Source organism: Ixodes scapularis, unplaced genomic scaffold (assembly GCF_016920785.2).
Source record: "Ixodes scapularis isolate PalLabHiFi unplaced genomic scaffold, ASM1692078v2 PGA_scaffold3__209_contigs__length_174095766, whole genome shotgun sequence".
Classification (NCBI taxonomy): Eukaryota; Metazoa; Arthropoda; class Arachnida; order Ixodida; family Ixodidae; genus Ixodes; species Ixodes scapularis.
In genome coordinates this window covers 113,170,105-113,242,193 of record NW_024609868.1, presented here as the reverse complement: position 1 = coordinate 113,242,193, position 72,089 = coordinate 113,170,105, and the positions used below count along the sequence as shown (strand labels likewise).

The window sequence follows — 72,089 nt, the reverse complement described above, 5'->3', positions numbered from 1 at the left end:
GCGCGCGCGGCTGTCTGCTCTCGAGGACGGCAAGATGGCGCTGGTCCCAGCATGCACCGCTTCACGAATACAACCTATTGCTCCGGCCAGAAAATGAGATGGCGTCGAACGAAATGTTCAACTCGTTTGACGATGTGCGTGAGAAACGTGGTGGATGCTCGAAGTTGCTGCATTTTTAAAACAACAACGTCAAAGTTGACACTCCGTACTGCTCCTAGTTCCATCGACGAAATAAAAATTAATCCTAATGTCAATATGTCATTGTTGGTGCAAGAAGGCGATGACCTCAAACTTAAACAATGCTTTTAAACCGATAACTTTATGGGCGAGGCTGCAGAATTTTGTCCTGGTCCGTTATCGTCGCCGCGCGCCCGAAGAAAAAAAAAAAAAAAACCCTATTCTCTCCCCTCTTGTCGTGGAGAGTTTAGTCGCGACTTCCCGTCCGCCTGCCGCGCGAAGCGAGCGAAGAGCGCAGCCCCGGCGTCCCGCCAAGAATGGACGTTTCTTTAGTAACGAGTACCGTGTGCGGAGGTTTCCTCGAACTACAAATGAAGGGTAGCCCCACTTGCCTACGTCCGTCAGAAAACATTGGCATAGTGATGTTGTATTTATCTTCGTTGCCTCTTAAGAAGAATCGCCAAAAAAGAAATAGGCGCAAAGATAGGTGCTGAATATATTGGTTGACCGGAACTTTGCCCTGCGAAAATGGCAACAGCGGGAAGCAAGGTTAAGGGAGGGGGTGTACGCATGCGCAGAGGCTTACTGGGGAAAGGTCCATGGCGCGACAAAGGGATCATCATCATGTCGTCTGCTTGAAAGACTTGTTATCAAACATTGCTCGCGTTATGCGAAATCCCAATTTGGCAGTGTCCAGTTGCTACGCGTAATGTTGGATGGTTTTAGAAACTTCCACCGCGCGTACCCACTTACTTCAGGGATCACTGATGGCAGTTGTCAGTGGTACCGATGACACTAACCACGACGGCAATGAGAATTAATCACGTTGCACCTTCGTTCTCAGCTACGTGACGGTACCATACCACCCGCATTGCGCGACCGCGCTACCGCTATCACTTCTGTTTGTTCGCGCATTGTGGACAAAAAATACAAATTTTGACACACAACATTGAAGTTGTCGTTCGTCGCCATGTTATTTCCTCGCCGGAACTGTGGGACAATCCCCAACTCGGCGGAGTGGCGTAATACGGGGATTAGCAAGCATTCGTGAGGCGGCGCAAGTTACCTCCGAACGCGATGACGTCTGCTCCTTTCTGCGTAAAAAACATTATTTGTGCGAATTCACCGTAATTTGTTGTGGGATGTTTAGGCAGCGGAAATTTAAACTACTCCAAGAGGCGCCTGGTTTCTCTGACGTGGGAGAGAAATTTAGCAGGCCGGTACGATGGCCATTCAGATCGAAACGGGCGGCGGTGTGGTTTGAGTGGACGATTCCTGGGTTCTGCGGTGAGATTTTCCCCTCCGTGTTATTCTCCTTATGTTATTAGGTTCGAAGCTTAGTGTGCTAATGAACAAGCGCTTGCCTCGTTCAGCAATTGGAAGAACCATGGCCGGGCTGGAGCGAACAGGTGCCATCTCTTACAGCCTTTGAGCGGGGAGTGGTTGTTCCCTGCCGCCGCATTTCGAAAGGGTCGCTGCAACGATACACCTTCCAAAAGCGCTTGTATTCCTTCTGAGAGGCACCTCCACCTCACCGTTTTAACCTCTTTGCTTCAGGGCTGAGTTGGAGAAGTTTCCAGAGTAATTTAACCCACAGGTCATGAAGCCGCCTGCATGCAGGGACTTGGGCGGAACTCTTCTTCCTCTACGTCTCCTCAAGAAAGGGGTTTATTGAGACAAGCGTTTAATCATCGCAAGCCGAAGCTTAATTCAATCGCCTCACTACAGCGATTTCAGATAAGCATTTTGTCACATATTTTAGATCGCTGTGATCGGGGAACCATTCTTCAGAATATCTCAGGGAGTGTTGGGCAAAGTAATGTGGACGCACTCCCACGCGGCTGAAAAAGACCCATTGCTCCCAGGTGAGAGCAAAAGCCGCAAGGAAAGACGCTCTCTAGCCAGGCCATAGATGAACATGACAGAGCAATACTGACCATCTCGCTTAGTTTTATTTCGCAACATTGATTTCTGGCTCCTGCAAGCATGAAAGGAAAGCGCGAGGAAACTTCACGAGTTGTGATCCTGGCTGCGGCTTATCATTAGTTGCAAAGGAAAAAAAGTCATGGTGGGTGTAAAAAGCACAATGGAAGCTTGGAATTGTCGCAGTATTAAACTAACACTGTAAAGGTTGATCATCTGACACAACCCTTATTTCTATAAATTATAAAATAAAAATAAAAAGAGACGACCTAGGGAAGGTTTAGCTTAGTTTAGCCCATCGTGCTACGCTTTTCGTAGCGCACTTAATTTATTAGACCCTTTTCTCGAGCCTCAGATTTCAGTCGCAACAACTGGCTCCTTGTTACCTCACTGAAATGCCCAGCAGCTAAAATAGGTAATAAGTAAATAAGAAGTTAACCCCAAGAAAACTTTTTGGACATAACGCTGTTGTGTATCAAACTCAATAGCCTGTCTCGCGATCGCAGGAATTAAGTGAAGCGTACCAAATGAGAGGAAGAGAAAGTGAAGGTCAGTCATGGATGCGCCCATGCACATCTGCTTAAAAGGGTCTGTATGTCAAGGACAATATCAGCGCACCCTAGAAATTTTCCTGAACAAGTAGTTCTTCAATTTTGGTCACAACAGATGGCAAATCGGTCATAAAAACTCCAAAAGAACTTGCTATTAGGAAAAAACAGCTAGGGCGCAGGCGAGCTGGTGTAAGTTTACCATTTTTGTTGGGTCAGGATATATAAAAGGAGGGAGAACTGAATAAAGTGGTTAGCTGTGTTTGGGACGTCGTCGTGTTTCTTCCACCCAGTCTCAGCTGGTCAAAAATGGTAAAGGGTTGCTATTAGGGTTTTTGCTGACTTTATACAAAACTGAGCAACGTTTACTAAATCAGAGGCTGCTAGTTTGTATATGCAACAATAATTTATCTTCTTTACACTGACATTATCTTCTTTTGTGTGTCTAAAAAGGATAAATATTTCTCTGAAGTTGAATTTTTTTTCTTTCAGAAACACTGAACGCAAAATTTGAGAAAAGAAGGAGCCACGATATGCAAACGAGCATATATTTAAGTTTTTCTGCAAGATGTTCGAATACCTTGTGTCGCAAACTAACGGCGGTGAATTTGTAGTGTACTACGAAACAAAATTTACATATTTTTGACATTTTTATTTATTCTCCCACTAGCCTTACAACAAACATTGAGCACCAATCTTAATCACATTTAATTGGTACACATTTTGAGGCTGTACACATTAATAACTGTTACAAGTTTCAGACGTAAAAACCGACTCAGTTGTCGTGGTAATTGAACGTGAATTTACTTCAATGAAGCCTGTATTGCAAAAAATATACCTCTCAATATAAAATGAAGATGAAAAAAAAGGTCACCATATGCAACGCATGCAGTCTTCATCTACGCCTCTTAAAAATTTGAACCAAATCGGTCCAACATTAGACTCTGTCCATTTGTACTACCAAACCATGTACGGCCAAAAACGTCACTTCACAAATGTTCCCAATGAGCAGAATTTCTAATGTACTCACATTTCTTTATAACATTGTAATAACATTTATAACATTTTATAACATATTTTTCAAATGTAGAGCAAGCGTGCATTAATTACTGTGTTATATTTCATTGTATCAACAACTGCACCTTTGTCACCTTATAGATGTTATTCCTGTGCACCGGCAGGGGAACATCACGGAAGGCCCGACCCGACCCGGCACGGCCTGCGGACTGGGCAGAGTAGGACATATGTTCTCGCTGTTGCTCGGACTTGTAGGAAATGTTTTTCAAGGGCCGGGGTTCGGAAACGGCATACAGAATTTTCTAAAATTTTGAGAAGGAAATATCAACACCTTTATCGTTGAGATTTGAAGTAAATATAAAAAAAACTGCAATCTCACCTTGACGCCGCTAAAAAATATGAGAAAAGAAAACTAGTCGTGGGCTTAGGAAGCTAAGAAAAGCCCACCTGACATTTATTTATTTATTTTAAAATACTGTTAGCCCTACCTTGAGGGCCATTACATGAAGAATATTGATTACTATAACAAAAAGAAAAACCCCAGCATAAAACTTAGAAGATTCAACAGATTGACCCTTTTTAGAACAAGCAATGGCAACGAGGCGGAACTGTAGCATGCTAAAAAGTTAATAAATCAAATTATCTTAAACAATCATTACAAAATACAGTTTCAGAACACGTCGTTTTGAACTATTATTGGTTTAAAGGCTGTGCGATGGAATGCTCGAAGGAGGCCACAGTTTCCAACCTCACAATATCGCTGGGCAATAAATTCCAAGCCTCAATGTATTTCACACAAATGACTGTTTAAAGGTATTTATTCAGTTACTGTAAGTTTGGCATGTTTTTGAACGATTTAGTCAGCGATCTTTTTAAACTTGAATGGAGGACGTATTTGTTCGGACCTGGATTTAGTTTGTCATTGATGATAAAAAAAAATTCAGACGTGCTATTTCTCTCCTACCCAAAGGCTCTATATTGCTATCTCGGAGCATTTCCGTTGGGGATGGAGTTTGCCTGTAGCTAGAATGAATAAAACGTGCAGCTTGTCGTTCGATGTTTTCCAACCTATCAACATCTATCTTTGTATAAGGATCCAAGTCGACACAACCGTAATCTAAGATGGGTCTAATGTATGTTTTGTGTGCTACTCCTTCGTTGCATATTTTAATTTGTGTGAGCGAACAAAGCTTTTTATATGCCAATGCGCAGATGGTATCATCATATTTTGTCCAGGTTAAGTCTCTAGAAAGAGTGACACCAAGCTTCTTAAAGCACTCTACATTGCTCGATTCTGTATCTACAAGGCAGTATTCAAATAAAAGTTTCCTAGTTTTTTTGGCTATATGATAGTACGCAGACCTTGTTTAGTTTATTTTCACATGAGAATTGTCGCACCATGTTTTATATAGTGCAGATGTTTATTTATTGAAATTTGTTGCTAATTTTACTTATTGGCTGAATAAATAATGCAATTATCTGTGAAGAGCCTGATTTGAATATATGGTGGATTCCCGTGTATGTGTTAGTTATATATAGCAAAAACAGCAATGGCCCTAAAACGGAACCCCGGGGTACACCCAAATAAACTGCAAGGGGGGTTTGACACGTTACCGTTAATTTCAACAATTTGACTTCGATTAGCTAGGTATGAATCTATCCACTTAATAATTATTCGGTGAATGCCGAAAGTTCTGAGTTTTAACATAAGTTTCCTGTGTGGTACCCGATTAAAAGCTTTAGAAAAGTCTATGCAACTAACATCAAATTGTTGTCTGACATTGAGTGTGGACGCTTTGTCATGAGTTATTTCAACCAGCTGTAATACTGTTGACAGTCCAGACCGGAACCAATGTGGTTTGGAATAAAGTAACTTGTTGGATTCAAGTGATAAAATATGTGTTTTGCTAATATATGTTCAATGACTCTATATGCAACATATGTTAAAGAAATTGGTCTGTAATTGCTTATGGTAAGTTTATCGCCCGTTTTGAAGATTGAGACAACGCGTGCACACTTCCGATCTTAGCGAAGCCGTGATGACTTCAATGAACTTACAAATAAGCAATGTAAATAAAATTACATCCATTCAGTGTACCTCTTGAAAAAAAAAAATATCAGGTATCTTACCTGGGCCAAACGCTTTTTTGTGTCGAGGTCTAGAAGTTTTGACAGAATTTCTTCTTCTGTTATTATTAACTCGGGCATAGGGCGCAAGGTATCACTCCCTCGATCTATTTTGGAGCTTGTCTCTATATTCCTGTCATTCTGCGTATGCTGCTGCGTCATTCTTTCGGTCCTGTTTTCTTGATTATTTTGTGATGTCTCGCGCGTGGATACTGACTGAAAGAACAGATTGAAGCTATCTGCTAGAGTGCTAGCATCTGTTACTACCCCTCCATTCAAGGTGATTTGTTGAAGGCTCCCTTTTTCTAGGTCCTAATATCGCCAGAGTTTGTTGGAGTTGTTTCTTAAAAAGTCATGAAGCGTTACCGGAAAATGGTTTTGTTTTGACGTTTTCACCACCTGCTTAAGGCTTTGGCTTAGTTTTCGCATATTTACACGTAAACCGCTCTTCTTTTTTAATTTCTAATCTTCGTTTAATGTAAATAATGTTTCTTGTTATCCAAGGATTATGTTGTTTTTTTTAGTTCCGTTGTGTGCGTATTTATCGATGCAGTAGGAAACTCTCTCGTTGAAGCAATTCCATGCACGCTGTACATCACAACTGCTCGAAAATAATTCGAACGAATTAAATGATACCTCCAGATGGTTAATAATGCTGGTATTAAAGGCACTTTCACAATCCTTGTAAGTGAACCTGCACGGCACAGAAGCAGCAATCATTTTACCACAATCTATATATACACAGCAAAACCATTTTATAATCAGATATGCCGTCAATCCCAGAGGTCTTGTACTCAATAATATTATCACTTACAAAAAGTAAGTCCAGCACAGAATGAGTAGTGTCAGTTACTCTAGTGATATCTTTAACTATTTGGGTAATGCTGCGGCAAAAGGCAATCTCGAGCATTTCTCCACAATTTACTTTTTCGGCACGTCGAGTTTCCAAAAGGTTTCAGTCGACGTAAGGCAAAATAGCAACATCGCGAACATGTCATGAAATCTTCAAAATCGTGCCCATACGTTAAAGAAGAGGTTGCCGACACTAGAAAGCTTGAAGCTATCCGCCTGAATTCTGGTGTCGGTTACTATTCTTCTGTTCAAGGTGATTTGTTTAATGCTTTCAAATATCGCCAGAAGGTTTTCGGTTTGTTTCTAAGGAAGCCGTGAAGCGAATTACTGAAAAGTAATTTCGTTTTGACGTTTTCTCCATCTGCTTAAGTTGTTGGCTTAGTTGTCGCATATAAACATTGAAATCGATTTTTTTTGCACCTTTTTAATTTTTGTTTAATGTGATTTATATCTCCATGCCAGAGTTGGCCACAGTATGTTCAGACAACCCAGCTTTTAATACGCGACGATATATCCACATCGTTGTATGAAATGGCGCTGCTAGCTGCTTCTATCCGTTAAAGTATGCGAGTGAACCCGGCGCGTCTAACCGCGTGCCTCGTGGCGTGGCCGCGTGTGGAACGTTGTTCTTAAGTATCGGGCATATTGGCATGGCTCTGTTTGCACTACCGTTTTTTTTCCTAAATTTATCTGACATTATTACATTTCAAACGCATAGCAGCATTGCTTACACAATTACACATTCACTCACTTAACCGTAATCTTTAATCAGTTACTGTTTGAGATTTCTTTCTTTTACAGTGGTGTGGGTCCAGGAATGGCCTCAACGGGAGTAAGTACAAAACGCTGTGGCAAAGACGCATTCACAGCCATGAACACGTGCAATATCTGAAATAACCCTTTCATTACCAGCGCAACAATATTGTATAAAAAAAAAGTTGAAAAACAACACGCGTAAAAAAGACAAATCGGCGCCTTCAAGTTTATTGCTATTGTGACTCAGGCTCTTATTTTTAGCTGATATATATCTATATTAGCGGATGTGGCAAGCTGAAGAGTGTGTATGTCCATTTTAGCCATCGCCCCATCAGTCCCCGCCTCGACCGCCCCGAAGGAGATCACATAACGCAGGGTACGAAGGATCTACTGTCTCACAGTTGAAAGATCTGGTAGCATGCGCCTTGTCCTTTACCGTTCCTTCGCCGCCGGCGAAGGAACGGTAAAGGACAAGGCGCTGCGGTACGGCAGGGTTCGGGCAGCGAGCTCGCGGATGGTGACCATCCGCGAGCTCGCTGCCCGAACCCTCCCTGTACCGTCCTCTTCTTCTCCCTCGGCCCCCGCAGGCCAATTTCTGTCCCCCTCGTGGCCACGATCCCCACAAGATATATATGCGCGGTTTTTCATTCTTTTTGCGACCTCCGTGTTTAACTTGTTCTGGTTGCCGTGGTATAATTTTCTCCCGGGTAAACGAAATCATATTTTGTAACTATGCCCGACCTGCCACTTTGATTCCCAGCTTTTATCTTTATATTAATGCAATAGCGCTGATTTATACTCTAGTTACACTAGCGCTCTTAACTGTCACTACGCTTACGACAGTTGACTTATACCCTAGTCACACTAGTGCTGTTAACTGTCATTAAGCCCACGATTGTCGACATCTCCAAACTGTCACTGAGCTCAACTAATACCCCATTCACACGACCATAAAGGCACCTTTAGCCAAGGGACCTTTATTCTCTGCGGCCAATCAATTAACGATCTTTCGCGCGTGGCGTGTGCTCGCGAGCCAAGAACACGGGCGGATTCACCGATAGCAAAAGGTCCTATGTTAAAGGTACCTTTACGCTCACAGTGTGAATGGGGTATTAGGTGTTACACGGTACCAAGGCCTAACAACCCCAGTTGAGATTCGTGTCGAGGCAAATTGTTGAAACCAAGACTAAACAAAAACAGATGTCACATTATCTTTTTTTTAAATATTGATGCAAATAAAATATATGAAGAATTGTCATTCAATATAAACGCTTAACACAAAATAACACTTATTTTTCTGCTTTTAGAGTACAGAAACGACAATCCGAACGTTTCACACGAGGTCAAGCAAGAAAGACACAACGGAAGTCTTATCTGCACTGACATTACAATGGCCACCCTCGCCGAGCTTTGGCTTTCGTGATGTACCGCGATCGTTCCAGTGGCCAGCTCTGGCCCCGAATCATTCCTCTTTCGACAATATTTGCTGCTAGGATACTTTCTAGATACCTCCCCCAGTCTTACACAATAATAAGTGCTTCGCTGGCGCTGGCCATGGGCAGCGACACGGCGGACGCCGCCATCTGTAGTTCTTTGGGGCGAACCACATCAGTTATAGACCTTTCCAATGTTGACAAAATCACAGTCTAATGTGCGATCTTCACAGCCCAGCACGTGCGTGTTTGTCGCTTGGGAACGCGAGCAAAGCACGCGTCATACGTACGAACACTCAAAATGGCACCGGCCACGAGCTCGTTTTTGGAAATGTCTATACTCCGTTTCACCTTTTGTTATACCGCAGCTAAGGCTAGAAACGCGAGCTCATTGCGTTGTCAGCTTCCCTTTATACACGAGAGTTTGTGCCGTCGAGATCTGCCCCAGAGCTCGTGCGTGTAGCCTTTCCTGAGGTACATCATAAGGTGGAATAGAGTATAACTGAGGTTGACCAGCACAGTTGAACTCAATAATCTTTAGCGGCTCAATGCCAGTTGACATCTCCGTGTAACAAAAGGAACATCTTTTAACTATGCCCCAGCTTTAAAGATATAGTGCAACGAAATTTCGGCTCTTATGCGTTTCGTCAATACGGGTTCAAAGGACCAGTATCACATCGGACATCCCGATTTCATGTTTAAAAGGGCTCAAAATTAATATTAAAACGAATTAAACGATTAGCAAATGGCACCTGGTGGATGTCACTGAAGCCTCGTTTGTAACGTCCGTCAAGAAACATTGACAGGTAGCGACGATGCCTGTCTCGCTTAGAGGTATTGCCTCACTGGTGCGCCATGCGTGCAAGCATGCGCAGCGTGCTCGTGAACGTAGCTTTGGTGAGCTTGTAATAACACGCACTTGCCCTCACGGGCGGAGACATGGTGGCGGCCAGGTGCTCTGCTGGCAATCGTCCTGTTTACATCAGCCTCGCCGCAGCTTTCCTCGTCCCGAGACAGGCTGCGTCACGATTACGCCGGATGTCACGTGCTCTCTGCTCTCTGCTCTCCGAGTGCTTGCCAATGGGCCGTTTTAAACGACAAATCCAGCCATCAGCCTCAAAATACAAACGTGCGATTGTCATTTACGGATATTGTGAATAATATTCAGCCTATTTGTGAACACGACGAGTATATTTCAAGTTCTGTTGAAGTATTCCTTTAACTACTGAACACAGATGCCAAGCTCCAAATGTTTAAAAGATGTTTACCGCGCTACCACTTTGGATTTTGACATATAAGTTTATTGGTCTTTGCTGGTAATGTCTAAACGTGTGAACAGACGTTGTAGAATTTCAGAGGTCAAACGTCCAGTTCTGACGATCGCTCATGCGGTCGCATTTTCTTAATCAGAAGAAGTTGCTTGTGTTCAACGTTCCGAAGCGCTTTAGGTTGAAGCATGCTCTTGACATTTTCCCAGTTTACAGATGGCTGGGCAATTTCTAAAGGTCACCGGTTTTCCTGTGTCTTCGGTATTTCAGAGTCAACTAGAACAGTTAACGTTTCAGCATCCGGATGAATTTTTTTTTTTACACAGTAAAACTTGCCGTTGCTAGCAGCGTTTAGAAAATTCATCACGGCACGTAATGCAGTCATGTCGTCTTTGGGCCTTCTCTCCTCCCCCCCCCCCCCCACACACACTAGCAAAACACAGTCACATTAGCAAACACAACACAGCCTACATCTATCAAATTTTAATATAAACGACTATTGTCCATAGTGTAGGGTGTGTACGCTAAGAAAAACTCTTTGACGACTCTCAAGACACCCCGACAAAAAAAAAAAGAAGAAATTGTGGTTTTATTTAAATGAAAGACTTCTGGTAACCGAATAAAGCAAAATTTAATTTCATCCATGAATGTGGAATGATGTTCGGGGCTAGCTGGTTCCTCGAAGGGATATATTATTAAACAACAATATTTTAAGGATCTGTGAATAAATTTGCCGCTTTTTGATAAAAAATAAAAATATAAGCGATTTGAAAATAGTGTTCCAATAAATGTCACTCTATGAACATAGGAATTACTTTGAGAAATGCTAAATATTACTTGTATTCCCTAAATAAATGTAGGAAATTACAATTAACTTTCTTAGAGGTCTGCAAGTTGTAGGACAAATATAATTAGAAGCAACAAATATCCATCATCAACTGTAAACTGAAAGTTCACTTCAATGCTTCGGTAAATAGAGATGTGAAGTACTAACGTAAAAAAGTCAAATGTGCTCATACCGGCACGAATAGAAGAAAAGCTCCAAAAGTTTCATTCGCACCTGTAAGAACGCCTTGTTTTATAAAGATAAGGCTCGAAAAGAAAATCTACGCGCACATAGTTTCTTCGCCAAAAGTGAGCGAATTAGTCAATAGAGGATAAAAAACAAAAATACGAAAACAAGGAATTTTTATTTTTCAAACTTAAGTTTTGTTTTAGTGTACAAATGGTGGTAATAGCCTGTTCAGATGCTGTTTGTTTCCTTTTACAACAGTCTATCGCTCGCCTTCATAGCTGGAAGAGGCGCAGGCAATCTAGTGAAATTACAATAATTAAATAACTGTTGGCAGCAATGAATAATGCAATTTATTACTTTTGACGTTAATAATTTACTAATGCAATTAGTTACCATAGAACGGTAATTATGAACAAGTTACCGAATTATTTTTAGGCATGTTTGCGTGCGCGCAAGCGGAAGGGTACCTTCTCTTTTAGTGATGAAACTGTTCTTACAGTACTAGCGGGGAAAAGCATTCGAAATTCAGTAACCACTGAAACGCATTAGGCGACTCATAAATGCAGATGCGTTGTAGGCTAGTAGCATAGAAACCACATAGGCAGCTGAAAACAAGCAATAGCTGGAACAAGGGCACTCGAACAAACAGTGCTGCTCCCAAAGAATAAAATTCTGATGCCAAAATAAGAAACAAAAACCTTTGCTCGCGAAGGAAGCAAGACGTTTCTTTCGCGAGGATGGACAATCAAATGCGATACCCACGCAAGGTGCGTGGGTCTTGCGATACCCACGCGCTGATGGATACCCACGCACTGATGGCAATCAGTCAGACTAGACTGATTGCCATCAGTCTAGTCTGATTGATGGCAGACTAGACGTCGGCGGTGTGCGGCATCGTCTGCAATTCCACCACCGTCTACCATCGCCTGCAACGCCCGCAAAAGGCAATCATGAAAGCGGCGCGTCAACGTCCACCATCACCTGCCTCCGTCCGCTTTTCTGCCTCCAACTACCATTGTCCGCATGCAATTCTACTTCGTGAAGTCTAAATGTGATTTTATTTTAAAACAGGTTGATCGAGTTCGTAAATTCAGACATAGTCTCAAAGTTTTAAAAGATAACTGCTGAAGATACTCCTTAGTAATAAAGGGTCAGCGAGTAAAAATTATAGCCCAGCATTTATCATCAATAAAATGAACAACATTGTAAAGAAACGGGAACAAATTTCCACAAAATAAAGGAGAAATTGTGGTGTAAATATAGTGAAAACAAAGGGATATAAAAACAAAAAAAAAGAGAAGTGCAGTATGCATTTTTAGTGCACAACATAGTCTAAAAGTTATAAAAGATGACTGCTGAAGATACTCCTTAGTAATAAAGGGTCAGCGAGTAAAAATTGTAGCCCAGCATTTATCATCCATAAAAGAAACAACATTGTAAAAAAATGAGAAAAAAATGCTTAAAAGCCTTTGTTATCGTGTTTGCCAGGGCATGACGTCAACATTATAGCCTAGTCCTACTGAGCGACAAACACCGATTTTTGTTCGGCGACACAATAAATTTCTGTGTTGCTGGTGCTGTCCCACTGTAAAGACCAACACCCGCGACAAACGCCGACAACCGCCGACAAAAGATCAACGACGGGCGAGTTCTTGTCTGTCGTTGGACTTAAAGCGCAGCAAGCAGTCCCACCGAGGAACATTTCCCGGAGACGAACTTATACTCCTCACCCGCTTTACCTTCTGCTGCTTCTCTTCCCACCCTTCTACCCATCCTCCCGTTCCTCCCGTGGCTCTCTCCGCCGCTCGACCTCCAGAGAAGTCCTCGGCGGCCACTGATCGTTCCCGCAGTTCCGGTCCCTCGATTGCTCATAGTGGCTCGAGGGCGCAGCTTGCTTGCTGGCAATCGTATTGCGAAAAGGAATTTGCTGTGGTTAGTTTTGCTCAAGAAAACTTGGTGCGCGAGGTGGTGCTTCAAGACCCCGAGGTCTACGCCCCTGCATCAGGATGGATACACCCATGTTCGAGGACTGACCAAAGTAAGACCGCTCACTATGAAGTTGGACATGACGTTCCGCGGCAAGTCATTCCGGCAGACGAGAGACTTGTCATCACGTTCTGTGATAATCGGGATGCCGTATTGTCCACCATCAAAAAAAAAAAATGATATGAAGCTATAAAGATTTTCAAAATCGGCGTGAAATTTTGTGGCGCTCACCTAGAATGTCTCGAACGACTCAAAACAGGAACGATTTGGGAATTCTAGTTCGGAAAAAGTTTGGTGTCGATTGCCACGACTGTTTGCGAAGAGTCGCCAACGGCAAATGAAGACAAGCGGAAGCTTTAATCAAGAAATAAAGTAATCGTCTCCTCTTTCACCATGTTTGTCGGCGCGTTTTATGCCCAGAGAGCAAAACACGGAAACCGCGTTGCCAGACTCAGTTTTGTCGGTGTGTTTTGAATGGTTTTGTTGACAACTCGACTCCCACTAGGGAACAATTTTCCTTGTCCCCGTGTTCTGCGTTGTGTTTGCCAGGTGGGATGGCGGACTCCGAGAAGTCAAATTTGGGGGTTTTACGTGCCAAACCAACGACGGGCATCTGGCACGCCCCAGCGGAGGACTGAGGATTAATTTCGACCACCTGGGGATCTTTTGACGTGCAACCGAAAGCTCAGTTACACGGCGCCTTTTCCGAAATAAGCCGCCGTCATATTGCGGGCACCTCGGTCGGGATTCGAACCCATTACCTCGGGATCCGTAGGCCGGCGCTCTCGCCTCGGAGCCACCGAGGCGGCTGGCGGACTCCGAAAAACAGGCTGTCCGTCGGTGCCGTCTTTCGCTCGTTGTCGCGTGTCGCTGACGTTTGTTGCTGCTTGTCGCTCTAGTGGGACGCGGCTATTAATGGATCCCGGACAAACTCCAAGCGGCAAACACGCTGAAGCTGGACTAAATGACCGCAAAGCTGCAGACGCGCCCGTCAGAGCGACGCCGCGCACTGCAGCGTCGCACTCAAGGACCTCTTGGGTTGCGCAGCGGGCGGTGCTAAAAGACGTGTTCCGATATTTACTCGATCTCACTCTAGGGCAAAGTTACTAGAACAACTCAGTTGGGAAACTGCCATAGAGCCTGCTCTGAAAAAGCGGCACCGATCCCTACTTGAGAACCGAGCTAATGGCGATTGTAACACCTCTATTCCTCCCGCAGTGGCCACTCGGGGTACTGCGTGGCTGCTTGTATTAGTTCGGGAGTTTCGCATGCGATAGCGTACACTGTTACTGTTCTAGCTTGGTTTTAATCGGCCATTTTGGCGCCGAAACATATACGGTGGAAGCGGTTTTAGGGATGCCACCGCCTTTGCCATCTGCGTCTCCCAAATTGTCGCACCGCGAATTACTCCCGAAGTTGGAACGCGCCCAGGTCTGGACGCGCCACCTTAAATCACCGGTGAGACCGTGGTTGTACGAAAAACAATATTAATTGGGACACAAAACCTTGCAAACTAAAGATTTTAGAAAACATCACGCGCCTTTCATTCTGGGTCGCTAAACTCGTGGACACAAAGATTATTTGCGTTATGACGTAGCGGAGGGAGTGACCGAAAGAACGCCGCAAAGTTGTCGTTTCTCCCAAACCCGCAGATCTGTCTATCTTCCTGACGTTTGAAAATTGAAGGGGCAAAAAATCATTGCCATTTCCCAGACGCCGAAGAAGAGCAGCACGAGAGAGCGCGCGGAGACGACCATGGTTCATACGTGTGACGTCACAATAAAGATCACCAGCTGCGACCAACATGTTTGATGTGCTCCAAAACGCACGGCGCAGGCTTACGGTAATTGAATCATAAAATCAACGCCGTCGAAATGGACAGTCCGATATCGTTCTTATTTCCGCCAATAAAGCAGAATTTAGTGAAAAGCATCGATGCCGTTTTTTCTCTCCTTTCTCTTGGATATGATTAAAGTGTAGCCCGACGTGGCTAGGTCAGAAGCAGCCGAGTAGCGCTGCCCGCCTACGGGCGGTTTGCCTCCGGGCAGTTGTGCCCCCGATCGACGGAATAAAATCATTTTAGTTCTGTGTTTTATTTTTCTAAGCACTGACTATTGGCAACGTGGGCTACCAAGAACGTCGGTGTGGTCGGCTTTCCATGATTAGTCAAACTGGGATCAATTCTGCCTTTGTCAACGGAAACAAGAACAATGGTTCACATAGAAAGAATGAAACACTGAAATGGACGGACAGACACAATTTTTTCACGCGTCTTTAATATATATTTTAATAACTGTGTGTGTTTTGTTTTTTGTCGATTTCAGTGTTTTATTGTTTCTGTGTGAACTCTAGTTCATCAAGCGCGCTCTGTTACGTGTAAATAAGAGTAGTGTCAGGTTGTCAATATCGACGGTGATGTTTTAAGAACACGGTAACTCCAAGTCAAACTTGTCACCGTTAATACGGAACCATGCACCATCGAATTTGTCGTTCACAGCTGATAACCTTGAGCCTGACGTTGTGGGTGGTAAGTGTAAAAGGACGACACTGCACGCGACTGCACACTACAGGCCCTGGCACGAGCCTCTCACTTTGGTCTGGCATGGCCGCTGGTGAGTTCATGGAACGCAAGGCCGAATAAATTCCAGAACCTCTAAAACAATTATTTTGGAAAGTGCACGCTTCTCTGTTCCTCGTCGTCTCTTAGTTGGAACACCTCCAAGCAGGTGCGTCGAAACAGGGAGACGGGGAGGGGGCGATTTACCTCCCTCGCTCCCCCCAAGTTGCATAGAAAGAGGGGGCAAGGGGCATGAAGTGATAAGGGGGGAGGGGGGGGGGGTCGATCGCCTCAGCCGACATTTCAGAAAGGCACAACAAAAAATTCGGGGGAAGGGATGTACCCCTTTAATACAACTGCCCCCCCCCCCCCCTCTCCGTCTCTCTCGAACATTTTTTAGGGCCATCCTGACCACGAATTTGGTATGTTTGTGTGTGTTGGTCGTACCTCTTTTTAATTTCCTTACCCCGGTTCTTTTTTCGCTAACCCCCGTCGCCCCTTCAGCTCTCATACACTACCGACATCACTACCCACACCGCCTCTCGGTGGCCCCGGTAACGTGGTTGACAGCGGCGGAAGATGAGCTCTAAAACCGGCGAAAAGGCAAACAGCGCACAGTAAACGGAGATTAAAGGAGGTGCAAACAGCACAAGCGCTGACTCTCAACTGAACTTTAACCACATGAAAACACAACAAATAAAACAGCAACCTCGCCCGCGTCACATTATCCATTCACCACGTGCCAAAAAAAAAAAAAAACAATCCCTTTACTATACTTCGTTTCGGCTTAAGTCCAGACGCAGCCGATGCTACAAGCGCGAGCATGTGGCCCTGAACAATATTTGCGCTGCACGAGAGCACGTGCTTGTCAGGGACGCTGAAAGCCCGGAGCTCGCGCTTGTAACATTGGCTGCGTCTGGACTCAAGCTGACACGATGTATACGTAAACCCAGTGACGTTTGGCTTACGTAGTTGGCGCCTGCTTTAATAATTGCATGCGCCTCTAAAATTTCTTTGTTCACTCTGTCCCTTCCTTTTCCAATGATACCAGTCTTACTGAAAATAGGTTTGCACCCACAACCATGACAATGGAATGGCAGATGCCCCCCTACAGCTCCCACTACTGATCGCACTGACAAGTCATGCTCCCGCAATTTGTGATTAACACATCTTCCCGTCTGACCGACGTAGGCTTTTCCTCACGTTCGTGGAATCGTGTACACAACTCTCACCTTGCAAACAACATATTGATTTTCATGCTTCACCAAGCAAGCGGGGCCTTTGTCCTTCTTATCACCAACTCTCGCGCATAGTTGGGCCAGCTCATACGGAGCGCAAAACACCGATGGCACATCGTACCTCAAGGCAACTTTTTACAAGTTGTGTGAAATTTTATTGAGATACCGTATTACGAGCGGTCTTATGGGCCTTTCCCTCTGGGGACAAAGTTCCCCCTTTAGTTTCTTTAACAAACCTTCCGCAACGCTCAATAAAACGGAAGTTGGGAAACCTGCCACTGTCGGTCTCTCAACCTGCCGGGCAAAACCATCGTTAACCACGTGATGGCATGACTTCTCGAGTGTAGCTTGTAGGCAAGACGAGGCAATGCTTCTCTCGACCAGCTTAGAGTGCGATGAATCTGATGGAAGAAGACCCTTCTTTGACCGTGGGTGATAAGACCAGCAAACGTGTTTAGCGATGAATTCTAATCTCAAGTCCAAAAATTGTAGGTAAGTCCCATTCTGAAGTTCGTGAGAAAACGTGAGCCTCTCCGAATGATGTGTAAAAACTTCTAAAACAGACCTCACGACATCTGCCTCACATATGCCCACCAACCTAATAAAGAAAACCAAAAAGTCATCCACGTAACGAAACACTTTACAAAGTGGTTCGTCATCCAGTTTTTCAGGTATGGCCCTATCGCACTTGGCTAAAAGATATCACAAAGCACAGGCGCCACAGACGAACCAATACAAATTCTTTTTTTTTCTGGACATAAAGCTTATTGTTAAATAGGATAAAATTTGACTCCAGATAAAAGTTGAGCAGCACACACCGCTAGCCTTCTGGAAGCCAATCTCGCCCTTTCTTTCAGTACATTCACGTACCGAGACAAACAGAAAGCTATGAGGGATGGAATAAAAAAGATTCTCAGCATCTATGGAAAAGCCCCCCATATCTGTGACTGCACCAGTACTAATGGCGAATTCCACTGGGCGTTTTGGAGCGCGCCGGGATCAGTTGACCAGATCCGGAATGGAGCACACGATCCGAGCGGGGTCACGCCGCCTACGGATCCCCAGTGGAATATGACCAGGGTTCGGCCTTTTCGGTTTTTATTTTTTCAAAATTCGGCGTACTTTTTTTGGTGTTTATTTTAACATTCAATTTTCGTTTTTTTTTCGCTGTATATTTATGCCCACAAAAGTTTACCGGTTTTTTTTTTCGGCTAATATGAAAGAAATACCATCGGACACCGGATCAGATGATTCTCTGATATCTGTCATCCCTCAAGAAATGACGACACAGATACATTAAAAATAAAACAAAAAACATCGATACTTTATTTCGCAAATGTGTGCAACTGTAAAAAAAAAAAAAAAAAAAAAAAGAAAACAACAACAATGACACAGAAGTACGATCAAGTCAGGGCCCAAAAAACATAGAACTTCACCTTCTGTACATCAGGATTACTTGATCTTATTATAGTAAACACGTATGCACTTTTTAAGGTTCTCCTCGTTGACCCACCCTCATTCGTTCTTGTTAATGACCCTTGGCTTCGAGAATACCCTCTCAACGTTAACACTGGACACTGGCAGAGGAGATGAAGCGCTGCTTGATCCAAAATCGGCCAATCAACCAAATATGACTACCAAAAGAGACACGGTGCGACGTTTTGAAGCACAAGATATTTCGTGTACTCACTGAACTCTGGCTGCAGATCTTGCATGAAGCTCAAAACCTTATACTAGCCCACACCCGAACCTTTTTTGTTACTACCAGGAACTTTGCAGACTAATCCCGATCACAGAAACGACACAGTTGTCCCGCGAAGGCCACTCCAAGACCTCTTTTGTTGCATGTTGAACCTTGGAAGAGAGCAATCACGCAGATGTCACACAGTGTCGAACCTTGCCACCCCCCCCCCCCCCCCCCCCCCCCGCTCCCCCCAAATCTCGAGGCGAACCTAAAAACTGACAATTTTCGGTTAAAACAGAATTTTAGAGAATGGATTTGGCTTACTTTTATCGGTTTTTTATCGGTTTACACCGAAAACGCCGAACCTGAAAACTGACCTTCTTCGGTTAAAACCGAATTCCCGAAAATGAATTCGGCGTACTCTTATCGGTTTTTATCGGTTTAAACTGAAAACTCCGAGTCCTAAATATGACGACTGCTCCGGGATCGGCGGATGCCTTCCCGTCATTCACCTGCCCTTGAATCCCCCTTCCGCGGCCGCCGCGGTTGTTTCGAAGACGTTTTCGCAATCGCGGCGCTAACACGTGTTCGACGCACGAGCAGGAGCTTCTAGCAAAGATTGCCGGGAGGTGCTCGAGCAACTTGACGACGAACTGTCGTCAAGCAGCAGCAGCAGTAAGGCGGGCGGTACAGGCGGCACTTCCCGAGCGGCCATTACGAATTCTTCTGAGGCGAGATGCCCCGCGAGAAAGGAAGTCACGTGTGTGCGCCGAGGGCTGGCCCGTCTGGTTTCCGGTTGAATCCGCCGAAATCGGCGGAGCGACTTTTCTCGGATCCAGATTGAGACCTGGAGCGGGAGCTAATCCAAAACGACCAGTGGAACACGTCCGTTTCCATCCCGATCGTCCAGTGAAATAGGATCGTTCCAGAAAAGTCGATCCCGGCGCGCTCCAAAACAAGCCTAATGCTACGCTGCATTTCACCTTATGATGTACCTCAGGGAAGGCTACAAGCACGAGCTCCTTGCTATGGGGCCGATCTGGGCGGCAAAAGCTCTCGCGCATAAAGGTCAGCTGCGAAGGCTATGAGCTCGCGTTTCTAGCCTTCGCTGCGGTACAGCGTAAGGTGAAGCGGAGTATAGATGAAGACCCGATTAATTCTGTCCAAATGGCTCGCGAATTCTTAACTGTACAGGCATCCTCTCAGCACTGAAACCACTGGCGGATTCACGACGGTTGCACGATTCAGGGACATAGGGCTGCTTTTTGGAAATCGACATCTTTATTCAGCATCAAATCGTGCAAACAAACAAATCAAGTAATATCAAGCAAACTAGTTGACGTTGGATGCCAGGCTTACGCTCGCCTCGCTACGAAAACAAGCCCCATCATAGCGCTTCTGAAAACACCTACATGCGACAGTTGTTTGCTGCGCACTACGTCGGTTGAGGAGCTCTTCCTTCAAACATCTCGTTGAACAGAGAACGCATCGCAGTCATAAAAAAGACGAGCTCAACGATCTACGCAATGTATGAACTATGCTCCGCAAACGCGGGCAGCCATGTTTACTTTCGTTTGAAACCAAAGTGGAAGTTGCGATCTCGTGAAATATTTAAAATCAATAATGACTTTATATAGATCGTTCGTTTCTCAAATGTATCAAATCAAAGCTACAAGAAACATTTCACACGTCAATCATTCGTCCAGCCTACGAGAACTGAAAGTGGTGCCTAGCTAGCTAAGTACCTGAGGTGCCTAACGCGGGGCTACCTCCGCCTAAATCGTTCCTCGCGGCGTGAATATTGCGCTAACTTTGGTTTTTCTTTTGTGAATATTTTATTTTGTAAGATGCGTCTCCCATTTAGAAGCTTTAATTTTTTTTTCTAATTTTTTTTTATTTCACCGTTTTTTAAAACTTTTGCAAGAACTCAAGCCATGTTTCGTGCATTTCTCACCTATCCTATTAAGGTTGATAGGTCGAGTGACAATTCTTCAGCCATGGACAACATTGCTTCCTAGACTTAGGAGCGTTCGAAATGAAACTCCTTGAACTTCAAAAGGACGAGGGACGGGAGATGACCCTGTAGTTTTAGGTAACGGAATGATTTTGGTGGCAGATGTCAAAAATAAATTATCCCCACGTCAAGCTCGCGGTCTACATACTTTTATATATTCGTTTTTACGTGCTGTTGGGAGGAACTCTTGTCAAAAATGAAGACGGTAAAATCAAGACAGCTTGCAACTCCGACATACATACATGAACCTAACCAAGCGGCTCAGGATTGCAACAACGTCGTTCGAGCCGAACTGAGGAGTGTTATTCATTAACACCAGGGTCGCTAAACTCGTCAAGCACAACTTTGTGCCCGAAGTTTGCGGAACGCGCTGATTGGACTCTCGCGACGCTGACGTCCTGCCGAGCGAGGTGTCAATCATTCGAACGCTCATTTCTTTGAGAGAGGCAGAATGTAGGAAAGTTCATCGAGGCGCGCGTGCAGCGCGTGAGGGGCGCGAGGAGCCCGCTGATTGAACGGCTTCGCCGATGACGTAGCGTCCATTTGTCCCTACATCCCTACGCCAAGCTAAAATTAATGCTTTGCAGATTGTCACTAGGCGACCTGCTGACGCTCAAAATCCCTCCGAAGTTTGTGTAAAAAAGAAACCTCGTTTGTTTAAGTTGTCACTGACGTCAAAGTGACGTTTCCGAACTTTGCGAGAGCCGCGGTTTGAGCTCGAGATCTTCGCTTCGGATCGAGGTGAAGTTAAACTTTGTCAACATGGCGGTGCCGTACGCTGCGGCCGAGCTCATCTTCCGCCACCGTCGGCGTCGCTACTGAGACCACCGGGGACGCCTTTCAACTCCCCGACGACGACTTTCGGCGACAGTACCGGCTATAGGCCTCCTGCGCTGAAGCTTTGAACAAACTGTAGCGCCCTCGTTTTGGGTAGTACGAGCTCACCTAATTGAGCCACGCACTACTTATGGCACGTTGGTTGAGCTTTTTTAATTCTGTCTGGTGCTGAAGAACGAAAACACAGCTTTGGACGCCAGAAATTGGCCAGACTCAACGCCACAAGACAATCAGAAGAGCCAAATTCATGGCACCACCGCTAGGGTGCGCGTCTTTTATCTCTGGGGGGTGACGTCAAAACACCTGTGTCGCGAAGCTTTCTTTTTTCTTTTTCTTTGTCATGTCTACTTTGGAACGCGTGAAACGGCAGTTGTTGGCTCACGCTCTTAGCGTCTTAGCTTTGACGGCGTTCGAATTTTGTTGTTTCCTTGTATTTTTATCGTGATCTCGCGCACCGTACCAGGGCAGGCACGCTTCTGCATGCATGACAGTTTGAGACGCTAAAGTTTGTACTACCCAAAACAAGGCCTAACAAGTACCTTTTCGCAGCACCCCCTGGGCAACGCAGGAGGCCCATCGAAAGCCGTTGCAGTACCCGGTCACTCCCATAGACTCAATGAAGTCGATTTTTGGGAAAACTGGGCGCTCAGCAGCGCTGCCGTGGCCGGAGGCGCTCATTACTGCAACGAATCGAAGCCCCATTGCTCTATTGATAGATTGCGAAGCTAAAATAAGCAGGATAATTATGTTCATAAAATGAAGCGCTAACGTTTTAATAATTACTTTTGACGACGTCGAGCTAGCTGGAGCGGCTTCCTAGCCGTGTGCGAAGACGAAGCCGCTCAAAATCCAACATGGCGCAGCCCTTCCGCCGTGCCCTGCCGCTGCTCACTACCGTGGTACCGCCGGTACCGCGGTAGGTTTTGTTTGGAAATTTACGGTTCGCGCGTGCCATACCATGTGTTATGGCAAAAAATTGTAAGTTCTGCTTGCCTACCTTGTGTCCAGCAGTTGACAGTCCGTTACTTGTCGTCAGCGTCTTCCAGGGAATCGAAACAGATGCAGCATTTTTTCGGACTCGTTGACGCATTTATTCAGTCATTTGCATGACAAGGAAAAACAATTTACACTGTCACTTTATACAAGCGTTGCTATGCGGAAAAAAAATTAATAATGAGCGCAGTATCTACATTAGCAAGAGGTGCTAAAGTGAAGATACAATGTACGACACTGTTAGCGCGAACATGACATAGCTTTTTCACTTTGAAAGGCTATCGGCGCGCACCAACTATTACTGCCTTAGTTCGCCAAGTGACTGTTATAGTTTCGTAAACCTCAGACGAAACTATGGCGCGAGAATATCGGTCTTCGCAATTTAAAAACACAATAGTCACATCTCGCTAACATGGTCGATCGTTTCGGTCACGCCGCTATAAATGTCATATTTTCGGGAACTGATATGTGTCCCCATACAATTCTAACTCGTCACGTTAAATAAAAAGCACGAAATACGTACTATGGACAGCTAGCTTGGGAGCGAAATGGATAAATACATGTTTTTTTATCTTTTTATTGTGGTCTCTGTAAAGACAAACGCAAAAAATTGGGGGGGGGGGGGGGAATATATTAGTGAGGCAAAAAAGAATGAAGAGGGTAGAAAGTTGGGCGAGTTGGTGATTCATAATGATTAAAAAGTGCGACAGTGCAACGGACACAGAAGGAGACACAGCGCTGTGTCTGTGTCTCCTTCTGTGTCCGTTGTCCTGTCGCGCTTTTTAATCATCATAATCATTTTCAAAAAAGAATAGTAAAGCTCTTTGGTTACGCAATTTACCCAGAGCTGCAGAATTGTCAGATATGACAATGGTGACTCAATGGTTACAATTTTCAGGGGTTTCCAGCCTGAATCACTTGCAGTTCTTCCCCTTCCCCAGTTGCAGATGGCAAAAATAAACAACATACCACCTTCATTGTTTATTCTTTGTGATCTTGGCAGTGATTCAAGATTATGGATGACCAACATTATGGAGAATTGTTTTGAAAACTGGAGATGTCCATGTTAAAGAGAAAATACTGTAACAGCAAACAGAAATGTCTGTTTCCGTGACATGAAAACACAATAATCATAATTTCTGATATGTGTTACATAGAAGCAAACCCAGCGTGAAGTAAATATGCAGCCTTGCCGGAGAATCGTATGCAAACAGCCCTATTTGTGAGGCAGGCATGTAGCCAGGGGGGAGGCCCATGGGGCCTGCCCCCCCCCCCCCCCCCCCCCCCGAAATCTTCCATTTTGCTAGGACCTCTCCCCCTCTCCCGCCCTCCCCCCCCCCATACAGCATTTTGTCATGAGCGGCCCCCCCCCCCCCTCCCCCGAAACAAAATCCTGGCTACGTGCCTGCGGTGAGGTATGTCTAAGAAGATATTTAAATGGTTATAGGTTGTGGAATCTCAAATACCAACTTGAACGTATATTACGATAAAACATCAATTCTTCAACCTGTGTAATAAGACAATAATGCAAAATTTTAGTGGGTCAGATATTGTCTACCAAAACTTGAGATCTTAAAGAGTGAAACTCTCCAAATATGTAGTTTGAATTCTAGCTGCCAAAGGTCCTGGAATCACTGGTTCAAAGCAACAGATATTTCCCCCTCGCCCTCCCACCCTAAAAAGAAAACTGCCTAGAGGTTGTTGGCCACCAGCAGGCTAACAACGTGTCTAAACAAAGTGGATGCTCAGAGGCTTCTGTTAGTCTATGACCTTGCTCCATAAAAATTGTGCAAAGAGCAACCTGCTGACGCAGTGGACAACATTGTCTCTCAAGGGTCTCAAGAAGCACAGCCAAAAGATTTCATGCCTAGTTGAAAGCTCGTGTTATTCTGACTGGTCCATGCAAATAAACAGTTAACACAATGAATTGTAATTCGGGCAAACTTATTCGTTGCTTACTTACAAAATTGAACCAAAATCTTTCGAGACTTAATGATCTGTAGACCTAGCTCTCTGTAGACCCACTTTGGTATTTCTCATTTCTCTTGGCCTCTTGATGAGCTTCCGATACCTGTCGCTTGCACCGTCAAGTTGAACCACGAGTTGAACCAGGTTTTCTTGGTGTGGCCACCGAGATCCTATGATGCCCATGGGATGGACCAGCTACTTCATTGCTCTTTCTCATTTTTGCTGTATGTGTGTTCTCTATCCTCTCGGGATCTGCAGAGGACAATGTAAGAACACATTAGTTTGTCTCGTCACAACACACACACTTGCAGAGGAGAAACAGGGCTATGAAATATTGCAGAGGGCTGCTCCTACTATCCTTTTGTTTTTGTTGTAATTCTCTTTGCCCCAGCCACTCTCGTTTTACATTACAGTGGATTAGACTGCATAGATCACTACGGCGGAACCTAGCATGCTGATTGTTACATATACTCAGGAAGCTTGATAGGTTGGCCAACAATCAAGTACACTTCACAAAAAAGTTACCACGGACATACCTTTTGTCTGTTGGGGTTCCCTGTCCCTGAGGCTTGTTGGAGTGATTTTCATGCCTTGAATACAAAAAAAAAAAAACAAAAAAAAACAATGCAAATGATGCTATTTTATGTGCAACAAACGAAAAAAAAAAATGCCTAACGCGAGTTTTAATTGTTTCTGAAGGGAGTGCGTTGGGAGGTGTAAAAACTTTCGAAAGAATTACACATGGAAGGACGGATAGCACATCTCGCGATCATGCTCTGCTGTCTGCATTCCGCCTTTCTATGCGTAAATCTTTCAAGATTTTAAAAGTGTATTTAAAAATTATTTTACTATCCAGCTTTCTATTTATTTCTCAAAGAAATAAAACGTGGCAAAACTAGTCGCAGGGCTGTAAAAGAATCTACACGAGATACATTAATGAAAACGGGCAGATATTAGAGGATGTGAACTCCGAAATATTATAAAACTGGGAGAAGCATATTTATATAGAGACTACAATTTACTCGACGGGGATCGACACTGCTGTGAACGAGATCGACAAGAGGTAGAGGAGGTGATATTTCGCCAACAGTCTACAGATCATAAAATATTTGCAGGACGGTCTATCCACAAAACCGTGCTAAGAACGCTCGCCGAAATGGGTACATCGCAATGAAATCACGGTGACTTTTTGTAAATTTCAAAAATGAAACGATATATTCAATTGCCTAAAAGAGTACAAAACCCTCAAATGGTGCAATTTGTGGCTGGAAGATCAGCTTAGGAAAAGTTACAATAGGGGTGAAAACTTTCAAACTCACCGTCGTCAGTTGGGATCCGAACGAACGGGTGCTTCTTGTCTGCTTGGGCACGACTTTGCGTAACCGCACAAATGAGGTGGTTCAAAGACACGAAAGGCTTTCCACTTGCCCGAAAGTGCGAGGCTCGCGCAATGCGATGATCGAGGCGCCGAAGCGTGACGCTCCGAAGGCGAGCGAAAGCGCGAAAGCACCGAGTAGACCCACGGACGCCTCCACAACTAGGGATGTCGCGAACCGCCCCAGGTTCGATTTCGAAAGGTTTCGATATTTGCGAAGCGAACTGAAGTTCGATTTCGAAAAATTTCGATATTTTCGTATTGACCGAGGTTCGAATTCGAAAAATTCGCAACTTTTGATCACAGTGAAGTTTCGAATTCGAAAAGTTCGAAATTTTCACGGTTTCTAAAATTTCGGATTCGAATATTTCGAATATTTTTTTACTTCAGGTTCGATAAATTCGAAGATTTCGAAATTCTTTGGAAATAAAATTCGAAAACTTCGAACGCTTCGAATTTTTATAGACATGAAGTTCGAACAATTCGAAGATTTCGAATTTCTTTCTGCATAAAGTTCGAAAAGTTCGAAGGTTTCGATTTTCTTTTAACGCTAAATTCGAAAAAAAAAACTTTGAAGATTTTGAATTCCTTTCTAGTCCACGTTTTCAAAGTTCGAAGTCCAGTTTTCAAATTCCTCCACAGTTTGTTTCAAATAACGTTTTCACGACTCACTGGTTTCCACAAAATCAAGTTTAGAAAAGTTAGGGTGTGATATCTAGATTCTGCGAAGTTGGTCAGGCAATTAAATGAGACGACGAGTGTCCCGGATGTGCTGGAATATTTGCCAGTGCAGAGTGACTTGTGACCATAGGTCAGTAACTGGGACCGCCAGCTCGGGGGGGGGGGGGGGGGGGGGGTCTTTCACCTGCATCACGCAGTAGTGATCATACGAACACACTGTTTTACGAGACTCATCCAGTTCGAAACGGCCAGGGGCGAGCAGGAGGTTGAGGCTCAGAAAAACCTTGAAGCGACCTGGCAAACCACCTCGCCACCCCCTGCACGCTGCTAGGAATCCGATCGAATGCCGCCCGAGTGACGCTGGCATATAGTAAGTTAAGTTTGTAATTGTCCTGGAGGTTTATTTTCTGGGACGGAGGAATCGCCTCGCAAAAGCCGACACAACTCGAGGTTGAGGAGCGTTCTACCATACAAGTGGCGTCGGAAGAGGAAAAACGGGGGGAAAGAGGGTAGCGGGGGGGGGGGGGGGTCTTCAGTTCCCTTCCCCCCCTTCCAGATATTTCGGACTGTTAAAGGAAACAATACAGGAAAGAGGGCGTGGTCGAGCTTATTTTAATCTGAAATTATTTATGCATATATACCGCTACTGTCGCTCTTCACTGCATAAAAGTTGCGTAGATGGTCATTGTTAGAAACTCGTTGCCAGAAGGCACTACTCGTCACATGCTTAGTGGTTCGGAAGTTCAAAGCTATGTCTTTTCGACCTAAACACTTGTGCCAATAAAAAAAAAAAAAAAATAAATGCAAGAATAAAAAGCTGAAAAAAAAAAACTATCAAGAATTCGCCGGAACTGTTGTATTCTTGCATATTCAGAGGTTCAGAACTTCGAAACAAGTTTCTTTTACCAAAATGTGTACAGGCTAAAAGAAACACGTCCCAGGAACGTGAAGCGAAAAAAAAAAGTTTTCTTTTAATGACGTGCTGAACTTGAACACTCTTAGAAATCTTCTCAAATAAGTTAATTTATTCCTTAACGTGAAAAAACAATAAATACATTATTTTGTATTCTGCAGATGGCAATGATATGTACTGTATGTGGTGTTAATTTAAATGCGATACCTCAAACAACTTAGACAAAAATAGATATCAAGTTTAGGGCATAATTGCATGTAGATACATGTTTGGACATTTCTTCGAAACTCACGTTGAATAACAATAATCACATCTTAAGACGGCACTTACCTAGGCTATACATAGATCATTCTTAAAAAAGTATAACATCTCTACCATAAATAGCTTCGGCTACAGCGCGCTTCAAATCTGGCACAAACGATAATCGTCAAAAACCCGTCGTCCTTCCTCGCTTCTTCGGGAATTTATTTCTTTAAAACTAAGCATGCCAGAACATTGAAACAAACGGCATTGTCTTTCGTAAGGAACGCAGCACCGCGTGTAAAAGTTAGAGAAAAAAATATTACGAATGTACCTCACTACTTGAATTCAAATGAAACCGTCCGCCGGTCATTCGAAGTTCGACGAACGTCGAACTTTTACCCTAAAAGTTCGAAGTTCGTCGAACTTCTGACTTTTCAGGATTCGAAAGTTCGAAGCTTTTCGAATTCTCTTGATAAATAAATTCGAAAGTTCGAAATTCATCGAATTTTTTGGTCAGTCAAGTTCGGAAGTTCGACAAGCATCGAACTTTGAGGCGCAATAAGTTCGAAAGTTCGTAAAAGATCGAATTTTTTAGCGTAATAATTTCGACGGTTTGAAAAACGTCGAACTTCTTAGCTTAACAAGTTCGAAAATTCGACTTCTGTCGAATTTTACGATGTAAACAATTCGAAAAATCGAAATCTTTCGAACCTTTCGAACCGCTTGATTCGATCATCGAAACTTCGATTCGAAAAAAGTTCGCGGCATCCCTATCCACAACGGTCCACCGGTTTCAGAACGTGCAGTGCGCAAGCGCGCATGCGTACAGGCAGCGGTTTTGTTTTAGAAACGCAAAAAACAGAAACAAAGCAAAATTTTGAGAGTGTGATGTTGACATGAACTTTAAAAAAATATATTATATTTTTAGGAAGACGTAATTTGGATTTAGTAAAATAATATGCAGTCATAACTAAAGTTGAATGAGGTTTTATTCATTATTGTTTTGTTTAGTTTTTAGTAATGATTGATTGATTGATTGATTGATTGGGGTTTCATGGCGCAAGGGCTACTAAGGCCAAAATGCGCCAAGAGTGGAACTATTGTATAAACAAAGGTTTGGAAGAAGAATTACATCATCAGCTATAGTAGCTGATGATGTAATAAAACTATGTATATGAGATTGTATAAGTGTATACAGGATGAAGACGAGTTCGGATTACTAATTAAAATCATAGTCGGTGTAAAAGGCCGATGTCCCTAAGAAAATTAAACACACAAGCATGCGGAATCAGCGGCTGTAGGCCAAGTAATATAATTAAGTGCAGTGGAGTATGTTCTTGATATATTTGCGAAAACGTTTTGAACGATCTTGGTCATACTTCGAGCACTCAAGTAGAATGTGTGATATTGATAGAGGAATGTTGCAACGTTCACACTCTGGAGCATCCTCTCCACGCAAGAGATGCCCATGGGTGAGATGCGTATGACCAATCCGTAGGCGGCACAATACCACCTCATAAGAGCGTTCCCGATGCCGGGCGCTCTCCCACTCACTTAGAAAAGGTTTTACAGCACGCAGTTTATTAAGCGTTTCATTATTCCATTCGCGTTGCCACTTAGCTCGAATGCAACACTTCAAAGGGATGTGGTAGTCTTTGTATGGTAATTTTTGCAGGTCTATTTGTCTCTCATTTGCAGAATTTGCAGCACTATCGGCGTTTTCATTACCTGGGATACCGACGTGGCTTGGGACCCAGCAGAAAATTATCTGAATCTGCTTTTACGAGGCAGCGATAACTTTATTTTGTAATTCTAGAACGAGTGGATGTCTAATGAACTTCAGTGATGTAATTGCTCTTAATGAGCTCAAGGAATCTGTGTAAACAATCGAGTGGCGAAGGCTTTTTTTCGTTGCTTAATCAACAGCTAATAGCAGTCCATAGAGCTCAGCTGTCAATATGGTGGCTGCATTTTGGATTCTCTTGATTTGTTTCACAGATGGCCCTATCATGGCACAGCCAACCGCAGAGTCTGTTTTAGTCCCATCTGTATACAGACCTACGTACTGTTCATATTGATTTTGTAGATGAAAGAATTCCTGCCTCATGACTTCCTTTGGTGTATCTTTTTTGGAGTGTTTAGTCAGTGTAAGATCACAATTAATGGTATGGTAATCCCACGGGGCTATGGTGGTTAAGCATTGAACTGCTGGAGGCCTGGGATCTAGTTCTACAGACGCAGCAGAATTCATATTCCTAATTGCAAAAGGAGGAACAACGGTTGGTTTGTTTTCAAACGTTCTCTGGAACCTGATGTTTTCGAGGTTATCGCGGGTAGGGTGCTGAGGGACAGAGCGAATTCGAATAGAATACATAAACCCCAGAGCAAACCTCCTATTTTCAAGGGATGGCTCATTAGCCTCTGCATACAGACTAAGTACCGGGGAGGTGCGAAATGCTCCAGTAGCCAATCGCAGTCCCTGGTGGTGAATGGGGTCCAACATTTTTTAGGACTGATGCTCGGGCAGAGCCGTACACAATGCTCCCATAATCAAGCCTGGAGCGAACAACCGCCCGGTATATGCGTAACAGACATAGTCTATCGGAGCCCCATGATACATGTGATAGAACCTTAAGTATATTCAGCGATTTGAGACATTTAAGTTTTAAGTTCCTAATATGTGAAACAAAAGTCAATTTCGAATCAAATACGAGTCCCAGAAACCTATGTTCACTTTTTGTCGCTATTGGTATTCCATACATTTGTAAACAAGGCTCTTGGAGAACTCCACGCCGGAGAGAAAAACACACACAGGCAGTTTTTTCTGGCGAAAATTTAAAACCGTTTGTGTCAGCCCATTTTTGTAACTTGTTAATTGCCAGTTGGACCCGACGTTCACATATTGAAGGGTTACAGGACGATACAGAAATTTGAATATCGTCTACATATGTAGAATATTGCACAAAAGGAGGTATAGCACGGGCAATAGAATTCATCTTTAAAAATAAAAGGGTTACGCTAAGGACACCTCCCTGGGGAACTCCGTTTTCTTGAAAAAACTCCTTGGAAAGGGTTGTTCCCAATCTTACATAAAAAGTGCGACATTGCAAGTAACTTTGAATAGCACTTAGAATTCTACCTCGGACACCAGGACTAAACCAATCCTGCAAAATTACAAAACGCCAGGCCGTATCATATGCCTTCTCTAAATCAAAAAAGACAGAAACACAGTGTTGCTTATTTACAAATGCTTCCCGCACAGTGGTCTCAAATCGAACCAGGTGGTCGAGGGTGGATCGAAACGAACGGAAGCCGCACTGATATTTGTCTAGAAGGTTGCTTTTTTCTAGGTAATACATAAGTCTTTTGTTTATCATTCTCTCCAGTGTTTTTGAGAGACAACTCGTTAGTGCTATCGGTCTGTAACTGGAAGCACATGAAGCATCCTTGCCTGGCTTAAGCAAAGGAATGACAGTGCCCACCTTCCAAGACGACGGGAAATGACCCTCCGACCAAACACGGTTGAATAAGTACAAAATGAGATCAAGCGTTGAGGGATGTAGGTGGCATAGCATAGTGTAGTGAATACTATAAGGGCCAGGGGCAGTCTGCTTTGGACTATGCAGGACTGCCTCAAGTTCATGTAGTGTAAATGGTACATTATAAGGTTCTTGATTGCCTCCTGAGGTATTTATAGATATTTTCTCAGCATGGAGTTTATGCCGAATGAAAGCTGGCGTATAATGATCAGAGCTTGAGACAGACTCAAAATGCTCTCCTAGTAGATTAGCTTGCTCCTCAATACTTTCGGTGCAGATTAAATGTCTAGTCAAAAGAGGGATAGAATATGCACGGTAGCAGCCATTGATCTTATGCACTCGGTCCCATGCCTCTTTGCACGAAACACTGCTGTTTATGGAAGACGTGTATCCCTTGAAGCTATCTCGCTTAGACTTCCTGCGAATCGACCGAGCGCGAGATTTCATTATCCTAAAGGTGATGAGATTAGTTTGTGTAGGGCATCGGCGGAAAATTCCCAGCTTTGTTCTGTTTCTTTTTTGCCATGCGGCAGTCGTTATTCCACCACGGTTTTGGTTTTTTGGGAAGATATGTTGATGTCATGGGTATGGCCATGATTGATGCTTCTAAAATATGCTTGGTGATATGCTCAGTTATGCGATCAATGGAGAGCTCATGGAGAGATGTACACGCTAAAAGGGATGCTTGTTTAAAAACTGAGCAGTTTGCTTCGTCAAACTTCCAAAGAGGAGTTCGCATTGGAAGTGTAACCGGTCGCCCAGTGCGATTCAAAATTATGGGAAAATGGTCACTTCCAAATGGGTTAGGATTGACCCCCCATGAGAAGAGAGGGAACAATGTTGGGTCACAAAGCGACAGGTCAATGGAGGTGAATGAGCGGGTTGGAGCACTAAAAAATGTAGCCTGCGAGTTGTTGAGCAAGCATAATCCCGTGGAAGAAATAAATCGTTCAATCATTGATCCTCGGGTATCACATCTTCCACTACCCCATATAGGGTTATGAGCATTAAAATCTCCAAGGATTAAAACTGGTCGTGGGAGTTGGTCATACAGACATTGCAGTTCGTCCCGAGTTAGAGGATGATTAGGAGGTATGTAAATGGAGCAAACTGTCATCAAGCGGTCAGACAATACACGAACTGCCACAGCCTCCAATGTAGTATTAAGGGGTACCTCAATACATGGAGTAGATCGCTGAACTATTATTGCTACCCCACCTGAGGTGTGGGAAGAATGGAGACGGTCTTTTCGAAAAAACATGGAAGTGCCTTAAAAATCCAGAATGGTTGTGATTCAAATGGGTTTCTTGAAGGCAAAAGATTAATGGATGATGATGGTCTAACAAATAGCACACATCATCATAGTTTTGTAGAAATCCTCGACAGTTCCATTGGAGGAGGACTTCTTCCATCATATCTAAGGTGGTATTTTTCAGAAACTGTCTAGCTAAACTTTGTAGTCGATTTTAATCCGAGGTGCATTTTTCTTTTTGGACGTATCTTTCGGCCTACCTGTAGTATCACAGGTGGCCGAGGGTAAGGACTCTTATCTAGAGTGGGGTCTGTCCTCTTGGGACTGGGGCCCGCTCTCGTCCATCGGTTCATCTGGAGCCGCTGCTGGAAGACCCTTAGGGTTCACCAGCCCAGGCGGCTGGCCAGGTATACGGGAGCCACCAGTGGCACGAGAGAGACCACGGCCTTTAGGTGGCTGGGATGCAGGGGGTGCACAAGGCACAGTCCCCTGTGGTTGGTTTTTAGTGGATCCGGACGGACCGGCATCCACCTTTCGGTCCGAGGGCGGAGCTGTTAGCACCGCTCCTGCTGAGGTTGAGGGGGACAAAAAAAGGGTCACACAAACCGTCCAAGGACGTCTGTGTTCCCGTTGTAGCTGTTAGCCGTGCAGGTCCCCGGCGCACGGCATCACCATAGGAGCCCAAGGATTGAAACGAGTAGCGTTTCTTGGCCTCTGGGTAGCTGACGTTTTCTTTTGTTTTGATGGTCGAGATCTCTTTCTCCTGATTCCACAGAGGGAATGCACGTGAGTATGCTGGATGGGGTCCTTTACAGTTTGCACAACACAGTGAGCTCTCGCACACATCAACTACATGGTCCGTGCTCCCACATTTTGCGCATGTGTCTCTTCCACGGCAGCTGCGCGAGCCGTGCCCAACCCGCTGGCACCTAAAGCACCTTTGGGGGTCTGGGATATACGGCCGGACGCGACAGTTTATGTAGCCAGCCTTTACAGAAGCAGGGAGACAGTGACGCTCAAAGGTGACTATGAGATGTTTTGTGGGAGTTTCTGATCCATCTTTCCGGAACATGATCCTCTTTACGGCAACTACTCCAGAAGAGTGGAGGCCTTCAAGGATCTCTTCTTCGCTGCTGTGCAGGAGGTCGTCCTCAGAAATGACCCCACGAATGGTGTTTAGGGTGCGGTGAGGAGACACTGTGACTTTTACATCTCCAATGGTGTCCAAGGTGAGCAAGGCAATGCTTTGTTTCTTCGAGTTTACTTCCACAAGCAGGTCTCCGGAATACAGTTTTTTCGCATTATAATCGTCTCCAAGGCACGAGTCAAGGACCTTTGCAACAGCAAAAGGCGAGAGCTTGGACATTGAACGCTGATCATTTTCTGAATGGAGTACAAAGAACTTCGTAAACATGCCTGATTTAGACTCTTTAGCTATGACAAGAGGTTCGGGGCGCAGGCGCTTGCCAAGTCGCCACGAAACGGGTTATGGTTTAGGAGGGGCAGCCATAAAACAGGCAAAAAACTTCGGCACCTGTGGCGCACCACCCACCACGGAGTCCAACGAGGGGACAGGCAACACCTCATAACAGTACGGGCTTATCTGAGAATGCTGCTCTGCCAGTGCTACCAAGACGCTATAACCAAGTGTGGTTTAGACGAGAGTATCTATTGCCTCCCAAGGTTAGCCCTTGCCGCCAAAGAAGGGAAAAAAAGAAGGAAGAGAAATGAGAAAGAAATGAAGGAAACAGGAGAGGTAAAAGTGAAAGATCGGAGGGGATAGTAGAAGAAAAGGCGACTAGACTGAATCATCCTGGCCAGGCCTTACCAGGACTCCCGTCTATGAGAAGCAGGGGCCGAAGTGGTGTATTGCCTCGCCCGGGGAGCCCCGAAGGGTCCAAACCTACCATGGGCTCGGCTCAACCACCAGGATGCCCTTTTCCTCAGACACGGGAAAGCCACGCACAGTCAGACGTGGGCGGGCGAACCCGCATGGCTCGGGGTCCGTGGAGACGCCACTCTCCAAACACCTGCTTTCACAGGTGCCCCCTGCGGGGAGTTTTTAGTAATGAGCGCCTCCGACCACGCGAGCGCTGCTGTATACCTCTATGGTGGCGCCATCCGTGTTCAAGCCGCGCAACTCGCTGTGCGTCCGGAGGTTGGCCGTTGTGCGTTGACTCTGCGACGAGCTTTGTTCGGCACCCGGACTTCAAGGCGGCGGACAATCGCGTCTACCATGACCGTGGAACAACAAGTTCTCTGCGGGCTCCGGTTCTTCGGAACCGGTAGCTTTCAAGGCATGGTGGCGACTGACGAGCACCTGTCAGTCTCCCACATGACTGTGAGCCGGGCTTTCAGAGTTTTTGCGGCTGCCATCTTTTTTTTCTTTTTCTGTAATATCCGAAGAGGTATTAATAAGCTGGTATACAATTCAAAATGTTGGGAAACAAACAAGAACCGGGGTAATTCTTGGGTAGGGTCGAGTCTCCCGGCAGCCGGCAGAATTATTTCCCGAAATTCTACTTGAAGTCGTCACTCAATGGCGGTCAAATCAGTTCATCGAACGACGTGTCATCGACAGATCGTTTCATCGGCACGAGATGTAATCACATAAAAGAAAATTTCTTCCGTCAGAGGTATATACACATTAAACATTTTCACACCTTTATACATGTAAGTGGGGTGTCCCATAACTAACACCCTAATAAGTGTAGCGATGGACCTTATAAAAGAAATGTAAACCTCACATCTTTAAAAATGTGTGATTTTTTAAACACGTTTCTTAAAACGTGTGATAATGCACTACACTTTTTTATGAAGATGTAAAACTACATACCCCTTTTCGTCAGGCACGTAGCCAGGAAGGGGGGCATAAGGCCCCCCCCCCCCCCCCCCCCCGAAATTTTTCATTTTGCTGGGGCCTCCTCTCCTCCCTCCTCCTCATAGAGCACTTTGTCATGGGCGCCCCCCCCCCCCCCCCCCCTTAAACAAAATTCTGGCTACGTGCCTGCTTCTCGTCAAGGTGCAATTACCACAGTACATTTCTTTTTTGGGGTGTACACAGTGGCCCGGGACCCAATAATATGACTGAATAAATAAATTACACAAACGAGTCGCCGAAACAGCACGTTGCTTCTTGGCGAGTGTCGAGGCAATTTCGGCCGAAAACCAGCTTCAATATTGGCCGGATATACGGTTTTGCGCGTCGTCCCGATATCCGGCAGGTATGGGTTTACCGATGCAAATAAACGATTTATGTCTAATAGCACTGGCACCACTGATTTCTTAGGAGGCTAGATCGCTGATAGAGGCCTGTATTGCTGGGGTCGAGCGGCACCACCGGCAGTCATCGCTTGACACGATCTTATGCATGCTATAGGAGAAACGGAAAAACTCACTTTTATTACGTTAGTAGGTTGTTCTCTACCACGAAGCTTGTATCGTGCTTCCGCAAATAACAGTTATTATTGTGGGCAAGAATATTAAACGCGTTAGAATACCAATCTTGTTTAACTAAATGTTTTGTGGTTGAGGGTCGAGGGCGACTTTGTTGGGCGTTAACTGTGATGTGTTTAATGAGACAAGGGCTACCGAGAGTTATCGTGGAATCATCCGTGATTTCGGAGTCATCAAAGCTCAGCAAACGATAAGTTAGAAGGCCTTTACTGGGGACGTTCGCATCGTTTTAACCGCTTGTACAAAGTACTTCATGGTGAAAGCTTTTTCTTTGAACTGCTGCGAAGGCTTCCGTGGCAAATTGAAACTCGGAGCGTGCCGTTCAGTCGCTGAACGTGCCATTTATTTAGCAACCGAAGCAACCGACGTCGGTAAAGTCAATCGTGCTTCGGCCAATTTTTTTTAAGTCGATGTTCAAACGCTTGACGAATGTCTATTCGATCTCCAAGAACCCGACATAATCATCGCAGCACGTCATAAAATGCTCGCCCTCGAGCACCGCGTACAAGCTTCCAATTTTTGCGTGTTTCTCCCTTAGACTTGCGTGTATTGCCTCATGGTGCCATAGGCCAAAGCAACAAGGACGAAAACGAAGGTAGAACTAGACAGGACGCGGCAAACCTGCCGTCAAGCATTGGCCGCCGGTGAGGCCAGTGACGGGCTCCCGATTCGCGATCCAGACTTGCACTGTGAGAGTTCCAATGCATTACACCCGCGGAGTGCTGCACAGAGAACAGGCTCCGAACGAACTTGCCGAATGCACCGAGTGCAGACTGATGCTGTCGCCATAGATGCTGTAGAAAAGTATCGACCTCAAACCGAAACTATCGCCTTTTTGTTCGACGTGATGGGTGGGAATGCGTATGTGACGTCACACCACTGAAGAGCGCGCGAAAATTTGAATGCTACTTTCGGCATCATCTTCATTTAAGGTTTTCTCAATTGCTATTTTGAATTTCGAAAAAATAAATAGCATACCATGACGACTGAAGTCCGGGTAGTCGGAAAATGCAATTTGTTTAGGTAGCTAAAAAAACGGCCGGAGTACCCCTTTAAGTGGTCTTCCAGCGATGTCTTCCCACGAAAACTTTTCTCCATCTCCTCCGCCTCTCGAGCCCACATATGTGCATCTGGTGTATTCCTCGTACAAGGCTTTGCTCTCAGATGATCCTCGTTTATGTTCTCTGATGTCTGCATGACGTTTCGCCATGCAATTTTTTTTCTCAAAGCTTGTAAACCAAGTGTTTAATTTGGAACAAATGTAATTTCAAAGTAACGAGTAATTTTTTTTTTTAAATTACTGCCGGAAAGTAACTTATTACATTACTAAATTACTAACATAGCAAAGTAATTCGCTACATCACTCATTACCACAGAAAGTAAATGAATTAGTGTACTTTAATTACAGTAATGTTATTACACCTCTGCCTTTCAGTATACTGTATAGGGACCTTAGCGAAAGCTGTGCAGCAGCATCGATGCTCCCGGAATACCAAAGGAACAAGCTCACATAATCAGCGTACGCGGCAACAGCGACAATGTCCGGGGCGGGCAACGGAAAGCCAGGTATCTGGGGGCAGGTCTCAAGACGTCAAAGCAACGGATCCAGGCTGAAGATGTACAGAAAGGGAGAAAGATGGCAGTTTTGTTGTACTCCCCGAGTGACTGGGAACTGCGCCAGGATTCCTCCGTTCACTTGTAGGTGGCTGATCAAATCACTCCACAGTGACTGAAGCAAGGATATGAAAGTTGCTGAGAAACCAAAGGCTCGCAAAATCTCGAAAAGAAAGTAGCGTTTGACCCAGTCGAAGGCCTTTGCGTGGTCGAGAGAGAAAAAGGTCCACGACAAGCCGGTGAAGCCTGCGTATTCTAAAATGTCTGTAATTATCGACAACAAAGAAAATATATTTCTTCCGGGTAAAAAGTACGCCTGAACCAGACTAACGACCTCTGGTGGTGCGATGCTAAGTTAGTTGACGAGCAAGGACGCAACAATCTGATAAACAACGTTTAGCAAGGAAATGGGTCTCCACGCCGCAGAGCCAGATAGGACGCCCCCTTCCTTTGGTAGGAGCACCACTCGACCGCGTTTGAAGGACGGTGGGACAGCGCCAGTCTCCAAGAAGCGATTGAAAAGGTGGACGAGAGGGTCCGCAAGAATGTCCAAGAACGAGAAATAAAACTTGGCGGGTAAAGTGTCCGGCCCTCGAACGAAAGAGAGCAGGGCCAAGATAGTTAGGGCAGGCCGGAGGACTGCCACAAAATATGCGGACCTGGTCCACAAATGTTCCGATGCAAGCAGCGGGGTCCGAGCAAAAGAACCCCCTGAAACAAAGGTCTTTGGAAACCGTGAGAATGTGACGGGGGACCTCAGAAAAGAATCCATCGACGAGACGCATATTCGAGACAAACTAGACTTACTCCGTGTCGTTCTGTGTTTGTCCCTTCTCCGTATCCCCAGTCTCGGGTTTACAACTATGCTCAAACTAGCTGCCGCTTCCACCGGTACACGCGTTGCGAGAGAAGTGAAGCACCTCAGGATTGTCAACAGGTTGGCCCCACAGTCGCTTCCTCGTCGTGGCCCTTGATGTCGCGCGAAGGAGGCGCCTGGTGGTTGTGTCGGAGAACACCCAGGTACCCGGACATCAGGTAAGTGCGTACCCTACCGCGCCGGACAATACGGAAACGGCGGACGACTTCATTGAGGGCTTCTGTCGCCCTTCGCAGAAAGGACTTCCCGGCCGTCGTGAAAAGGAAACGAATGTCCGACTTCACAACATACTACCAGCAAGGTGACATGGGGGCAGTCGCCAGCGACGCGGAGATAAACTGTCGCAAGCCAGAGATCGACAGCTCGTCGCACAGAACTGAAATGTCGAGGCGCCACGCACGTGTTCCAGCGGTGGTATGGACATCCCGTCAGGTTGAAAATCACGGACACCGGCCGGGAGTCAGAAATATAGCCTGCAGATGTTAGAGAAGAGGGCACCTCGCAACGGAGGAGCCGTGACGCGAGGCACGGCGAAACGTAAAAACGGTCGAGGCGGCTCGTCGAGGCGCCTCGACCGTTTTTACGTTCCGACATATTTAAACTTAAAATGGAATGAACCAATGATGCGCGTATAAGTACGCATAATTGGTTCATTCCACACACATTGTTTATACATTTTTTTTCCGTAAAACCGCAGATAAATATTCTAAAGAAAATCTAACCTTCAACATACGAAACGATAACAAAATTTCTTTTACATCACCACGAATACCCGCGCTCATTACAACGCCAGAAGACACGACAAATTCAGGCGGAAAACTTTGTAGGTGAACTTGAGCTGCAGTACGTAAAAATACGCCGCACTGTCTACAAAGAAACACAAACCTAGACACGATTTGCCTTTTAAACCCCAGTCCCCCACTTCGTATGGAACAAAACAACTTGATGTGAGCACAACCTTCCCATTCGAGTTCCAAGTGAACTCGGCAAAACCTCTGTGCAACTTCTGCACATAAATATATATATATATATATATATATATATATATATATATATATATATATATATATATATATATATATATATATATATATATATATATATATATATATATATATATAAAACTGAGAAGAAAAAACCCTTAGTGAAAAACAGCAACAACGGACGATTTAATCTTCGACGTTTCGGCCGGAGACCGGCCTTCGTCAGGAAGAACTTTTACAGATGAACGCGGGTGGTATTTATACAATGCTACGGTCGAGTCCAAATTTCGGAGGGGTGACGGTTGAAGCTTTCGAGAGAGGGAAGCGTAGGGCAGTTCTTATCCGGGTGAAGAAGCTTGACGGTCGGTGCCAAGTTTCAAGGACGGCGGGATGACGGTTGTAGCTTCTTGAGAGGGGGCGCAGGGTGACTTTGTGTCCGGGCCGGCAGCGGTGACCTATATAGACGATAGCGTACAATAAACGAAAGTTACACGCGCAAACTAAAGTGCTGTCTCAAAAAAAAAAAAAAAAAAACACCAAAGGGCGGCACGGTCACTTGTGTGCATGCAGGCATGCATGAGTCAAACCTGGAAGGGAACAATGTTAAACCTAGAAGTAAAAAGAAATACAATGGATATCAGAACCTGGAAATAAAAGAAAAGTTGATGGTCCAGTTCCGGCAACAAACACAGTACCACTGTTAACAACAAAATCTACAATGTTTTTGGATTGCTGTTGCTATTCGTCTGTTAGCATTTTAATCGATGCCAGAGTACCGGGGCTTTCATTTATTCCTTGTTTAATAGTGTTAAATCGGTAAATTAGGTAGGATTCACGCTGTTCACGTTCGCGATTTGATTTAAATCCAGATTCTAGGAGCGTCACTGACAATTTATCAAAAGAATGCTTTGGGAGAGCGAGATGTTTGGATAAAGGCAGTGCCGGAAGATTTATGGCGTGAGATTTGTGATTATTAAAGCGCAGTCTAAATGCCGTTCTAGTCTGCCCTATGTATTGCATTTTGCATACCGTACACTCGAATAAGTAAATGACATTCGACGAGGCACATGTTAAGTTCCCTTTAATTTTGATCGAGAACTGCGAGTGTGTGCTGCTGGCCGTGCTTGTGTGCTGCATCTGTTTACAGATTAGACATCCTGGGTGCCTGCAAGGCCTACATTCGTTAGGTGGTGGCGATGAATTTATCCGAGAGTTTACTAGCGCGTATATATATATATATATATATATATATATATATATATATATATATATATATATATATATATATATATATATATGTATATATATATAAAACTTTCAGCCTTTCCACTCTGGTGAAGAAGGAAGACCAGCGAAGCTGTACAATGGTAGGAATGAAGTAATGGCCGGCCGAAAGTCGGCAAGCCAGAGTGCAACGGCTGGAAAGGTTGCCGCTGTCGCTCATAGTTGGCGGTAGCTGTCCGGAATGTTGAGTCGGCATTTATTTGATGGCAGACACGATCCTGGGGACACTTGCCCTTAACAGCTCCGCTGTAATAGAGTACGCACTGCGGAGCGCGTGAATATGGACGAATTCCTCCCCCTCCACCCTACCGCCTTTGTTCTAACGTTCTCAATCTTTTCATTCCAGTAAGTAGTGCTACCTAGAAGATGTTCTTATGGTACACCTAAATACTTGGTGGGAAAATTCTCCCACTTAACATTCACAAAGACATCTGGCTTATAAGCCCAGTCACCGTGCCACAACAGTTGAATCCCGGAGAAAAGCTCACCGGAGAAAAGCTCACTGGAGAAAAGCTCACCGGAGATAAGCTCACCGGAGAAAAGCTCACCGCAAAACCGGCGGATGCGGAGAAAAGCTCACCGGCCATTGAGCGTATGCGGAGAAAATTTGCTCACCGATATTTTTTCTTCTTTTTATATGGAGGCTGTTGGATCGAGCGTAACATATATCAATTTATTATCATTAAAATTCGTCAGCTTTGTAAAAAAATAAAATGTCCTCTTTTGTAATATTTGTTAAGCTTATTGGGTATATTGCTCCCAAATTAATAATTGCGGGAGAGTGTTTTTTGTGGCTTTTTATGCAACGAAAGCCTAACTAAAATCTTTATGAACTTAAAAACAGGAAAAAGTTAAAAAAAAAAAAAAACGTAATGATGACTGCTTAAAACCTAAAAATCAAAGGTGTAAATGCCGAAAATCCAAAAGTGCATGTGCAACAACACGGTGCCTGAAATTCTCTTTGAAGCTTTTGTTAACATTTGAAAGCAGGATAAAGCTGTCAATAGGATATCGAGGCTTCTTTTTTTCCACGGACATGCACGCTTTCTAGCCGTTCGTGCTTCCACGGACATGCACGCTTTCTAGCCGTTCGTGCTGCATGGTGTTTCCACACGTTCCCTTTGTGTGATAGCGCCTTCTACGGTGAGCCACCCATGACCCTCAGAGCTGCGCAATGTCACCGTTGTTACTCGTGAGCTATATAAGAACTATTTTTTTTTGTAAGGTAGGTAGCGAATTGGGCGAGTTGGTAAACGTTATACATGATGAAAACCGCTCAAACGACGACGACGGAGTGAAGACAACAAACACGACACGACGAAGCTGTTCTCACAACTAAAGTTTTGTTAGTGAAATTAACAGAAAGAAAACAGCGTAGCCGACACTGATTACATCAACAAACACCTACTTATCTATTAGGCACTACACAATATTTGGACCTCAAGCGATTCGCACACTGCTATTCATATTGGCTCGCAAAAAACAAACCTCTTTATCTGACAGAAGTACCGACGGCGCACCCTCAGCTGTCAATAAATTGTTGCCTTTTTTACCGGTGTACGATGTTCAGATTTTATACTTGCGGCTTGATTAATTTACAGAATGGGTGATTACTAATTTCTGACGAAATAGTAAATATGCCCAATTAACCTGAAGAATATTACAAAAAACGAGGACATATTTTTAATGAAGTGTCGAATGCGAATTGTGTTAAATTGCCAAGTTTGACGCAGAATCAAGCTAAGCTAAGAAAATATCGGTGAGCTTTTCTCCGCATCTGCCGGTTTTGCGGTGAGCTTTTCTCCGGTGAGCTTATCTCCGGTGAGCTTTTCTCCGGTGAGCTTTTCTCCGGTGAGCTTTTCTCCGCCGCCCCAACAGTTAGCGGCGTTATTCCAATTAACGCAGCTAACTGTTTTTGTACATAAAGAAGAGGCAACGCTGACCTCCTCACAAACAGTGATCTTGATCCGCAAGAAAGAAAAAAAAAAAAAGAACCGCCAAATTGTCCGCACATGACAGCAATTTTACTTCACTGGAATTTAATCTAAAATTACGTATGTTACCGTGCTGAAGAAGTTCCCAACAAAAGGGGATTCTAGAAAAAAAAATGGTAAAAAGCAAAGACGAAAGAGGACAACCTTGTCTGACAGGACAACCTATCTCAATGAATTCGGTAACACACTTATTGACTACTAAACATGTATTGAGATTTTGGTAAGCCATCTAATCTTCACACCATTTAAAATAATGGACCCTACGTTGACGTGTTCCGGGATACAAAAAGGAACCTGCTGCAAAGCATGGTCAGAAGCCTTCTTGAAGCCTAGTTTTAGCATTGCAACTCGGATACTGAAGGCGTCACAACATTCTAAAATTCACCTAGCCTCATGTATATTCGTACAGATTGTACAGCTTTTTATGCCGTATATATGATGCGGTCCTACGAGCACTTTAATTACTTTACTTTTAGTAGTCGCTGTGCCAATATCTTCATGTACATTTTCTAACCCACGCTCGTTAAGGTTATCGCCTTGTAATATTTCACGACTAAAAGCTGCACTGAATCATCGCAGTTAGGGATAAGCACAGTGTGCGCTTTTAAGAAGGATGGTGCAACAGTTCTTTATTACAAACTTCGTTCAGCACCTTGTACAGCGCAGGAGCCACCTCAATCATAATATACATATAGAACTTGGCACCAAGGCCTTCGGGCACTGGCGTGTTGCTATTGCCTACAGTGATGGGCACTTCTAGACTTTCGCACACCTGCTGTTCTAACTGGGGCACAAAAAACAAAAACTCCGCTTCGTATGACACCGTCATCTACTGGTGTGATGCGCCTCAGCAGACTGCGATAGTGCTCCACAAAAGCCCTTTCAATGTTTGCATTGTCCCACGTCACCGTGGTTCCATAAAAGATTTCTTTGATTTCACTACGCTGCGCATACCTTTTTTTGTCGCTTAGCGCGTGTTTTGTCGGAGCTTCACACATCCATAACTCATCACTTCGCGCCAATACTATCGCCCACCTGTAGTTCTCGGTATCAATTAATTCTAGTTGGTTTTTGCACTCTCTTATTTCAAGCGAAAATTCACCAGGATTCACACTTTCTAGGCACAAAAAAGCGCCTAACTGATGCCGTAACTTATTCTCTTTTCCCTTTTTCTGATATTTTAGTATACTGCTTTTCTCGGTGGCAGCCATTATAACTTCTTTCAAAAGATCTCGCCGCACCCCCCCCCCCCCCCCCCCCCCCCATAATGTACGCTTGTCCCTATACAAATTTTGGAAAAAGTTTGCACACGTGTGTCGTAAAAGGCTCATCGTGAACAAGACTGCTGTTAAGTTTCCAAAGCACTCGGTTCCATCGCGGATATTTAACCTTATTCCCAAGGGTAATCATGGCCAAAACATGGTCACTGAACAACACATGCTTAACCGCGTAATCACTCCAAAGAGGCAAAATATTGAGCGAGATATTCGCCCTATCCAGCCTCGCATGGCTCCTGCCTTGAAAATGAGTGAATTGAACATTTGTCTGATTCATGCAGGCCTCAACATCCTCGAAAAAACTTTCAGCCTTTCCACTCTGGAGAAGGAGGAAGAGCAGCGGAGCTGTACTATACGCCGCCATCTATGAGCGACGGCGGCAGCTGTTCAGAGGGTTGTGTCGAGATTTATTTGTCCACGGACACGAAACTGGGGAAACTACCCTTTAACAGCTCCGCTGTAAAAATACTCTGAAACAGGATCGTTAAAACAAAAAGTACTTGAATCGCGAATGAGAGCATGATTCGCTCGATCTTCTGGCCTACAAACACAGTTAAAATTCCCAAGACAAATAATGACTCGATTGCAATTAAAATACGTGTCGAGATTAAAAAAAAATAATTTTGCGTTCACCTTTCCGATTTGGCGCTTACACACAAATAACGCGCCAAACAACGTTAAAAGGAGAAGTCAATACAATATGACAGGAGTTGCAAGAATGCAGGGCTGTTTTGACGACACCGATCGACCGGCGAATAAATAAACATCCGCCGGACAACCCCACAGCGGGTGACACGCACACGTTAAAATGATTCTGAAAAGGCCGCACCATACACTGTTAGCAAAAATAACACGCCCAGACGTGTAAACCGTTGTCCCATAGCGGACACGTCGAAACGTGTTCGTTTTACACGAGGCCATCTGTGTTTTTCGTCTACACATGAGGTGCTGCGTAAACTTAACACGCTACACCGTGTCTGCCTTCCGCAAAACCGTTTCGAGCGTGTTCCTTATGAAACATGGCGGCCAGCGGCCGAGAACAGGCGAGAGACGAGCCCAGCGAGCCGCGCGCCTTTCAGCCGAATTGAAAGCACACAGGGCGCGTTAGTTCTCGTTCGATGTCTTTTATACACAGTAAAGTCTTCAAGCGGCGGACGTAGCTACTTGCAAAGGTACGTACGTGCGTTGTTGGCGGTCGGCGGCGTCGGTAGCTTTAACAAACCGCTAAAAAAAAAAAAAAAAAAAAAAAAAAAACGAGTGCCGAACTTACATGGATAAATAACTTGAGCACACTATTTAGAATCGGGTGGTAACTTGCGCCACCTATCGAGATTTCTAGCAGCCTGGTTTTAAAAAAAAAAGACGTGTCTGTTAACACTGCGAACGACCACGACTACACAGTAACCCTACATACCCTTACAAAAATATGTATGGACACTTCTAGGACGTTCTATAGACCAGCGTCCATAGGGAGAACAAAAGGCATCTATAGGCAGACCACGACCTCTGCTGCCTCCGTGAAGTCCTCCTATGGCTGCCCTATAGAATATTGGCCAACGGACGTTCTATAGACGTCCTATTCTATGGATGATGTGTTGTCATCCTATACCCTCTCTATGGCAAGGCGCCATAAAGAGCCCATAGGGATTCTATAGGGTGTCTACACAGGGTCTTCACGGTGTCTATAGGGTGCCTGCAGAAAACCCATACGAAGTCTACAAGGAGTCCCTAGGGAGTCCACAGGGAAGCCATACAAGGTCTACACAGGGTCCTCATGGGGTCTGCAGAAAAGCCATACAAGGTCTACAGGGAGTCCCTACAGGGTCCGCAGAGAAGCCACTCAGTCTGCAGGGGGACTGCTATGGGGTCCGCACCGACCAACGTTTTTAGAACAAGTCAGTTGGGAAACTGCTAAAGAGCTTGCTCTGAAAAAGCGGCACTGATCTGTACTCGAAAACCAAACTAATTGCGATCGCAACGCCACCATTCCACCCGCAGCGGCCACTTGGACAACTGCACGACTGCGTGTGTTGGTTTGGGACTATCGATATTCGACAGCATGTGACTGTTCTGCTTTGGCTTTAATCGGCCACTTTGGCGCCGAAACATATACGGTAGAAGAGGGGTTTCAGGGATGCCAACCCCCGTCTCCCAGGCGGACACGCCGCGAATTGCCACCGAAGTTAGGACGCACCCAAGTTGGGACGCGCTACCTGAAGTCGCCGGTGAGGCATGGCTGTAAAACAAAATATTAATTCTGCCGCAAAACGCTGTAAGCTAAAAGTATGCTAACATCATGCTCTTTTCATTTTGTACTGATCTCCGATAAAGGATTCTACAAAAAGAGCTTTTCCCCATTTGTTTTTACGCAAAAACGTGCTCTGTAAAAGTCATTTTAAAGAGAGAAGGGTCCTTGGGGGTCTGCAAAGAAGCCATACAAGGTCTATAGGGAGTACGTAAGGGGTTCACAGGGAAGCCATACAGGGTCCACAGGGGAGCCATACAGGGTCTACACGGGCTCCTTATGGAGTCTGCAGAGAAGCCATACAGGGTCTGCACGGAGTCCCTACAAGGTCCATAGAGAAGCGACTTTAAGCGATGGTGGTACCGCGGTGTGAGAATCGCACTCCCTAGCTCCTAAATGATTGGCCTCATAATAAAATGGCTTGCCTACACTTTCCTGACGTGAAAAAAAAACATAAAGTAAGTCTCTGATACTGCGCGTATATAGCAAACCTACAATTACTGACGCGTCGCGCGCAGACCCAGCCTAGTATACCGCTTTTTAACGACAATCATCCAGATGACCGCAATTTTGATAGGCACCAGTGCGCCCCCTATGGGTTGTGAAAGTTGCGAATATCTACGGGGGCCGCAGCGACCCACATATACCTACCTCCCACTGAGAAAGTAAAAACATTACTCCGGCACATACTAAACACTTCCATCTCCACAATGAGTATACCCTGAGGTTGGATATGCCTCCAGACATCAATGTAACATATTGATACCCGGAACTTAATTAACAACTCTTTAACTTGGACACTCGCTACACCCAAAGAAAATGTCTACCCGGCATCACTTTATTAATGCACTAATATATAGCTCATACCATAGAGAGGCAGTAGGATGACCATAGACTGACCGGGACCATAGAACGGAAATAGGAAGGAATGAAAAACTTTTTCTTTCGCGAAGATCTTTCTAGCGTTTTTGTGTCCATTCTGTGGCAAACCAGTGGTACATAGACGGTCTAAGAACTGTCTACAGGAATCCATAGGATGGACAAAGAGGTAATAGAACGGCAAAAGTATGGACATAGGACGTCCATACATCTTTTTGTAGGGGTACAACGCACAGCTACACTGTTGTGTAGCTACACAGCTACACAACACCGACATGTACACAAACACAACAACCGACACTCCGCGCGACACTTCCTACTCGATAACCATTTCTCCCCGCGGCGCATATAAGCTTGACATGTGCGGGTGAGCTCTTTGGTCGCTGACCATTACAGATTTATAGAAGAATACACAAAACACGGCGCAATGGACAGCCGTGTGTTAGAACTGTTTGCATTTAAAAAGTATGGAGGCAAAATCTATAATGTTAGTCCGTTGCAATAAATAACGGTATGTTAACAATAAATCTTAAACCGGTCATAAAAAAGTTCAAATTTTTGTTATTTTCTTGCTTGACCAGTGTTATGAGCAGTCCGACTAGCTTGAATCAGATAGGAAAACAAATTATTGGGATTTTGTCATTACGTATACAATAATAAATGAAAATGATCCTTGCGCGAAGCATTTTTTATATATTTTTGTGAAGGACATCCGGACATCCGCCCAACACTTCACTTCCGCTAGTTGCAGCAGTTGCAGTACGGGAGCAGACGCCTTCACTTTTGGGGTGTTTTGATGCAGTTTGTTGTCGTATGCCGTGTCGGTGTCGAGAAGAGCGGTGGGGCTTGGGAGTTTGTGACCGGTGTTATTCGTGAACACTGGTGTGGGGCGCTGATGCGTCTTTTTTTTTATACTGCCACCACCCCGAACTTTGAAGATACACGGGCCCGTAGCAGTGCATTATGCTGAATCGCGAGCTCCTTCTCTGTTGACGTCGCTTTCCTGGTACCACTCGTGGATACTGCAAGCGTTTAAACAGTGTGCACCGTCTCGCTTACATACCCCGGTGACGTACTCGACCTATTGAAACTTATTGCTTCCGTCATTTTAGAGTACGCCAGGCAGTTATCTCGTTGGTCTGGTTTCGGTTATAAAAGCAAGGCAAAACGCTCGTAATTCCCGCCCTCAGTACACGTTGGACATCTTCCACACTTTGACACCGGATAACTGAATGAACGAGGATTTACATTCACTTCCGAGGTTACTCTCGCCGCTTCCTCACCGTTGAGCAGCAGGATGAGCTGGCGACAAGCCGCGGATGAAAGGCTTGAGCATCAACAGCCCAAGCGCACTCGGTGCCGATGCGGGCGACGTGGGTTTCTGTCAACCGGGAGGCCAGCACAAACCGTGACCATTCTAGCTCTTCGTCATGACACGGTATTGCAGAGAGCAGGGTAAAATACAGCTACATGGATCACCGAAGCAAACGACTGCTATCTTAAATCTTGGCTTGTGATTGCGCCTTTGTAGTAGATCATCTTATTCGTTTTGCTGGAGAGACGCAAACGACGGGCATAACAAAATCGCTTGCATATTCCGCATATCTCACAAAAGCATTTACCCCGTCACCTTGCGAAAAGCGAGAAAGACGGAGTCCGCACCGTCCTAAGCTTCCCGTTTTTTACCTGCTTTAGAGCAGTTTGTACCTGCTAGTAGATATGCCTACTGAAACTGAAACAGGGCAGTGCCAGAGAGAAAGAGACAAAGTTGAGAAAGCTTGCTCGCTCTCCAATTTCTCAACTCTCAAGTGATTGTACCATAATAAATGCACCAACGCGTCTTCCAAAATAAAGAAAGAGCACTACGTTCACAACATAAAAAAATGGTCTCAGTACATGCATCTGTGGGCAGGTAGGAAACCTTGCCCTAATTTATTCACGCCGCATGATTGGCGCAACAAACTCCTTGCAGGACCGAATCCTCTACTCGAGCGGTGTGCGTCGCTATGCAAACGCAGTCCAACACGAAGCATAAAAAACGGCAGATTTAAAACAACAATCCGGAGTCCATTATTCAATTAAAACAACGTAATTTTGTTGAAAACGCCCGCTGCTTCTTACACACGGTATGTGTCGGGATACTTCCACAGTTTGAAACGGAACGAAGGAAGATTTGCTTTTAAAAACGCTCGCTGCGTCCTCCCGGACTAGCTGGACCGGATCAGCTGACGACGACGGGACTGTACCCGTTGAACCTCCACCACGCAACAAACAATTTGCGCTCCGTGTTAAAAGCGTGGTTCAAACAGACCCGGAATAAAAAGCACCGCACCACACACGACGAATGTTTCAGCTCTTTTTCGCATCGCCGGGTTGCACCAAACAGAACGAGATCGCCGAAGTCAACGCCGCGCTGTCGTGAAGCTTGGCGTGTGGTTGCGAACTCGTGGACCCTGTGACTCCCTTCGCTTTCAAAGCACACACAACGATTACGAATGCTACTTTCCGTCTTCCAGGAACATCACAGGGGCACTTCTCCGGTCACGTCTTCACTATGTGCTCGCAAACTCCGAAGCTCTATGCGAAGCTTCTCGCGTCCCGTCAAACCAAAACACTAGCGGCGCCATGCGTACTTGCCAGATTTTCTCCGGTCAAACAAAAACAACGAAAGCCAACCGGCGCTTGCTTCCAGCGTACATCGGCGTTGCGCTTGCGCCGTGGCCAGATCGCTTGCAGTTGAAAGTTGAAGCAAAAACGAAACCAACTGCAATGTCACGTGTTCACATCGAGGACACGCCTTTTATATCCATTTTAACTGTTTGGCACGAATAATTAGACCCATAACTTTATTTGTGGTGTCTAAGAAACTGTTATCAGGACCCCTAAACTAAATACAAACATGGGCGACATGAGGGAAGCCGCATTGCCATCGACCAGAAGATGGCGGCGAGCACGGTAAGCGCGGGTTTCGCCAACGTCCTGCGACATGGCGCAATTGCTTTTGGTGCATATCTGTCTCCGAAACATGTTTCTTTCCGCGGCATTTGTCTCCACGGTCCTTTCTAAGTGTGTCCCCAAGCATTCCGGTGCTTCGATAGCCGGCAATGCCGCGGTCGTCGCCGGGGGCGATGCGTGTTATCGAGGTCGGCTACACGGTTATGCGTGTATGACCGAACCAAAACACGTTTTTTACAACCTCGCATGATTTCTGAACGAATTATCCGTTACTCATCGTGTAAATTTATTGTAATTTGTGTAAATAGCGTGTTTTTCACCCCAAATATTCGCCAAATACACGGGACTTGCTAACAGTGTACGATCGGTCTGCTCATGGCTCTCAGTTTTCGTTTCTTGAGCGGCAATAATGTCCAGCTCGTTCTCAAAAAAAAAAAAAAAAATAAATAAAAAGTAAAAAAAAATAAACGGCTCAGCTGGCACGGCCGATGCCGGGCTGCCAGGCCGCGAACATTAATCGTGGCCGTGCGTAAGGCCGCCTCGAGATTTAATTGCCATTCCAAGGAGAGAAAGACCGTATTGTGCTTACTTCGCATTCCGAGGGTCGTCTGACCGTCCGATACGCGGACTCCGATGTCATGAAAGGGCCCAGGCACGCCAGGTCAGGGGGGCGGCTTCGCCACCCTTCGGGCGTCTGCAGAAACATTTCACTTGATGTCAAGCCATTTCCTGCAGAGGGGCACCGCCTTGGAAGATGGCTCTTCCTAGCTCGTCGCGTCGGGGTTCGCGCATCCCTCGGGCGTTTCTTCGCCGGTCCGCCTGCCGAAATGCCTTTGAATTCCATGGGCACGTCGCCTGCTAGTTCAGGGATGGTATCGTCGCGCACAGCATCTACCTCGTCACCAGGATTCGTCGCCACGACGGAGGCAACGTCCGTAAGCTCAACCCGGCGTGCCGTCCACGTCCCCAGTGCCCCGTTTTCCGTGGGCAGGGCTGCGTCGCCCTTGGGTGCAGCCGCTGCCTTTGGCGTTGGCGCAACCCCGGCGTCCGGACCCGAGATGGCCTCCTCGGCTTCAGTTTCGTCCATGAAAAGCTGGGATTTCTCCTCGCCTCCCACGGACGCTGCGCCCACAGCGTAGGCCCTGACGCACTGCATGGGTGCTGCCGTGGCCGAAACGCCGGCAGACGCTGCACTTGGGGACGCGGCACTCATGGCGTATGTGCCCCGTCCGTTGGCACCGCAGGCAAAGCGGCGCGCTGCCAGGGACGACGACGAGGGCGAGTTCACCGGCTATGCGCAACTAGTGCGGGATGTTGTCGGGAATCACTCCCCCCTTGAGCCACATCACCGTTCGATGCGCCACCGCTCTCTAGATACCTCTAGAATCCTGCCGTAAGGCGCCAGGGCTGCCCTCACATTGTCGTCGGCGACGTTGAAATTCAGTCATTGGATCTTCAGCCGCTCGTCCTAATTGCCCGGGTCTACGACAATGCATCGCCGCCCCTTGACGACAAGCTGGGACTGCGCCAGCAGTTTCGTGGACCCTTCGGTAGTCATGAAGGTGACGGCCCCGACATCATTCATTTGATGCGCCCCGAGTGTGACGTCCACGGGAAGTAGTCCTAGGCGAGCCAGTGCATCGCTAAAGTCATCAGCGCGGTACGGACGCCTCTAACTCCCACATGAAAAAAAAAGTATTTTTCACGAGTGACGCAGTAGACAGCGAAGGCAGAACGACAGTATATTCCCCATTTTCAGCGAATTTGATACCGCGGCCCTGAAAGGCCGTTGAAACCGCTCCATCGGAGCTAGACATTCCGCGTCCATTCGCGACGGCTGCCGGAAGTGGAATCCCCATGCTCATACCATCGCCATCGCCAAAGGCTACTCATATGCGCCTTTTATACTGATCATTTGAAAGAAGTCGCTTGATCAGTGGCCATCTTGACCACTTTCCCTGCTGAAAAGCCATCATCCGTCCACCGCCTCTAGGTTACCCACACAACAATCATCCGCAGTACCACGCCACGCAACGCCCCCTGGATGCCCTACCTGCAAGAATGTCGCTCCTCCTCCCCCCAATTTTGGACACACAATTCCTGACAACCATGCGTGAAACTCTGCTAACATCGCTTACGTAATTTTCTGCTCCGTATCCCGACATTTTTATTTTGGGAAAACCGATCGCAAGCTCTATGAACGTTTCCCCGAACACCGCCGTCTCGTAATCATGAAGCTCACTAATAGACCTCTTCCAGCACGTTTCCGATCACTTCTCCAAATATGGCACATCGAATTCAATATGCACGTCTGCATTATCAAGTCTAACTTTATTTTCTACTGCTGTTGCAAAAAAAAAAAAAAAGTGAAAGCCGTTGACAACTCCCTGTAACGCCGAATTGGAGCGCAGCTCTTGAGGAGGAGGAGTGAAGGGTACTGTGGGGAGGGTAGACCCCTCCTCCTTCTCCTCCTCCTCCCCTCATTCTTTAATATGCTCCGGGGGGGGTCACGTGACATCGGGGGGGGGGGGGGTCACGTGACTTCGGGGAGGGGGGTCACGTGACCTCGGGGAGGCGTGACCTGGGGGTCACGTGACCTTGGCTGTCACGTGGGGGTCACCTCAAGGTCACGTGACCCCCAAGGTGACCCCCACGTGACCTCAGGGGGTCACGTGACCTTAGAGGGGTCACGTGACCTTAGAGGGGTCACGTGACCTGGGGGGTCACGTGGGGGTCACCTTGGGGTCACGTGACCTTGAGTTGACCTTGGGAGGGGCCACGTGACCTCAGGGGGTCACGTGACCTTGGGGAGGAGACCACGTGACCTCGGGGGTCACGTGACCTCAGAGGGGTCACGTGACCTTCAAAGGGTCACGTGGGGTCATCTTGGGGTCACGTGACCTTGAGGTGACCTTGGGAGGGGTCACGTGACCTTGGGGGTCACGTGACCTTCAGGGGGTCACGTGGGGTCACGTGACCATGAGATGACCTTGGGAGGGGTCACGTGACCTTGGGATGACCTTGCTTACGCCGACGCCGACGCCGCTCAAGCCGGGAACGGGCCCCAAAGAGCTGCGCTCTAAAACGCGTGATCTTTAATCTCCGAACTGAATTCCTTAAAGACTTAAACAATAAACTCATCTTCGACTACTAATACTGCCACTCTTTTCTCTGAAGTCGATCCACTCTCTCACTCTCCGTCGTCCACCAAACTTCCCCGCCCTTATGTCTTGACTACAATGCATTTTCTTCCGTTGTTTTCGGTAATTTTCCTGTGAAGCCGAGATCCTTTCCCACTTTTGTTCGTCTTCCCGTTCTTCCCCATTTGTAACTGTTTTGACACGCTTCCCAACCATCGTCGCCCTACCTAGTTGCCGTTTGCTGCTGCGCCCTTTCCGTTTCGTTTTTTTTTATTCTCTACCTTCTGGCGTTATGTTGCGACAGCCCTCGCGTTCTCCTTCCCATAGTCTGACAAAGGGGCATGCGCCCGAAACGTCGCTTATTTTCTTTCCCCTTCCCTTTCACGTCTTATCTCACGCTTTTAGTTTTGTGCCAATTTTTACGTGTGGGCAGCACCCCACCCTTGGATCCATCTTATACAGGGTGTCACAAAAGAACATTTACACGGTCTTTTTCACCGCAAAAATAATCTACGCATCGCCGAACGCTCATTCTCCACCCAAAGGTAGCACTAGAGGTCACAACCAGATGCCAAAGTTTCAGCCCGATCCGATAACTTAATCAAAAGTTATAAGTGATTTTCTGAAAATTTCAATGGAAAATGGAGCCCATTTTTGCCCGTTTTCCGTTTCTGGTGCCATAGAGCCCCATATGTTCAAAAACTCCGTCGGCCACCATTTTTCCATTGAAATTTTCAGAAAATCAGTTATAAATTTTGATTAAGTTATCAGATCGGGCTGAAACTTTGTCATGTGGTTGTGACCTCTAGTGCTACCTTTGGGCGGAGAATGAGCGTTCGGCGATGCGTAGATTATTTTTGCGGTAAAAAAGACCGTGTGAATTTTCTTTTGTGACACCCTGTAGGTTAGTTGGGAAACTAGGCTTACGGTTTAGGTTAAGAGGTGTCAGCGAGTCAAATAATCACGGATTTTGACAATTGGAATCTTTGAGAAGTATTACCTTCAAATCTAGATACTGCATATCCGGAGTACGTAGGCGTATTCTATCCCATAAAAAGTTTGAAGCGTTGTGGAAGGCTCTGAGACTGAAGTCTCTGCTTGGGTAACACAATATTATTTTTTGCGATCACCAACTGTCGTTTGGACAAACCTCAAACTCGCCGAACTCGACAATGAATAAGAATTTTAAGAATGTTACCTAGGAACAAGATAAAGGTATTACAAATAAAACAATAACACTTTGATTTATTTTTCTAAAGTTATAATTTTCCTCCCGTGACTTAGTGGTAGTTTTCTAAAGTTATAATTTTCTTTCCGTGACTAGACGTTTGCGCTCATTTTTAAGTTGTGTGCTACAGCATCGTGAATATTTTTCCAGGCAGTAAATATATTGGTCTTATTACCTTGAAGTTCTAGAAATCGTTGGGTCATTTTTTTCAGTTTCCGGGTTTCCAGGCAGCAAAAAACTCCGTGACTTTGTTGTTAAACAACAAAAAGAAAAGCAAAGAAAAACAACGCCGAAGACACTTAAGATTGCTCACGTGTAGTAATGCGAACGCATTATAGTTCGGCGGTGACATCACGCTCCCCCACTGGGGCATGCGAATGTTTTTTCGTGCCAATATTATATAAACATTACGTGTCTAAAATGAGCTTTAAAATGTTTTTTTTTTTTTACTGCAGTGTTTCTTTACGCTTGACCTCATGCGACGGCCGACAGATGCCGCAAGCTTGCAGCTGCCGCTTGTCTCAGAATCTTGGGGTTAAATTGGTACAACAAGTCAGGTGTAGTCGAAACCAGATTTGAACCCAGAAGCTTTTGAATCGCTTAATTCTAAACTCATTACACCTACACACGCATACACTTGTGCACAAACTGCACCGCCGAAGAAACTACGTTTTTATCATAAGATAAAAACGTAGTTTCTTCTGCGGTGCTAAGTTGCAAACACGTCGAAATTCTGAATTTTTTTAATGACGGCTATATTATTTTGATAAATTGAGACGGAACTCGTTCCCTGATCACTCACTCTTTGGTTGCCGTAAAACGGGACTGCCTTGCTGCTGTGTCCTTAGCCAAACACTGTTCTCTTTTTTTTTGGCATCTGAATAGGCTTAACGAACACGCTGAGATTCAGTGGGCCGCTGCATCGGTACAGCGACGTACTCTTCAGTCTGCTTCATTTTCTTGCGAGGCGTTGTGAAGGCCACCAGAGCGCACACACCAATCGATGTCTCCTAACATAGGACGGGTGAATAGGTGGTTCGAGATAAAGTTTCTTTGGGTGGTGACATGGAACTATTTTACTCGCGACACTTTTTTTTAATGAAAAAAAAAGGTTAATATGCAGGCGAGCTGGTGGGACCTATAAATCATGATTAAAATTAAGACTGTGGTTTGAAAAACGGAACACTTTTGAAGGAGGACGAAAAAAAAAAAGAAAGACGTTTAGAACTTCCTGTAACGGCGATTTAGAGCACATCTGTTGAGGAGGAGGAGGGATGTGTACTGAGAGGAGGGTATGCCCCTCCTCCTCATCCGTACCCTCTTTTCCTTCCTCCTCATACTTCACGCGCGAAACACGCGTTGTCACGCGACGTTTCGGCGCGGTGTCTAAACGTCACGGTGATGTTTCGGCACCGTGCCGAAACGTCGCGTGAAGCTTCGGCGCGGTGCATTATGGGACGTTTTCCATAATGCACCGCGCGGTTACGCTGACGCCGACGCCGCTCAAGCCGGAAACGGGCGCCTAAGAGCTGCGCTCTAAAAATGAAAGACGTTTACAATTCTCTGTAATGCCGAATTAGATAGCAGCTCCTGAGGAGGAGGAGGGGAGGGTACGGAGGAGAGGGTAAGCCCTCGTCCTCTTCTGGTGCCGTCCAATTTAGCAGAAAGTTTCGCTAACTTTTAGCGCGGAAACTTTTCCGCTAAAATTAAGGGGAAAAATTTTCAGCTAAAGTTTTTTCAGCTAATTTTAGCGGAGAAAAGTTTTCGCTAAATTTAGCGGAGAATTTTTTTCGCGAAATCTAGCGGGTAAATTTTTTCGCTAACCTTAGCGGGGAAATTTTCCCTAAATTTAGCTGGAAAAGTTTTCCGCCCAATTTTGCGAGGCAAGTTCTTTCCTAAGTTTAGCGGCAAAAGTTTTCTGATTAATTTAGCGGGGAAATTGTTCCGCTAAATCTGGCGGGGAATTTTGTTTTGTTAAATTTAGTGATGCATTTTTTCTGCTACATTTTGCTAGAAAACTTCCCAGCGAAATTTAGCGGGGAATTTTTTAAGCTAAATTAAGCGGGAAGTATTCCCGCTTAATTTAGGCCCCATGTGACGGCACATTAAGGATGACGTCAAGTGTGACAATGGGAACATGCCATGATGCAAAGCGCGGTTATGCCAACGCCGACGACGACGGCGACGCTGCTCAAGCCGGAAACGGGCGCCTAAGAGCTGCGCTCTAAAAGGGACAGACAACGTCTCAATTTAATTCCAATTGAGAAAACATCTCAAATCATCTTTTTAATATTTTTTTTCGTTGTTTGTTCCGAAGCGCTCAAAACAGTACCTTTTTGGCACGGGCATTCGACATTGACTGCGCGGCAGCGGTATTCTGTTACCGGCAGTCTCTTTCTATTTTCCTTGTGCGCGCATGCGGTATTGGTATAGACCAGTGTCCGCGCCAATTCCAGGGCGCCGCCTTGTTTATCTACGCTCGCGCCACCACGCGGAGAGAACTGGCAGACAGGAGGAGGAAAGGGGGGGGGGGGGGCTGCGTTGGCGGCGTTGCTTTGGGGAGCTGGATGCGGCAGGCTGTCCGAATGCACCGGCACATCGTGAAAGACGTCATCACTAGAAGCCTCCGCGGCCCGTTCTTCAACAGATAAGATGTCGTGAACATTCGAGAACCCATCTCGATCAAGAAAACAAGAAAAAACCTTTCTTGTCTCAAATGTTCTCGGTGTCTGCTGACCCTTGACATCCGCGTTTCAGTCCGGGTTCATTGCGTAGTAAATATTTCGCTACCGCTTTCTTGTAGCTTTCAAATGCCTCATTGTTGGCTTCTTGTATACGACATTACATTCGTGGCACGCTTGAGACCGAGTTTCGTGATCTGCTTGCCTTTCTGCGGCAGCGCGGCTCTGCCGAGCCGAAATAAGTGAGAGGCGTTCACTTGATCGAACGCCGTTTTAGCGAATGAAAACGAGACCACGACGTTTCATCGAATGAGTAGCGAATGGGTCTAGTTACATAGACAACTCGAATTAGCTTTCTTTTGTAATGTGCGGCCTCGTCTGCCGCCGCGAAGCTGCGTAAACGAGGGCTTTGAGTATGTTAGGACGCGTCCCCCCCCTCCCCCCTACACACACACACAAACACACACAACTATTAATTGCCAGTTCTAAAGGATGGTACTTACTTGAAGTGGGAGCTGGAATTCTACGAGGTACCCGGAGACACTTACTATTGGGCAACGAAGCACGGTGCCTGTGGGGGCGGAGTCTAGGAACGCTACTGATTAATATTGTGACAGGCGATCAGTTATGATAGCAGACGAAACTTCGACTCGTTTGTTCAGAAGTTCGCGGTGATATTTTATTAGCCCTCGTTACAGCACACCAAGGATCTTAGCCAGTGAAATTCACATCACGCAGGCTCGTCCGTCGTAGTCAAATGAGCGCAGTCGACGATGAGGTGTAATGAGCTACTAAGCTTCACAAGGAAAATGCGCGTGAGAAAGAGTTTTGAGGCAGTCCAAAACAGCGATCTAGCAGACGCACGTACGTACGTTTACTCCGGACTCCATGAACCCGACGGCGCAAGATCAAAGCGATCAAAGAGCATCGCCGCCATCGCCACTCGGTTTTCTCTGCACTTTAAGCGACAACGGCACTGCAACGGAGGGCACTCGCCTCGGCGTTAACAATCCGCGAAATAGATTAATTTCCCACTCTTGAAGCCATTCCAAATGATAAATGAAAATACCTCGGCGTTGTAGAACATCTGATTACACAACTGTGCCGAGCGCCTTTTGTTGCTCGTGAAGGCCGGCTTATTTGTAGTTGAGACGATATTTTACATCTTTCGTGCCACTCGTGGTGCTTGCAATAACTGCGAAGGGCAGGGGAATCCTCTCACGAGGACGTTGAAGACACTGAACACCAGAGCCACCAAAGCAATCGCACAAACCGTCGCCATGTTTGCTTCTTCTTCGTCACTCGCGGCGCGGTCAACTCGTCGCGAGATGTTTTCTGGCTCGACTAGATGGAAACCAACATCGGCAAAGTGGCGTATGGACACACGGCTCTCACATTACGGGCACTATGCTCACATACCGCGGTAAACAGTACCGATGCCGGCGAAACGGCAATCGGCACAGCAGCGAAGAAGCCCTCAACGGAATAACAGGTTGAAGTTGAGCTAGTTGGTACATAATTTAGGTAAATGGTCAGCTAGAACGAGAGGGACAAACACAGACAGAGAGAAACAGAGACATACACACCCCTGACTATCAACTCAGACTTTATATTTCTTCTTCATCACTGTGACCCACAGATTCACACTTAGAGTAATGCCAATAAATGACCCTAAATCCTTTCAGTACACTACTAAATCAAAAGACTGAATAAATAAAATTAAATTAAAATTGAAACTAATTAATTACATTAAATTATTAATTTATTAATTATTAATTTATTAATTATTAATTTTGGTCCAACCCACAGGCCACCGCCGAAACATATCCCTCCTTGTCCCTTTCACGGCGCCGTGCCACACTGCAAAAACTGCCTTTCTTTCTTGCTGACCGTGATGGAGGGCAGGCTCACGCAGTCGTCGCCGGTTTGCTCAATGGCCAGGGCCTCGAGGATCTCGCGCGCAAAAGCATTCCTGTGTCTGTTAATAATGGAGACGCTAGTAAACCGTGGCCTGCACCCGCACGTGCGGCAATGGGCAGCAAGGTGCCCAGCTCCCGTGCCTTGCACCGACGCCGCGTGCTCCCTGACTCTGTCGTTAACGCAGCGTCCCGTCTGCCCAATGTAGCAGCTCCCACATGACATAGGAATCTTGTATACCACACCGGTCTGGCACATGGTGTACTTATTCCTGTGTGCAGTATTGCAGGTTGGCTGGCGGTTCGTGGCCCGATTTACCTGGCGGCACATAGAGTTCCCTCTGTTCGGTGCCGAGCACACCACCCTGACGTTTTGTCGTGCAGCGATCTTTTAGAGCCGGTGGGTGACACCGTGACAGTGACACCATGACAGTGACACCGTCACATTGACACCGTGACAGTGACACCGTGACAGTGACACCGTGACAGTGACACCGTCACAGTGACACCGTCACAGTGACACCGTGACGCCGCCGCTTCCCTCAACGGGAAGCGGCGGCGCAGGCCGACGCAGCCCCCCCTCCCCGTGAGCGTCTGGGTTCGAGATTATTGTTCGCTTTTGCTCCTTGCGGTCGAGGCTAAAAAGAGCACTTCCGGACACTGGTCTATACTAGAAAGAAGGGCATCAGTCTAAACAGAATCACATCGAAAGATCCTCTCGTGCCAACGAAGCCGAGGGAGCGACGGGGCGCCTCTCGTGCCAACTGGTCGTGCACGCCTCCCCCGTAATCAGTTCCTATAGACGCTTTACACACGCGCCAGATTGAGCCGCCATAGCCGCCCTTCTCTTGTCTTATCGAGATGCCGAGCCACTGAAGCGGGCGTTGACGGGTCTTCACAAGGGCCTATGCTGGGCACAAGAACACAGTAGCATCTAAAATGGCAATAACCTGTCCTGCTGTGGTAATGATGAAGTGAAGCGAACGGAATAAGGGGGAACAAAAACTGAAGGCCAGTTATGGCGGCGCCCATGCACAGCTGCTGTAAAGCGTCTATAGGGAGTTTTCACTGGACGCCATATTTGTAGGTGCTGTTTAGAGCGCATGCTCAGAAGGAGCTCACATCACTAGGCTGCTAAGACCGGCACTCTTGATGGTGCGGAATGCACGTTGCGAAAGAACTGTAGAAGCTCGCTGTCAGCACGCGCTCAGCATTCGAGCACACAGCTATGGCCGCCAGTGAATTCTCCCTATATACACCATTTCAATGTTTACGGAATCACAGCCCAGTGTGGGATCATCACAGTCCAGCACACGCATGATCATTGTTTGGGAAAGCGATCGAAACATGCGCAATACGATTGTGTTTTCAAAATGGTACCTTCCAGAAGCCCGTTTTTGGAATGTTCTCTACATGCTGTACGTTTTTCAAGCATTCTAAGCACTCGCAGCGGGTCAGGCGCATTCAAGATACCGGCCTGGCGAAGGTGCTCATGATAAAACGGAGTGAGCACCTACGACAGCTTCCTAGAATGCGGACGAAGTCTTCCCTTGGCCTTTGTGTCTTATGAAAGATAAGTTTGGTGCGATGGCCTTTTCACCTTGAGGAGCACGAACGCCGTTACGTCGAATAGGTTTGGGCCTGAAATACAGCGAAGTTAAGCATCGTTCACTGATAAAGAAAAATTCGCTAACTAAAGCATTTGCACTTTTACAATGTTAATAAAGGTACATGTTATTCGGTACGACCCAAATAACAAAATTGTTCTACATTATTTTCCAGGGAAGAGACAAAATGCATGCGCGTTTTCCCATAAGAATGCACAGGAACACCGCAAAAGAAGACTGGTTGCTGTCCGCAGTGCTTCGATTCGCCTCCCAGAAGTCGCATAGACGGTAGCGCCAGTTGAACGACTAGCGTACGTACATTATAATAACTCTAGGGTGCGAAGCTTAGCGCGGCATGTGCTGAAATCACGTGTCGTCTCCTCATCATCACCGTTAGACCTCAAAGCGTAACGTTAGGCCTAACGTCAGGCCAGCGCACACCCGCGTCCCCGCTCACGTCAAACAGCTGCGCGTACCGGTTGACGACATTATAGAGAGTTTTAGTAGACCGTTTTCATTTTCCGCTCCGCTCTGGGGGTGCCAAACTGCGCATGCGCGGCCTGCTTCGCCGGGATGTAAAGCGTAGGTCAAAAAACGCGTTTTAGTAGAGCGTTTTAGATGCGGAGCATCTCTTGCTCGGGCTATGTCCCGCGGCGTCGTAGTCCGCACTCACACTACGCATGCGCAACTCTCCTCGCTGCGCGTGCGTTCTCTCTCTCTCCAACAGCTGCGCGAAGTGCACGCAGCTACCAGCTGCGTCCCTCTCTCCAACAGCTGCGCGTGCGTTCTCTCTCTCCAACAGCTGCGCGAAGTGCACGCAGCTACCAGCGGCGTGCACTTTGCGTGCGTTATCTTCTACTCACACCGCGCGCGCAGGCGCAACTCTCCTCCTCTAGTGTTTTCTCCTTCAAGTGTGAATATAGACCAGTGTCCGCGCCAATTCCTGGGCGCCGCCATGTTTATCTACGCTCGCGCCACCACGCGGAAAGAACTGGCAGGCAGGGAGGGGGGGCTGCGTTGGCGGCGTTGCTTTGGGTAGCTGGATGCGGCAGGCTGTCCGAATGCACCGACACATCGTGAAAGATGTCTTCACCAGAAGCCTCTGCTGCCCGTTCTTCAACAGGCAAGATGTCGTGAACATTCGAGAACCCATCTCGATCAAGGAAAATAAGGGAAAACCTTTCTTGTCTTAGATGTTCTCGGTGTCTGCTGACCCTTGACATCCGCGTTTCAGTCCGGGTTCATTGCGTAGTAAATATTTCGCTACCGCTTTCTTGTAGCTTTCAAATGCTTGATTGTTGACTTCTTGTATACGACATTACATTCGTGGCACGTTTGAGACCGATTTTCGCGATCTGCTTGCTTTTCTGCGGCAGCGCGGCTCTGCCGAGCCGAAATAAGTGGGAGGCGTTCACTTGATCGAACGCCGTTTTAGCGAATGAAAACGAGACGACGACGTTTCATCGAATGACTAGCGAATGGGTCTAGTTACATAGACAGCTCGGATTAGCTTTCTTTTGTAATGTGGCGCCTTGTCTGCCGCTGCGAAGCGGCGTAAACGAGGGCTCCGAGTATGTTAGCACGCGTCCCCCCCCCCCCCCCCCCACAGACACGCACACAAACACACACTGCGAGCGTCTGGGTTCGAAACTATTAATTGCCAGTTCTAAAGGATGGTACTTACTTGAAGTGGGAGCTGGAATTCTACGAGGTACCAGGAGACACTTACTATCGGGCAACGAAGCACGGTGCCTGTGGGGGCGGAGTCTAGGAACGCTACTGATTAATATTGTGACACGCGATCAGTTATGATAGCAGACGAAACTTCGACTCGTTTGTTCAGAAGTTCGCGGTGATATTTTATTAGCCCTCGTTACAGCACACCAAGGATCTTAGCCAGTGAAATTCACATCACGCAGGCTCGTCCGTCGTAGTCAAATGAGCGCAGTCGACGATGAGGTGTAATGAGCTACTAAGCTTCACAAGGAAAATGCGCGTGAGAAAGAGTTTTGAGGAAGTCCAAAACACCGATCCAGCAGACGCACGTACGTACGTTTACTCCGGACTTCATGAACCCGACGGCGCAAGATCAAAGAGCACCGCCGCCATCGCCACCCGGTTTTCTCTGCATTTTGCGCGACGACGGCACTGCAACGGAGGGCACTCGCCTCGGCGTTAACAATCCGCGAAATAGATTAATTTCCCACTCTTGAAGCCATTCCAAATGATAAATGAAAACACCTCGGCGTTGTTGAACATCTGACGACACAACCAACACAACTGTGCCGCTGGCTGCGTGAGCCTGACACAACTGTGCCGAGCGCCTGCTCGGCACCGTTGTTGCGCGTGAAGGCCTGCTTATTTGTAGTTGAGACGATGATTCCACATCTTTCGTGGTGCTTGCAATAACTTCGAAGTGCAGGGGAACCTTCTCACGAGGACGTTGAAGACACTCAACACCGGAGCCACCAAAGCAATCGCACAAACCGTCGCCATGTTTGCTTCTTCTTCGTCACTCGCGGCGCGGTCAACTCGTCGCGAGATGTTTTCTGGCTCGGCTAGATGAAAACCAACAGCGGCAAAGTGGCGTATGGACACACGGCTCTCACATTACGGGCACTATACTCACATACCGCGGTAAACAGGACCGATGCCGGTAAACGTAGGCCGACGCAGCCCCCCCTCCCCGTGAGCGTCTGGGTTCGAGATTATTGTTCGCTTTTGCTCCTTGCGGTCGAGGCTAAAAAGAGCACTTCCGGACAAAGGTCTATAAGCAGCGGTAGCATAGAGTAATATAGTAAACGTAAAGAGAGGACACAGGAGCCGATTCGCGGCCCAGATAGTGCGTTTCATACCCTCCGCTACGTGGCGCTTTTCTACAATTTGGTTAAAATTAATTAAAACTCTTTGTGTGAAAAGTATTTATTTTTTAAATGGCAATGCTTTAAAATTGTTTAAAGTACTTAAAACGACTAAATAGATTAAATCAAATACGTCACAAAAACCACGTGATGAATGGCGTCTGCCATGGCCTGCCTGCCTGCACGCCGTCGCCTCTGCATCATTCTGCATGGCCTCTGCTGGTCCCTGCGTCGTTCGTCTGTGCCGTGCGTGCCGTCCATCTGTGCTTTCTGCTGCATCATGTTCGGTCGACTTTGCACCAATCAAGGTGACGCATGACCGCCCGCGTGCTCGCATGCTCGGCGTGAATTCGTGAAGCCGATCGGTTCGAGCTTCTCGCGCTGTTGTTTCTGCCGGGTTGTCTGGCTGCACTTGAACGTGTGTGCATGTTGATTTTCGAGGAGATTGTTTTAAAAAAAGAATTTAACTTACGACCTTGCACACGACATTGTCCATGGGTTTACAGATGACGGTGTTGAACGAACCTCTAACATTGCAGATAGAGCCTTGGTTGTTATGCTGTCTGAAATTTCCAGGAGGTGCGTTTGCACACACTGTTGTGCACACTCCAACAACGTATTCTGTTTAACGCAGTCTCCTCATTTCTCTCATTCGGGAGCTTAAAGGGGCGGTGCAATGATATTCAATTGGAATGTTTTTCACTTTACACGAGCTTACTGGCACTAGTGGGACTCAAGGATACTCGCACGCGACGCCACTGACCAAGAAACTTCTCTGTTGCGTTGTAATTTCGAGAACAAAACCCAGTGTTTTTATTCAATCTCTCCTTCGAAAAACCTGATGACATAGCTGGACGGTAGCAGTACCGCCCAGTGACGATATTTGAATACGGCTCATAGATTGGACCCGAGCATGGCGTGGACACTCGATTTTTGCTCGTGATAATCGATAGCTCGAGAAACATTCGGGTAGTGTCCTGTGTCAAATCGCTGCAATGACGACAACAGCCGAACCATAACAATGTCTGGAACTCAGCGCGTGTCCTGTGCCTAGCCAACCCCAGCGCATGACTGCGATCAACATTGGCGGCATATAATCGGCTCCAGATCACGGGGCCGCTTGTTCTGGCTGCGAGTTGAGGGGGTGAACTCTGCTCGTTTTTCTTTATTTTTTTCTGCGACCTCGATTGCGTGTGGTGAAAACGAACGGGTATATTTTACGGATCATTAACGTCAGGTATTCGTTCTAAGCGGTATTTGCGCAAAATACAAATATCAGTGCATCGCCCCTTTAAGACTCTTGGCTTCACAGTAAAGGCTGTGGTCTGTGGTTAGGGGGCTTCAAACGTAAGCTTGGTGTGTGTGGTGATAAGCCATTTCTTGAAGTTGACAACGAACACGTTTACTTTGTCTTTGATGTTCCGCACCTTCCCAAAACAACCAAGAGCAATCTCCAAGCCCACAAACTTTGCATTGGAAATGAGGTCATTGAGCAGTCTTCTATTGTTGAACTTCATTGTTCTATCCATGAGATTAGCTTGCAATTGACTCCAAAACTTACTAAGAGACACATTTATTCAAAAACCTTTCTGTAACATGGAAGAAAATTGTGCCCCACAGGTACTGAGTGCCTCAATCTTTTTTGTAATCATATCTCTTGTTTATGCAAAGGAACTTCCTGAGGCAGCCATGACTACAGCCTATTTCTGCGATAGGATGTGCATACTTTTTGATTGTCTCAATAGCTAAAAATTCAAGAAGACAGGGCAGAAGTTGTGTCATGCCATTCTGAAGGGAGAATCTCAAATACTTGATTTTCTCCACCAGTAACTCGGATGGATTTCAGCATGGCAGTTCCAAAGTAGGAGGCAGCCATAAGCCATCATTGGGTGGCAAGTTACTATAAAAAGTGTCCTCATGCTCTGGGATGAGCTTTCAAGCAGCCATGACTTTAAGTTCTTACTTACACGACGCCTGCAGCAAGACACACTTGAGAACGTTTTTGGAGCTATATACGACAAATGCTGGGCTGCAACACAAACCCAAATGTGCATCAGTTCACCTCAGGACTAAAACACCTCTGGATAAAAAAACTGTTCAAACTGTCAGAAAATGAAAACGTAGAAGATGACAAGGCTGACCTCCTAAAGGAGTTGCAAATATCTTCGCACCATGAAAGTTTAATTTCAGACATTGTGGAATGTCTTCCAATTGATAACTTCCCGCCACTAGAGGATATTTCTGAGCTGGCATCAGACATCAGGTCTAACATAATTGATGACTCGTCCACGTTTTTATTACGTTTGGGGCTATTTGATCAAGCTTTTGCTTGAACAGACAACTTACAGCTGTGGCTGTTCTCAGCTGCTATCGGATGAGTCTAATAACTTGACCAGGCCTCACCAGTACTGTCTTGTTCCTAAAGCATACCACGTGCCTGGAAAATTCTTCGGGAACTTAGTAGTACCATCACAGGCTGCCTTTCATTTCATTCGGCAACTAGAAAATCACTTTCTTCCCACAATAGAGAGTGTGGCACATGTTCGAGGAGTGTGTGCCGCCTTGTATAGCACACTTTGAGCTCTGGGTGGTTTTCGCCTTTGCCCAGAGGAGTACCACAAAGGGTTTTTAAAATTGTTTTGCAGAATACGCTTGTGTTGATATGTTTGATTTCTTAACCGGAATTCGGACAAAGTTCGGTTTCACTCTTCAGTGGCTAGTAAGAACGAGACAGGTTTAACTGTTAATAGCGTATTAACAGAGGCGGTTGCCAAACCAAAAACAAAAAGTGATTAAGTGGGCGGTGCAGCTTGCTCTCCAAATGTTTGTTTCCCCTTTTTCCAGCAAATGCGTATCACGGCTCCCTAACAAAAATATTTGTCCACTTTCTAAAAAAATTTCGATAGAAAATAGCGTATAGAGGCTAACAATATCTAAAAGAAAATGTATCCACTTTTGTATCCACTGTCCATAGTTTTTTAGCCGCTTTTTTCTGAAGCCATATTTCTTTTCTGAACAATTTCGGGGAATATTTAAGGACGTTGAATCTTGTCAGATTTCGAATAGAGTTCTCATTGTTTGGTAATGGCTCGCCCGCCGTGAGTTTGAGGCTACGCAAATTGGTGTTTTTTTTTATATTTGCCGGAAATCGGGAATTTGTACTATCCGGCGTGTGCTTCGCACTGTTATTATACTCTTATGACTGGTAATGATAGCGATGTCTTATTTATTTTTGCACTTACTTCCCGTACCCGAGTCGGCGTGAAAGTGAATGTATCATACAGCATGTTCTCCGTGGAAGGGTTTTGTTAACTTGGTTCCGCTAAGAATCTATTACGAAGTGTACGAATGCCGAAGTCCTTCATATTCATTTATTTTTGTGAGTATCGATCTCTTTCGTATAAAACATACAGAGCTTCTGCAGTAAATCATGTGTACATGAATGTGGTCCAATAAAATGTGTTCGAACCACTTACTATTGTTGACCCCAAAATGCTCCACCAGCCAGGAGTCAATGTGGTGATTGTGTAACTTCAATGCTTTACAATAGAAAAAGAACAAGAAATATATATACTTCTGCTTTGTGACGTAAGTTGAAATATTGTTTGACACATTTTGCACGGACTCTATTGTAGAAAATAAAGCAAAAATGTGTCAGTAAAAAAAACAAAAAAAAACAGCGGCTTTGGGAGTCAAGGTGCTCCCGAGAGATGAGCGAGGCGGGGAGGAAAGAGAGAGAGAAGGGTATTGAAGAACCGGAGCAAAAACGCCCAAACCGAAACCGAAACTAACTTGACCGGAAACGGAATCAGATTATGCTTAATACCGCCCGCTAGGAGCGCTACCTGTCACTGGTCTATCTGGGCCGCTGGGGCCTATGGCAGTGTCCGCTCTTTACCTTGTGTATATTACTCTATGGCGGTAGCGCGCGGCGCGCGTTCAAGGGAGAAAGTGGCCGAGTCGACTCCACTTCCGGACGCGATAGCGAACGGACGTGTCATGCATCGCTCCTTGCCAGCGGCGGCGGCCGTTATCGGCCGCGGTGATAACGTTGCCCCCGTTTTTAAGGAGCTTCGTCTGCAGCTGCCGACATTGCCCACCGGTGAAGCGGCGAAACTCAGCGTGGTCCTTCACGCTGACCTCGAAGGGAGACCGTACCGCCTCGAAGACTTCCGGGACCAGTTGAAACAGGTGGGCGTCTTGTCAGACGTGGCGAGTCTGGGAGCCTACCAGATGAGCCACGTCTGGCTGCTCAAGTTGCGGACGCCGGAGGCCAAGGCGAAGCTGCTGCAAGCCGGGAGTCTTCAGGTGAAGGGGAAGACGTGTCTGCCGGTCGACCCCAACCGGAGGGAGCTTCGCGTCAAGCTCCACTGGGTTTCCTTTGACGCGCCGGTGGACTCGATACGGCGAGCCTTCGAGCCTTTCGGGGAGGTGAAGGAGGTTTCCCGAGAGAAGTGGAAGGTCGACGGCTTCGTTGACGTCGACTCCACTACCGTCGTTATACGCCTGGCCCTCAAGGAGGGCGTCGCCCTCGAGAGCCTCCCGCACCAGCTCCGTGTCAGCGGAGGCAACGTTTTGGGCGTAGTTCCCGGGCGGGCGCCAATATGTCTCCGTTGCCGTCGCACGGGGCATATTCGCCGCGACTGCCGGGCTCCCCGGTGCACGGAGTGTCGCGCCTTTGGACACGAGGCCCGGGACTGCGTCAAGACGTACGCCCGTGCGGCCTCCAGCAAGGTCACTGAGGAGTCCACGGAGCTGCTGATGGATGAGGACGAGGCTGAGCAGGCTGCGACCCCGGCTACGTCAACGGCGAGCGTAGCGGCCGCTACCGAGGGTGTCGCGGAGCCGTCCGATGTCAATGCCGCGCCGGTTGCTGGAACGGCTGCCCGGGCCGAGTCTCCGGACGTTCCGTCCGTCGAGGCGTCGAGACCTGGGAACACGGCAGCCGGCACGAGCGACGTCACCGCCCCTGACTTGTCAGGGGAATCGCCCATGGAAGACCAGGACTCTTCGGCAAGCGGTGCAGCCTCGAAGCGGACGCGGGACGACGGAAGCGGGGACCCTAACGTGACGAGCCAGGAAGAGCCACCCTCCAAGGCAGCGCCCCTCTGGAGAAGACGGCTCCAAGTCAAACAGAACATTTCTGTGAAGGACCATAAAGGGGCGCAACCACCCCCCTAACCTGGCGTGGCCGGTGGCTTTCGGACGTCGAAGTCCGCACGTCGGACGGCCAACTTCTCGGACCTTAAGGTAGGCACCATACGGTCTCCCTCCCCCTGAATGGCAATACGCCTCGAGGCAGCCTTACGCGTGGCCACGATTAATGTTCGTGGCCTGTCAGCCGGGCGTAGGCAGTGCCAGTTGAGCCGTTTATTTTCTGAGAACGAGCTTGATATTATTGCCGTTCAAGAAACCAAAATTGAAAGCCAGGAACAGACTGACCGTATGGTGCGAATTTTTCAGAATTGTTTTTAACGTTTGCGTGTCGCATGCTGTTGGGTTTTCCGCCGGCTGTTGTTTGTTTATTCGGCGGTCAATTGGAGTGGTAGAAACAGCCGTGCATTCTTGTGGTTCCGGGCGATTTGTTTACTGCGATTTTTCTTTTTCTAACGCTGATTGGCGCGTTTTCTGTGTCTACGCGCCGAATCGCGAAGGTGAACGCAAAGTTTTTTTTGAAAGCCTGAGCACGTATCTCGATTGCGAGCGGGTAATTATTTTTCTTGGTGATTTTAACTGTGTTTGTAGGCCACAAGATCGAGCGAGTCATGCTCCTGTTCGAGACGCGAGTTCCTTTTCTTTGAATGACCTTGTTTCGGGGCATTGCTTAGAGGACGTGGCGGCCTGTATGAATCAGGGAAATGTACAGTTCAAGCATTTTCAAGGCCGGAGTCATGCGAGACTGGATAGGGTCTATGTCTCTCTTGATCTTTTACCTCTTTGTAGCGATTACTCTGTTAAACACATGTCTTTCAGTGATCATGCGTTAGTCATGTTTCCTCTTGGCAATAAGACAAAATCACCTAAATGGGACCGGGCACTATGGAAGCTCAACAGTAGTATTCTTACGGATGAACCTTTTAGAGGAAGTGAGAGTAAACTTTTTGAAAATTTATATGGTAACGATAATGGACTGTGGGCTGTTCGATGGGATCTTTTTAAAGAAGTAAAGATGGCTGCAATCGAGAGAAGCAGCACCCTTAACTATCAGAAAAAGAAAGAAGAGGATGTTTTACGGCGTCAGTTAAACGGTTTTGTAACACTAGAGAGCGCAAATCCCGGTGAATTTATGCGCAAAATAAAAGAATGTAAAAGTAAATTGGAGCTGATCGATGTCGAGAAATACAGAGGAGCGATAGTAAGGGCTCGAAGCGACAAGCTGTGGATGGGTGAAGCTCCGACGAAGCGCGCACTATGCGACGAAAAAAGTTACGCGCAACGTAACGATATCAGGGAAATCTGTTACGGAACCACGGTGACGCGTGACAAGGCGGTTATTGAAAGGGCTTTTGTGGAGCATTATCGAAATCTGTTTGTGCGTATCGCGTCCATAGACGACGGGTTCGATGCGGATTTTTTGTTTTTGATGCCCCAGCTAGAACAGCACGTGTGCGACAGCCTAGAGGTGCCTATCACCGTGCCGGAAATCGAAGCGGCCATCGATGAGCTGACGAGTGGAAAGACCCCAGGGCCGGATGGCCTTGGTGCCGATTTTCATAAGTCTTTTAAGCATGCGGTGGCGCCTGCTCTGTATGAGGTAGTGACCGAAGCCTATGAGAAGCAGATGTTACCCCTATCTTTTCTTAGGACGCACACTGTGCTTATCCCCAAGTACAATGATTCGGTGAAACTCTTGTCAGTGGGATCTTACAGGCCGATTACTTTAACAAGCGTTGATTATAAAATTTACATGAAGATTTTAGCTAAAAGATTACGAAGGGTTATTAAAGTACTCGTAGGGCCGCATCAGACGTGCGGCATAAAAGGCCGTACGATTTGCACGAATATACATGTAGCTAGAAGCGTTTTAGAATGCTGCGACGCCTTTCAAGGCCGAGTAGCAATGTAGCAACTCGACTTTGAGAAAGCGTTCGATCGTGTTTCGCACCGAATACTTTTCGTATTTTGGAACACGCCAATATAGGGTACATTCTGTTAGAAGGTTTGATGATGGCTTATAAAAATTGCATTACAAGTTTAGTTGTAAATAAGAGAGTTACAGAAAGCATTGAGATACGTTGTTCAGTTAGGCAAGGTTGCCCAATTTCGCCCTTACTTTTTGCTATATTTTTAGAATCGTTTTGTTTGAGACTTCTTCGGAACGATAACGTACGTGGTTTTAAGCTAAACACGAATGAAGTAAAAGTTCTGTCGTATGCGGATGATCTTGCGGTTCTTTGCGTGGATCAAGAAAGTATTCGCGAAACTGTCAAAGTTGCCTCTTCTTTTTGTGCGAAAACCGGGAGTGTCATTAATTGGGACAAAACGGTAGGGTTTTGGCACGGTGATTGGGATAGAAAACCAAATGTTTTTATGAATGTTAGGTGGGAGAGTTTACCCACCAAGTATCTAGGTGTGCCGTTAGTGCATTATCGTGACAGTACTTCATACTGGAATGAAGAGATTCAGAACGTTAGAACAAAGGCGGAAGGGTGGAGGGGGAAGGATTTGTCTATTTTCGCACGTTCCACTGTGTGTAATGTTTTTTTGATTGCGAAGATTTGGTATGTCTTACAGGTACTCTATATGTCTCGGGCCAATGTGCAGAAGTTCCACAGAGTTCTTGCTGTTTTCATATGGAACTCAAATTAAGAGCGCTGTGCCCGCACAAATCTTTTTCGTTCAGTGCGAAGTGGCAAACTGGGTCTAGCACATTTATTTATAAGGCAAATTGTTTCGATATTTATGTTTCTTAGGGATCAAAACGACCCCTTCTTACGTACTGTAATTCAAGTTCGCCTGCAAAGTTTTCTGCCTGAATTTGTTGTGTCATCCGGTGTTGGAATAGGCGCAGGTGTTCGTGGGTATATGAAAGAAGTTTTATGATCTTTCCGCATGTTGAAAGTCCGTTTTTCTATGGAATATTTGATACAGTTTCAAGAAAAAAATTGTATAAAGATTTAATCGATGTTTTGTTTGCGATACCATTGTATAGATCATTATACTGTGTCGGCAGTGGTTTAGACGTACTAAAAAAGTGAAAAGAATGCCGGTCAGGCCATGTGTTAAAACCTTTTTCTTTCAATTACATTGTGGCGTTCTTCCGGTGAAAACTTGGCTGGAGGAAAAAGGTTTATTCGTCCCCTGGTCCACCAATTGTTTATTGTGTAAAAAAGCCGAAACCGTAGAACACGTGTTTATCGAATGTTGGGACGCTGTGTTCCACTGGGACATCCTCCAGCGCACCCTCAAAAAAGATTTACCTGTCAACCCACGCGGTATTCGTTATCTGGCTGTAAAAAATGAAGATGAAATTCCGTATGATATGATTATGTTATTGAGTCTCTACAGTATGTGGAAGACGAGAATGAGTTTACGACACGCAGACGTGAATGTTCGCACTGTGCGTGAAAACTTTATTGAAAACATTGTCTATGTAAGAGAACTTTATCGCGCCCTCGGCGAGCCTCCAGACTGGTTACCACTGTTGGATCAGTTGGCCAGTTTTAAACGCTTTTAACCGCCACGGTCTTCGTACG

At 46.1% G+C, this 72,089-nt stretch overlaps 1 protein-coding gene across 1 annotated transcript in view; it reads left to right on the top strand.

The window, feature by feature from the left end:
• LOC120840868 overlaps positions 1–69 on the top strand; it is a 1,554-nt gene extending 1,485 nt beyond the window's left edge. Inside the window, exon 3 of the mRNA XM_040211634.3 lies at positions 1–69. This exon is cut by the window's left edge and continues 122 nt beyond it. The gene's annotated coding sequence lies outside the window, so the exon portion shown is untranslated.
• Positions 70–72,089: the final 72,020 nt, after the last annotated feature.